The sequence below is a fragment of the Talpa europaea genome (genome assembly GCF_964194135.1).
Source record: "Talpa europaea genome assembly, chromosome: 5".
In the NCBI taxonomy this organism is placed as follows: domain Eukaryota; kingdom Metazoa; phylum Chordata; class Mammalia; order Eulipotyphla; family Talpidae; genus Talpa; species Talpa europaea.
The window spans coordinates 143,520,314-143,587,449 of record NC_140071.1 but is presented as its reverse complement, the minus strand read 5'-3'; the positions used below and the strand labels follow the sequence as shown (position 1 = coordinate 143,587,449).

The 67,136-nt window shown below is 69.7% G+C and overlaps 3 protein-coding genes across 6 annotated transcripts; 1 reads left to right on the top strand and 2 right to left on the bottom strand.

The window, feature by feature from the left end:
- Positions 1 to 30,349: 30,349 nt before the first annotated feature.
- Positions 30,350 to 39,371, bottom strand: SLBP (stem-loop histone mRNA binding protein; the record flags this gene model as incomplete). Of its 2 annotated transcripts, XM_084233656.1 has the most annotated exons (8): positions 30,350 to 30,466; positions 31,451 to 31,532; positions 32,752 to 32,901; positions 33,377 to 33,514; positions 34,318 to 34,377; positions 38,670 to 38,774; positions 39,150 to 39,248; positions 39,328 to 39,371. In XM_084233656.1, the coding sequence occupies 8 exons, from the start codon at positions 39,369 to 39,371 to the stop codon at positions 30,350 to 30,352; spliced, it is 795 nt and encodes a 264-aa protein (XP_084089782.1). The 2 variants fall into 2 exon arrangements, with proteins under 2 accessions (XP_084089782.1, XP_084089783.1); XM_084233657.1 differs by lacking the exon at positions 39,150 to 39,248.
- Positions 39,372 to 41,115: 1,744 nt separating this feature from the next.
- On the bottom strand, positions 41,116 to 43,548 carry TMEM129 (transmembrane protein 129, E3 ubiquitin ligase; the record flags this gene model as incomplete). Of its 3 annotated transcripts, none has more annotated exons than XM_084233446.1 (4): positions 41,116 to 41,364; positions 41,447 to 41,681; positions 42,091 to 42,565; positions 43,344 to 43,548. In XM_084233446.1, 4 exons carry the CDS (start codon positions 43,546 to 43,548, stop codon positions 41,116 to 41,118), a joined length of 1,164 nt encoding a protein of 387 aa, XP_084089572.1. The 3 variants fall into 3 exon arrangements, with proteins under 3 accessions (XP_084089572.1, XP_084089573.1, XP_084089574.1); XM_084233447.1 differs by having other exon boundaries at positions 41,447 to 41,654; XM_084233448.1 differs by having other exon boundaries at positions 41,447 to 41,606.
- Positions 43,549 to 44,817: 1,269 nt separating this feature from the next.
- Positions 44,818 to 51,912, top strand: TACC3 (transforming acidic coiled-coil containing protein 3; the record flags this gene model as incomplete). Its single annotated transcript, XM_084233050.1, has 14 exons — positions 44,818 to 45,206; positions 46,641 to 47,483; positions 47,722 to 47,797; positions 47,930 to 48,038; positions 48,839 to 48,891; positions 49,041 to 49,138; positions 49,366 to 49,447; positions 49,537 to 49,617; positions 49,695 to 49,771; positions 49,862 to 49,905; positions 50,283 to 50,443; positions 51,336 to 51,442; positions 51,521 to 51,641; positions 51,719 to 51,912. The coding sequence occupies 14 exons, from the start codon at positions 44,818 to 44,820 to the stop codon at positions 51,782 to 51,784; spliced, it is 2,307 nt and encodes a 768-aa protein (XP_084089176.1). The 3' UTR covers positions 51,785 to 51,912.
- Between the last annotated feature and the right edge of the window lie 15,224 nt (positions 51,913 to 67,136).

Genomic DNA, 67,136 nt, shown 5'->3' with positions numbered 1-67,136 from the left:
CTGCACCCCGCCCACCGCCTCCAAAGTGGGGCGCCGGCGGCTTCGCGGCGGGAGGGGCCCCCGAGGCGCTGCACCCCCGCAGCAGTGTCCGCCCGGCCGGCGCCCCGCGGCGCCCTAGCGCGCTCCAGGGAGGGGGGGTCCGACCCCGGGGCGCCCGGGCCCCCGAGGGGGCGCACGGAGGGCGGCCGCTCCCCGGCTCGGGCGGGAGGCGGGGTCAGTGCGACGGGCCGTGACCTTGGCCACTGTCGGAGGACGCCGCGGACGTCCCGCTCCCCGAGGGCTCCCCACGGGCTCCCCGAGGGCTCCCCACGGGCTCCCCGAGGGCTCCCCACAGGGCTCCCCGAGGGCTCCCCACAGGGCTCCCCAGGGCTCCCCAGAGGGCTCCCCAGAGGGCTCCCCAGGGGCTCCCCAGGGCTCCCCAGGGCTCCCGGGGCGGCGCGGGCCGGGCTCGGGAGCGCGGGGCGGGCGGGGCGCGGGCGCCCGGGCGGCCTTTATGTAAATCAAGCCTAATTGGGCCGCCGGCGCTCGTGTAGAATATCATTTTTTTAATTACCGCCCGGCAGGTCGCGCCGCCTGTTGTGAGCCAATTAACATAAATCCCCCGGCAGCAATTAGGGCCGCGCGCGGTGTTATAATTATGCTCGGGCGCGTGTTAATTGGCCTATCTGCCTCTTCGCTTTTTATGCTGCTCGTCCGCTCATTACCGCGGCGTTTAATTCAATTAGCGCCTTAATTAGAGGCGCAGTCGTGTCCGCCGTCGGCCTTGTCAGGGCGCCTGACGCGCGGGCCCCCCGGGGCGCGGCCGGGCCGGGGGCCGGGGCGAGCCAGACCGCGCCCCCCGCCCCGCCGCGCCCCGGGCCCCCGCCCGCCCGCCCCGCCCGCCCCGCCGGGAGCCCCGGCCGCGGCCCAGCCCCGCGGAGCGCCGGCGGCCTTGCTGGGCGCCGCCCGCGGAGCCCGCTCTCCCGCCTGTCAGTTCTCCTGATGAGACCCAGCGGCGCGGCGCGGCGCCCCGGGGACCAACGCCCGCCGCCCCGCGCCCCGAGGGGCCGCGCCTCGCCGGCCGGGCAGGACCGGCGCCCCCACCCGCGGCCCGCCCGGCCCCGGCGGCAGGACGCCCCGGGCGGGCGGCGCGCTCGGGGCCGTTTCGGGGGGCGGCGCCCGCAGCTCGCCGGGGAGCGGGGCGGGCCGCGGGGCGTCCGCGCGCGCACGAGCGGCCCCAGCAAGTCGGCGCGGGGGGTCGGCGGGGCGCGCGGGGCGCCGAGGCCGGGTGGGGCGCGCGGGCCTGTGCCCCGGGCCGGGAACGCGCGGCCCCAGGGCCCGCCAGGCGGGGCCGCGCTCCGGGAGGCCGCGGGGGCATCCTGGGCGGCCCCGGGGCCCGGCGGGGCCGGCGCGGTGGGTGCCGCGGGCCGGGGTGCGCTCCCGGGCGCCCGCGAGGTCCCCCTGGGGCCCGGCCGACCCCGCCGCCCGCGCGGGAGGGAGGCCCGAAGCCCGCGGGCGGCCGAGGGGGAGGGAGGGAAGGCGGGGCCGGCCCGCGCCGCCCCGCGCCCCGCAGGGCAGGAGGAACGGGCCTCCAGAACCGCCCGCACCGCCCCCCGGCGGCCGGGCCCCGCCCCAGGCCCCGCCCCCAGGCCCCGCCCCAGACACCCGCCCGTGCCCCGCCCCAGACCCCTGCCCGGGCCCCGCCCCGGGCCCCGCCCCCAGGCCCCGCCCCAGACACCCGCCCGTGCCCCGCCCCAGACCCCTGCCCGGGCCCCGCCCCGGGCCCCGCCCCCAGGCCCCGCCCCAGACACCCGCCCGTGCCCCGCCCCAGAACCCCGCCCGGGCCCCGCCCCAGACCCCTGCCCGGGCCCCGCCCCCAGGGCCCCGCCCCTGGGCCCGCCCCCTGGGCCCCGCCCCAGAACCCCGCCCGGGCCCCGCCCCCAGGCCCCCGCCCGGGCCCCGCCCCAGACCCCCGCCCCCAGACCCCCGCCCGGGCCCCGCCCCAGACCCCCGCCCGGGCCCCTCCCCTGGGCCCCGCCCCCTGGGCCCCGCCCCTGGGCCCCGCCCCAGAACCCCGCCCGGGCCCCGCCCGGGCCCCGCCCCCAGGCCCCCGCCCGGGCCCCGCCCCCAGGCCCCCGCCCGGGCCCCGCCCCAGACCCCCGCCCGGGCCCCGCCCCAGACCCCTGCCCGGGCCCCGCCCCCTGGGCCCCGCCCCCTGGGCCCCGCCCCCTGGGCCCCGCCCCAGAACCCCGCCCGGGCCCCGCCCCAGAACCCCGCCCGGGCCCCGCCCCAGACCCCCGCCCCCAGACCCCCGCCTGGGCCCCGCCCCAGACCCCCGCCCGGGCCCCGCCCCGGGCCCCGCCCCCAGGGCCCCGCCCGGGCCCCGCCCCAGGGCCCCGCCCGGGCCCCGCCCCCAGGGCCCCGCCCCCGGGCCAGGGGGACCAGCAGGGCCGAACACCACGGGGCAGCAGGCCCCGCCCAGCACGGGGGTGCCCGAGGCCCCCCCCCGCCCGGCGCCGCCCCGGCCTGGGGACGCGCCCGCAGCCCCGGGCCTCGCTTCGGCTGCCCGGCCCGAGGAGGCCGCGGTCCCAGGGACGCCGAGGGCGCTGGGGAGACCCGGGCCCCGCGCCGCGCCCCGCCCCGCGGGAGGCAGCCCAGGCGGACCGCGCCCCGCGCCCCGCGCCCCGCGCCCCGCGCCCCGCCGCCCCCCACAAGCGCCCGGGGCGCCCCGCGGCTCGGCCGTAAACTTCCCGTAACAGCCGCTCCTGCAGCCCCGAGATATTGACTCGGGGAGAAACAATGGCACGAATAAAATAAAAATAAAAAAGTTAATTATCCTTTGTGTTTGTAATTTAATTAAAGATGCAGTAAAGTTTTACTGTTTTTCCAGGTGATGATGTTTAGAGCCCCGAAAAGCTATTTGTGCCGGCGAGATTAAAGTGCATTTTAAAATGTTCCTCCAGTACTTTCACATTTGTTGATAGATTTTTAAATTAAACTTTAAATTGTAATCTAAATTACCTCCAACAATTCATGGTCCCTGTAATGAACTCCCACCGTTCCCGCTGTCACCCGTCGATGATGGAGTGCGGTCGCCCCGCCGCCCAGCCGCGGCGCCCGGAGGAGCCGGCGGCCCCCAGGGCGTCCACCCCGAGGAGCAGGCCCAGGCCCGGAGCGCGGCGAGGCCGGGGGCCAGCCGCAGGGTGGAGAGGACGCGTCCCTGGGCCGCGGGTGCCCCTTCCTCCAGGCAGGCCTCCGCCTCCGCCCCTCCCTCAGGGCCGGAGCTGGTCACCTCCGGGGGCCCTCCAGCGCCGGGCGGCCTGGGCGCCGGCTTCCACACCTCAGCGCCCGGTGGGGTCCTGGGGCTGGGCTGGACCAAGCCAGAACCGGGCTGGAGCCACCCCCTGGCCACTGCTGGCTTTTACTGTCACGTTTTGGCGAACATGGTGTCCCCGGGGTGGGGAGGCGCTTCCAGAAGGTGACGAGGAGGCGTCACAGGACACTGGGCCTGATGTTGAAAGAATGGGGGGGAAGTGTCATAGTCAGGGCCCCCAGAGAGACAGCCAATGAGGGGGGAGGCGGGGGGGGGCAAAAGGGAGGGCGAGGTGGGGCTGGCAGGGCTGAAGCCTGCGAGGGTTGCAGAGACCCGGAGATCCGGGGCTCCCTCTGACCTGGGCCCTCAGAGTCTCGCGTGAAAGCCCCCCCGGGAGGCAGCGAGCTGGTGTGGGTCCCTCGTCTCCCCCCCAGGGGTGGCCATGGGTGGCCGCTGCTGCGCCTCCTGCCTGCTCCGCTTTCCACGTCAGGGCACCATCCTGCAGAGGGCCCGCCTGGCCTCACCTGCCCACCCAGGCCACCCCCACACCATGCGGGGGCAGGGTCTCAGCACAGTGCCGGGGGCAGCGCCAGGGACCCCATCAGTTCTCAGCGGCTGGGAGCCTGAAGGCCAGGGCAGTGGCCAATGGTGGGGTCAGACGTGGGCCATGAACGGCCCCCCAGGGCTCCACACAATAAGCCCCCTCCAGAGCACCAGCACGGCCCCAGGCAGGGCAGTGCCCCCAGGGCGGGGGAGGGCGGGGGGCAGGGTGGCCTTCGCCAGGTCAGCTGTGGGGCTGCACGGCTGCTAGAGACTTGGGTGGGCAGCCAGGCTGGCTTCAGCGGGAATGTCCGCCTTCCAGGGCCCAGCACAGGCTCCGCAGCTGGTCTGCCCCCTCCCCTGCCGCCCAACACCAGGCACGGGGGTGTGCCAGGCCCAGCACCCTGGGGGGACAGACGCCCACCCTCTGCAGAGCGCCCAGGTGTTCACAGCCTGTGGTAACAGCCTCCTCCCGACCGACGGAAGCATCGCCGCCGCCGCACATCCAAAGGCACGGCCTTGTTGGCAGGACAGCGTCCTGGGGGCCTGCTCCTCTGCCCCCGTACCCCACGCTGCTCTCTGCGCCCCGCGTGGGCGCCCCCCACCCCCCACTGGCTCCCACACCCCGCGCCACCTCCCAGTGTCCAGGGAAACCCCAGTGTGGAATGGGGCGGCCTGAGGGGACTGACCACGAGTCCCAACCGCAGGCGCACGCACAAGGGCCATGGAAGGTTTATTCACAAAGGGGGAGTGAAGAGAGGAGCAAGCCGGGGACAAGAGAGAGACGCGCCGGCGGGGCTGCCCTGCCGGCTCGCTGGGCCGAGACCCCGCGCAGCTGAGCCCCGGCCGGCCGTCTGGCCACGCGCCGGGCCCAGCGCCCTCCTGGGGCCCGCTCCGCAGCACTGGCGGCCCTGAGGGCCTGGGGCCTCCGGGCCTGGGTGGGCGGGTGCCCGCAGAGGGGCCGCCTGCTTCCTCGGGCTCCCGTGGCGGCGCACTCAGGCGGCCGGCGGGCACGGGCACCAGGCCTTGACCCTGGGGCCGCTTTCGCGTTTTGCCTCTGTTCCAATCCTCCGGGGGCTCCTCGCCCGCGCCCAGCAGACGGCGCCCAGCAGACGGCGCCCAGCAGACAGCGCCCAGCAGACCCGCGCCCAGCAGACGGCGCCCAGCAGACGGCGCCCAGCAGACGGCGCCCAGCAGACCCGCGCCCAGCAGACCCGCACCCAGCAGACGGTGCCCAGCAGACCGCGCCCAGCAGATGGCGCCCAGCAGACCCGCGCCCAGCAGACCGCGCCCAGCAGACCCGCACCCAGCAGACCCGCGCCCAGCAGACGGTGCCCAGCAGACGGCGCCCAGCAGACGGCGCCCAGCAGACCCGCGCCCAGCAGACCCGCGCCCAGCAGACCCGCGCCCAGCAGACCGTGCCCAGCAGACCGCGCCCAGCAGACCCACGCCCAGCAGACCGTGCCCAGCAGACCCGCGCCCAGCAGACCCGCGCCCAGCAGACCGTGCCCAGCAGACCCGCGCCCAGCAGACCCGCGCCCAGCAGACCCGCGCCCAGCAGATGGCGCCCAGCAGACGGCGCCCAGCAGACCGTGCCCAGCAGACCCGCGCCCAGCAGACCCGCGCCCAGCAGACCCGCGCCCAGCAGACCGTGCCCAGCAGACCCGCGCCCAGCAGACCGCGCCCAGCAGACCCGCGCCCAGCAGACCCGCGCCCAGCAGACGGCGCCCAGCAGACGGCGCCCAGCAGACGGCGCCCAGCAGACCCGCGCCCAGCAGACCCGCGCCCAGCAGACCGTGCCCAGCAGACCCGCGCCCAGCAGACCGCGCCCAGCAGACCGTGCCCAGCAGACCCGCGCCCAGCAGACCCGCGCCCAGCAGACCGTGCCCAGCAGACCCGCGCCCAGCAGACCCGCGCCCAGCAGACGGCGCCCAGCAGACGGCGCCCAGCAGACCGTGCCCAGCAGACGGCGCCCAGCAGACCGCGCTGGCGTCCTGGCGGGAGGCGCCCTCGATGAGGACGTTTCCGCGCCCACGGGGCTGCGACTCGGGTGACTTATGGGGGCGCCGCCCGCTCCGCGCCCGCTCGGGTGTCGCCGTAAAGGTGCAGCGGCCTAAAAAATGAGCCGCGCGCCCCCCGTTTGCCGCCCCCCGCGAGCCCGCGCAGGAGATCGTTTCTCTTCCTGACGGCTGTTGGCGGAGAATTGTTTCCCATTTCAATTTCCCTCCCGGATTTCTATCTGCTGACGCTCCGTACTTACTCGGGTGTCAATTCTGGCTTCTATTTCCCCGGTTTATTCGCTTTATTTAGATGTCCCGGCGCCGGCCCCCGGCTCCCCTGCGCGCATTTGTCAGGGCTCCTCCCCGCGCTCTCGCGTGCCGGCTTCCCCTCCCTCTCCCCATCGCTCTTGCCACAGGTTCCATCATTTCTCAGCATCACACGGGCCGCCGCCAAGCGCTGCGAGCCTTTCCTGGCTCCGCCGCGTTGAAGACGTTCTCTGCTCGCCGGCTCCCTCGCCGCCGGTTCCTGCTGGCTTCACGGCCTCTTTTCAAAAAATGTTTGTTTATTTCCACACACAAGAGCGGGGTGCGGGCCAGAGGGGCGGGGGTGAGGACTCCCAGAGACAGAGCGGGGAGCAGAGCAGGCGGATCCCCTGCGGTCCGAGGCAGCGGACCGCAGGGGGAGACAGGAGGGGTCTGCGCGCTCGTGGGTCCGTGCCCTGCCTGGGGACCGCCCTCGGGCCGCGGAGGGGACAGCCTGAGACTGACTGCGGGGCCCGGGGGGGTCTGGGGGCGGCTTCAGGGGGCCTCCCAGCGCCTGCCTTGTCTGTCTGAAGTACTTCATCGTCACCTTGTGGCTGCCGCCAGCCCGGGCGTCGGTGCTCAGGCGCTCTTCTGCCAGGACACGGGGCTCTTTCGCGCGTGTTTTTCCCCACGCGCGTCCCTGTGGGGGGCGCCGTGGCGTCCCTGGGGGGGGTGCCCTGCGTCACTGTCGGGGGCAGCGCCCCTGCTGGCTCTCAGTGGGCCCCAGGCCTGGTGTATGGTGCCGGGTCAGACCTCACCTTTCGGTGTTGGGGCGCCGGGGGCTCGGGCGGGGTGCCCTCTCCGCTGCGCCTCGTGTCTTGGCAAACGGGGACGGGCCGGGTCCTCCCTCTGTGACGCTGGCGGGAGAGCGGCCCCGGGCAGCAGGCTGCCCACCGCGGCCCGGGCGGCCCTGCTCCCTCAGCCACGCCTAGCCCGGGCAGCCCTGCCCTGTCCCGCGCAGGAGCCCAGCGTCTCCCCCCGGGGCGGCCTGAGCGGCTCCGTGCCGGGACCCCGTTTCGGGCGGGACATGCTGCCTCTGCGGGCGGCGCGGGGCCCACGGGGCCGCTGCGCTGGGTGAAGAGCAAGTCGTGCGCGAAGCTGAGCCGTGTCCAGCGCTGGGGCGGACGCGGCTCACCGGCCTCACCTGGCGCTTGGACGCTTCCGGCGCCCCCCCTCAGCCGCGCCAGGGCCAGGCCGAGCAGTCTTCGGACAAGACACGGGCCGGCCCGACTCCCCGGCCCTCGGAACCGCCACGCGGCGCTCCCCGTCCGCCCTGGTGACTTTCCGGCCGTGGCTCCGATTCCCGCAGCCAGCTCCTGGGCTCCTGCCTGCTGCTGCCCCTTTGCCTCCGGACATTCGGCTTCCCTGCGCCTGCCCTTGGAGCCCTGTCTTCCCGGGCGCAGCCACCCCGCTTCCCGGCCCGGCCGCTCCCAGCCAGGGCGGCCCGCGCCTCCCGTGTGTCCTGCCAGCACTTAGTTTGCTTTTCTCTTCTCCCTTTCGGTAACTGCGGAGACCCTGCCGCCCCCTCCAGGCTGCGCAGCCGCAGGCCGGCCCTCTCTGGGCAGGGGCCCCGGGCCCCCCGCCGGCGCCGAGAGCACCCCAGCGACCGTGGGCGGGCAGGCTGCCCCCAGCCCGCACCCCCCCAGCAGCTGCTCCGCAGAGGCCCGACGTGTCACCGCCGGGGAGCAAATGGGCCTGGGCGGACACCCCCGCGGCGGACGCTGGCTGGCCTGTGCCTGTGGGGGCGGAGTGCAGGGGCAGGCCAGCGCGGGACGCTCCCCTCCAGCGGGGCCAGGGTGGCCCTGTGCGGGCTGAGGGCTTCCGCAGAGGCCCAGGCTGCGGCCCCCAGCTGCCCTCGACGAGTGGGAGCCGGGCCGAGAACCCCGGCCCGCCGCACCCCGCCTGGCGGTCGGCCCAGGTGTCGGGGTCCCCTTTGGGGCGCAGAAGGAAGGGCCGGCCTGGCAGAGCACTAAGTGGGGGCGCAGATATTTAAGCAAAGCGACCCTCGCCAGACCACAGGCGGCCAGCGCCACCGCCGGATGATAAATGGACGCTGTTTTTAAAGGGAGACGCTGCAGAGATCATTTCTATTTGTTTCCGTGGGGCTCCGTCTGGGCTGCAGCGCCCACGTTTGAATGCGGCTGAGGAAGATAAACGGGGGGCGCTGAGTGCTGAACCCTCCGATACCATCGGCGCGACAGGGAAAGACGCGGTGCAATAACCCGCGGCGGCTTTTCTAAATTAAGACCCAGCAGACGACGACGCGGCGCCGCCCGCCCGGCCCGACCGCGCCCCCTCGCCTGGGCCGCCCGCGGGGCCTCGGCTCCTGCCCAGCGCCCCCGGGAACGGGGCCCACGCAGACCCCTCGAGCGGGGCGGGCAGACTGTGGGGGTGGAACCCCGCGGAGCCCTCCTGGCCACCCTCACTCCGGAGCAGGTCCCGCGAGGCTCGGAGGCCGCCTGGAAGCCAGCGGCCCCGAGACCGCCCCATCCCCACCCCCACCCTGGCACCCCAGGCCCCAGACCAAGCGGGTGCAGGACCCAGTCTGGAAGCCGCGGGGCAGCCACCGCGCCCCAGGTGTGCCAGACGGGAGACGCCGCCTGCGCTGCCCAGGCTGAGGGCAGGCACCTGTGGACGGTCAGCCCGGGGCTGGCCTGGAGGAGCAGGGACAAGGCTCGGGCCTGCGAGGCTGGCCCCAGGGGGAGCCCTTGTTACTGGGGTGCTGGGGTCCCCAGCACCCCCGGCAGCCGGCTCCCAGCTGTCAGGCCCCGAGGCTGTCTCCCAGAGGTCGCACACGAGGCGAGGCCCACGACCTGGGCCCGCCAGGACCCGCCCCACAGCCCCTGGCAGCACCGGGCGGGGCAGGGCAGGCGGGCGCGCTGGAGGGATGCCGGGCCTCACTGCTCCCACTGGGGCAGGCACCGGCAGGACCTCAGGGGCCAGTGTCAGACACGCCCAACTGGGCATAGGCCCCATGGGGCAGAGGGTGGACCCAACTGGGATCTGAGCGGTCCGGACACCCTGCCCACAGGCCAGGGCTGGTCACCTCTGCCTCACCTGGGGCCACCCCATGGGCAAGAGAATGACCTTGACCCTTCAGACGGGTCCACGCGCCAGACCAGCCCTCGAAGCCCTCCCCTGCCCACACCCCCCAAACCCTGCTCACCAGTGCTCACCGCGCCCAGCCCCCAGCAGGCCCAGCACAGCCGAGGACCCTGCAGCGCCCCGAGAATGGGAGCAGCTTGCCGCGGAGACAGCCCCGCGCCCGGCCGGCCCTCCATTTCCCCGCCCCCTCACGCCGCCCACTGGTGCCAGGCCCAGTCACAGCCGGGCATCCACGCCCGGGCGCCGGGCTGGCCTCGGCTGGGCCGCCTCACCCACCAACGGGACAGAGGCGGCCTCCCGGGCAGGAGCGGCGGCCGCGAACAGAGGGACCACCCGGGGCAGGGGCAGCGGGGCCTCCGGCGTCCGGGGCAGCTGGCACCGCACCCTCCCTCGGGCGGGCCGTCCGCAGTGCCCTCGGCGCCGCCCGGCGCCCCGCAGCTCCGCCTCGGCAGATCAATAGCTCTGGAAATCTGAAAAGAGCCCAAACAAAGAAGTGGGCTTGTAAGTGCCCGGCTGTATCAGCTGATAAATGGGGCCCTCTTTAAGGGACTTATCTCTTTGGGCTCGCGGGATGAGGGATGGCGCCATTTGTCCTGGGAGCTCGTCTGGACCAGCCGAGGCGGATCTATTTAAAAGATAGCGCGATACCGTCGACAGCAATAGACAGGGTAATTGCGGAGCGGCTGCCGGGGTATAAATTACAGGGCTCTAAGTGGCGGCGTGGCCGCGGAGAGCGGAGACACCCCTGCGATTTACTCGTCCCTCGGCCCGGACGCCTGCTTATCACGGGCCCGCAGGAGAAGCGCGCGCCGGCGAAAAAATTAAGTATTGATCAAATTAACAGTTTTTACTGAGCTTTTTAAGGGAGAAAGGAGAGCAGCAATTAAATTGAGAACACAAAAGACGGCGCGGGAGGACTCCTGACCCCGCGTGCCAAAGACTGTGACACCCACAGGCGGAGGCGAGGCCGCGGCGGCCTCGGATTTACGGCCCGCGCCGGCTGGGCCATCGGCCCGGCTCCCCGGCTGGGCGGGCCGAGGGCCACCTGGGGGCTCCCGCGCGGCCCAGGGAGCGGGGTAAGCAGCACCGCTGGCCCCTGCGCCCCTCCAGGCGGCAGACTCTGCTGGCGCCGTGGGTCCGAGCTCGGGGCAGGACAGGGCTCCAGAGAGGGCAAGAGGGCAGCCAAACTCAGGGATCCGGGTGCTGCACAGCCTGGAGGGCTTCCTGGAGGCAGAGGCAGGTTGGTCTGAAGGCGGGGTGGCTGGGTTAGCCGAGCACAGACCCTTCCTGACTCCTGGCATGGAGCCCGCAGCCCAGGCGGTACAGGCAACTCCCAGTCCCACCCAGTGGCCTGATGGGGGAGCCCTGGGTGTGGACAGGCTGAGACACCTCCACAGGGCCATCTGGGGTCCCCTGGGGTCACTGTGGTCTGCTCCCCTTACCTGTCAGAGAAGAGGCCCAGGGTGAGTGGTGACAGAGGCTGTGCCTGTGCCTCAGGGACACCCCGCAGACACCCCACAGAGGCACCCTGGGCATTCCCCAGGGACCACTCCCTGGGGGGCTGGGCCAAGGGCTGGGGGCAGCCCAGGGGGCCAGCCCCACCATGCGGAAGGGCCAGGCCAGTGTGCTGAGTCCCCGGCTCCAGGACAGGGACTAGGACCCCAACACAGGGGGTCACGAGGGCCTGGAGGGGCCTGATCCCCGTGGAACCAGCCCCCCACCACAGAAGCCAGAAGCACAGGGCTCAGGGCCTCCAAGCAGCCCAGCCGCAGGGCTCAGCGCCCTCTGTGTCCCACACCCCAGAGACAGTGGGGTCACAGCTTGTCCTTTGTGTGTTTTTTTTTTTTTTTTAAGATTTATTTATTCATACAAGCACTGGGCACAGTCAGAAGCGCGGGAGGGTGAGAGGATCCACCAGAGCCAGAGCGGGGAGCAGAGCAGGCAGAGGGACCGAAGGACACTGCTGAGGGGAGCAGCGGGCGGCAGGAGAGGTCTGCGTGCCATGCGGGACCCTCCTCCGGTGGCCGGGGAGCAGCCGGGGATCGAACCGGCGCTGCAGAGGCTGCGGGCAGCTTCGCAGCCCTGCGCTCAACCGCTGCGCCACCAGGGGAGGCCCCTTTGTGTTTTCACATCTTGTTTTCAATTAAACAATTTTGAGAAAATGGTGGATTCAGCTGAAGTTGTGAGGAACTTGATCTGGGGAACGGCAGGCCAGTGCAGCCCCCAGGTCCTCCTGCCCAGAGGCTCCCAAGTGAGAATGTCACCCCACAGCCTGCCAACAGCTGGTCAGCACACGGCCACCGGTGCACTGTCCCCAATGTCCAGCATGTCACCCTGAAGGGCAGGGCAGAGGAGCAGGGGGCAGGGCCACTAGATCCCACCACATCTGGAGTCCCGCCCCCGCCACGCCCCAGGCCTCTCCCCACCGCTTGGGGGCTTCCTAACCCTGCCTCCAGCTGGGACCCCCTTCTGCTGCAGGCCACAGGGCAAGGTCCGCACAGGGCCTGCCGTGTCCTCCAGCCTCCCACCCACCCGGCCACCCCAGGACAGGTGGTCCTCACAGTCAGGCCAGAGCTGCAGGCCCTGCGCGGTGGGGACTAGCCAGCACTGACCACGGCCCCGCCCCACAGCCCTGTCCGGTAGCCAGCCCAGCCCAGCCCAGCCCTGGCCAGCCAGCTGCGAGGCCTTGGGCTGCGGGGTGGGCACCCACGGGACAGCGCGGCCGGGGCCTCCCAGCGCTGGGTCTGCCCCTGTGGCCAGCCCCTCCTGGCCCGCCGAGACCGGGCAGAGGCAGCCCCGCGCCCCCACCGGAGCCGGGGCACATGTCAGTCCTGAGGCTGCGGGTGGCAGGACACGACAGGGGGGCACCGAGGAAACCAGGACGCGCGGAGGGCAGGCCGGCCCCAGGGAGCCATATTTAAGTGTGAGGAATCGCCGGCGGATCCTTCTGGAAGCCCCCGCCGCGACGCCTGTTCTCTGCATAGTAATGTGTCTCTGAAAAAAGAGCCTGATGTATGTTACAGAGGGTATCTCTCTCCCCGAGACAGAACATTTTAATTCCCGGACACCTTTTAGTGATTGCTTCAATTTCCGAAGATTTTGATAAAATCGCGCGGTTTAAGCGCGGCGGGCGGCGCGGGCAGCGTAATGAAACGCTGCTGCTGCGCGGCCTGCATCTGACACAGCCCGGCTCGGGGCTAATAAACGCCAAGTGATGGATGTCGGAGCCGCGATTGTAAAAATATACTTGTAATTGGGTTAATATGCCTTAAAACGCCGCCCATCAGTTATCTCCCTGCGGCGCGGGGCGCGCCACGCTCCACCCCTGCTGCCCGGCCGCGGGCACCCCTCCCGGCCACGGCCCCACCCGCGGGGACCTGGGCCCGGCTCCCTGGGCCCGGCGCGGGGGGCAGGGGCCTGGGGGGCAGGGGCCTGGGGGGGCGGGGGGCTGGCCAGGAGCCACAGGCGTGGAGATGAGGGGCCGGCCACCCCCGGGACAGCCCTGGAGCGAGCAGCTGCACCTGGCCAGGCCGCGCCTGCCGCGCCAGCTCCCCACGGTCCAGCGCGGCGGCCAGCAGCAGGGGCCGGCCCCCGCCCCAGGACCCGGAGGCCTGCAGCGGCCGGCCCTGGCAGGCGACCCCTCGGCTTGTGAGAGGACCCCCTGACCCCTGGAGCAGCCCCCACTCCACCAGCCCAGGGCCTGGGGAGCAGGGGGAGGGGGAAGGGACAGGGAGGGGGAGGGACCCCCACCCGCTGCCCCCCTTTCCCCCCCCCTCTTGCAGGTCCTGGCCCCACCCAGCCCGGCTCTGCCCCCACCACAGCCCCTGCCCTGGGGGTGGAGCCCCTGCCCTCCTGGGGGAGCCCCTGCCCTCCTTGGGGAGCCCCTGCCCTGGGGGGAGCCCCTGCCCTGGGGGGGGAGCCCCTGCCCTGGGGGGAGCCCCTGCCCTGGGGGGGGAGCCCCTGCCCTGGGGGGAGCCCCTGCCCTGGGGGGGGAGCCCCTGCCCTCCGACCTTTCCCGCAGGAGAAGCTGCGGACAGACCGGACGGGGGCGACGAGGCCCCGGGGGCGCCCCCGCGGGCTCGGGGCGGCCGGGGGCGGGTCAGCGTCGTCCAGGCCGAGCGGAGATGGAGCCGCAAATGAAGCGCTGACCCCGCGGGCGGGCGCGCGACCCCGGCGGGCCTCGAAAATTGCTGCCGCGCCGCAAATAGACAATAAGCGCGGCCGGGCCGAGAAAATGGACTCGCCGCGCCGGAGAGTGAATTACTCGCCCCGGCACACGCGCCCCCCAAACCCCCCCGCGGGCCGCGCCCCCCCAGCCCCCGCCAGCCCCAGCCCGGCTCCCCCCGCCGCGCTCCCCACCTCACAGCCGGGCTCCCCCACAGTCCCCGTCCCACCCCACGCCCCACCCCACGCCCCACCCCAGCACCCCCGCCCCCATCTCCCACCCCCCAAGCCCCCAACCCCCGCCCACCTCCCCACCCCCTCCGACCCTCCCCCTCCCCACCCCTCCCCCCACCCCTCCCCCCCAGCCCGGCTCCGCACTCCCGCGTCCCAGGCCGGCTCCCCCACGGCAGCGAGGCCTGAGGGACCCCCTCGTGCCTCAGTTTCCCTGCGTGGGACACGGCTGCGGCCGTGAGCACTGACTGCTCCGGCCGCTCCCCACAGCGGCGCACCCCGCCCCCCCCAGCGGGACCCAGGGGTGCGCAAAGCGCCTCGCGGGGGGGGGGGGGGCTCGGGGGGTGGCGCCTCCGGCTCCAGGGCCCGCGGGGTGCCCCGGCCCCGGCCCCGCAGCGCCCCTCACTCGGGGACTCTTGGGGACCCCCGCCCCGCTGGCGGCCGCCCCGGCTCAGCCCGGCCCAAGGGCCTGGAGGCCGGGCCCGGAGCTGCACCCGCCGAGCCCGCGGGGTCCCGTCCACCCGGCGTCGGGGCCGGGGCAGGACGGGGCGCCCCTCGGAGGCCAGCATCCCGCGCCCCGGGGCACCGCCGCCGTCTGGCTGCCCGCAGGGCGGACCCTGGGCCGGGCTGGGGTGCCCCCCGCCCCCCCCCCCCCGTGCTGATGGACTGGAGCCCCTGGGCCCCGGAGCCTGCGGGCTGGGAGGGAGCCTGAGGGCGGGTCTCCCCCGCCTGGGCGCCCCCCTACTCTCCAGACACTGGGGAGCGGTGGGCGCCCCCAGGGGGGCCAGGAGACCCTGGGCAGCTGGAAGTAAGGGGGCCAGGGTTTAACCAACATCTGGCCCCGGCCGAGGGAGGGAGGGAGGGAGCGTCTGTGCCCGGAGCCCCACACCCAGAGGCTTGCGCCCCGCAACCGAGCCCAGGTGGGCCAGGCCCAGCCTCTGCAGTGCGGGTGTGGGGGGCGGGCGAGGTGGGGGGAGGGGTGGCCGTGGGGGGCCGTGGGGCGCCGTGGGGGGGCCAGGGCAGTGTGGGGCAAGGTGGGGCGGGGCGGGCGGTGCCCCCTGGGCGTGTCCTCACTCCTCACGCCTGTTTCCGGTTTCCCTGACAGTAGCGGGGTGCTGGGCGGGCTGGGGGGTGCACATTTGTCTGCGCTGCTGGGAAATACGAGCGCCCTGAAGCACCAGCGCGCGTCCGCCTGCCTGGCCGCCAGCCGCGTGGATTCTCCTCAGGCCCGTTCCCTCCAGGGGCTCAGGGCGGTGAGTCCACCCGGGGAGGGGCCCCGACAGCGCGGCCCCCACAGCCCTGGCCGCAGGCGCTCGGCAGAGGCTGCAGAGGTGCCCGGAGCCGGAGGCCCCACGCGCCCGTCTGCCAGGGGGCCCGCGAGCCAGGGCAGCCGGGCCGGCCCGGAGAGAGGGACAGGCAGCGGGGGCGAGTGGCCTCAGCGCCCGGCCTCGCGCGCCTGAGGAGGCCCTGTCCCCGCGCCCTGCCCTCTGTCCGGGAGGCCGCCCGGCCCCGGGTCCACGCGCCAGCTCCTGAATCCCAGTCTCCGCCCGGCGCCCGCCGGCCCGGGTGGGCAGGCCCGGGCCGGCCTGACCCGCTCCCCGCCGGAGCCCGCGCTGTCCATCACCCCGCCCGAGGGGGAGCCCTTCGGACCCGCCCGAGCTGAACAACACAATATTTCTGTTGAGCTGTGAAGTTGATTGATAATTTGGAAATGAAATCAATGCGGGCTCTGCTGCTCCTTCCCGAGCATCCTGAGCGGGCCGGGAGCGGGCGGGCAGCCGGGCCTCCCGCCATCTGCCGGGCTGGGCCGGGGCTCCCCGCGGGCGGCCTGTGCCCGGCCCCCCGCTGCTGAGCGCCGGCCTGGGGAGGGCCACGGTCCAGCCTTCACGGCCGGGTGACGGGAGCCCTTGCCCTCTCTTGGGCCTGGGCCCACCGTCGGCGGGCAGGGCCCGCGTCCGAGCCCGCGCCACCAGCTGCCCCTCCCTCCCCGCCCCACAGGCCCCACTCGGGAGGCCCAGGGAGGCCCAGGTCTGCAGCACCCACATCCCCCTCGAAGCCTGGGCTTTCTTGGCGCCACTGAGACGGGGCTCCGACATGTCCACTGTGAGTCCCTGGGCCTGTGGTCACTCGTGGCCCCCAGATCATCGGCACTGAGTTCCCGAGCAGCCTCCTCCCACGGCCCCTCCTGACCCGCCCGGCCTGCGGCCCCCCGCCAGGCCCCGCACACCGCGCTGCTCCCTCGGCCTGCGGGGAGGCCCGCCTGCAGACCCGGCGCCCCAAGGGAAGACTGGCCAGGTCCTCTCCAGCGCAGGGGACAAGGCACGGGTGGCGAGTGGACCATCCGAGGCTGCTGGGCACAGCAGGCAGGGGCTGCTCTCTGGGGCCGGGAGACAGCGAGGAGGAGCTGGAGCGTCCCTGGCGCCAGAACCTGAGAGGCGGGCCGGGCCTGGGGGGCTGGGCGGAGGGGCCCGCATGGGGAGGTGGGCAGGGCACGGGGAGTGAGCAGGCTGTGGGGCCCTCCCCCACCCTGCCTGGCGGCACTTGGCCCAGAGATGGAGTCCTTCATCCCAGAGCCCCCCGCTGGACTCGCCCTCCCGGCCTCAGCCCACAGGCCACGCCCAGCAGCAGGCCACCACACCCAGGGCACCTACCACCTGTCCCGCTGGCCCACTGTCCGCTCCTCATGAACCGACTTTCCTGCCCCTCTGAGGCTGCCCACTGGTCAGCGCCTCCGGCTCGGCCAAGGACATCAGTCCGGCTGTTGACCTCAGAACTGCCCCAGCCACCCCACCCCCAGGGCAGCCCCCTCACCTCAGGGCTGGACCATGAGGGCTGTGGGCCCTGCCTGGTGACCGTGGGCAGACCCCCGGGGCAGGGCGCCTGGGCGCCGCGCTGTAGGCCTGTGGCAGGTCGGAAGTGGAGTGCAGACAGCGGCCTCTTTCCTGGCTGGGCAGCTGTACTGCTGGAGAGCGTGCGGGCTGTGGGGTCCAGATCCCTGCAGCCCCAAGACCCTCTTGCTGGCAGACGCCACCTGGGCCGCCAGCCTGAGGCCTTGAGGTCAGTGGACAGTCTGCCCCAGAGACCAGCCCTCGGGCCAGGCACCAGCAATCAAGTTGGCTGCGGCCTGGCCCCAGCACCCCTTTCCATCTGCCAGGACAATGACCCCCGGCCCCAGCTGGCACAGGGTGCCCTGCCCTGAGAGGACAGCAGCAGCCTCCATGGCCAGACACCGCTCCGTGCCCCTCCCCCCGGGCCCCGAGCCTCAGGCGGGCACCGAGGCCCGGCGCAGGAGCTACTTTGAGTGGCCCTGAGTGGCCACCGGGGAGGACAGTCCCGGCCCCCCGCCCAGTAGACAGCAGCCCTGGGCGCTGCCCGGATTCCGTGGGCAGGAGGGGCAGGGCCGGCCCAGAGCAGCGGCGGCCGGCGAGGCCCGAGGCCCAGCCCCCGGCTGGCCGCTGCGGGCGGGAGGGCCGAGGAGCCATTGACCGCCGCATTGATCCCCAGGGCGCAGCGCACAAATCATTTTGCACTAAACTGCGGAATCGATGGAGAAATCTCCCGGAAAATTTATATTAAAAGTCTCTGTTTGCCTAAATGAGTTCCCTGTGCCCCATATTGAATATTTGGCTGATGAATTGAATGGGTTTAAATTTGAACATTGCAGACCCATTAAAGAATGAATTCTTAAATCAAACCCTGCCATTTATGATTGAGACGAGATTTCCTCTGCGGTGGGCCAGCCGCTGTATAAATCAGCTGTGCGTTTTATACTGAACCATAAACAAGATATAATTCTTTTAAATACACAACAGGTGCCTTAAATCTTTTGATGCATCTTGTATTTATCCCGAGTGCGATTCTGTATTTACACCAGGTCGCGGGGCCTGCTGGCGCCGCCGTGAAGGTTAAAGCCGCCGCCCCGGCTGGCCGGCCTGCAGAGGAGGCCAGAAACCCGCCGGCCCCCACGCACCTGTGGCTGGCACGCACACTCACAGCTGCACATGTGCTCGGTGTGCTCACGGGCACACACAGGGGCACCTGGGCACGCAGTCGATCCCTGAATGCCCACGCATGCCTGCTGCCCGCCTGCGCCTGTGCGAGGGGACGAGCAGGCAGACTGGACCCGGCAGGGGCAGGGTGGTTGGGCCCAGCACACGGCGGGCGGGAAGCGGCCTTCCCGGCCTGGATGGTGAGGGACGCCCTGACATGAGCCGGGGGAGGCCTCAAGGGCTGTTACGGGGGAGGGGCCTGAGCGGGGCTCGCGAGCCGGGGAGGGGTCAGGCTGGCAGGACGCCCACTGCACATGTGCACACTCACACACGCATGCGCTCCCCTCCCCGTGCTGGGGACTCCCAGCCTGACACCCACACACCGGGCCTTCCCCATGCTGGAAATCAGGAACCTCCAAGTACTAGAGACACCAGCAGGGCATCTGGGAAGGCTTCCTGGGGATGGCTCTGCCAGCGCGGAGCCCAGGGGATGAGCACAGCCTCCCCGGGTTGGGAACCACCTCCCCGTCCCTCTGGAGCCTGCTCCCCTCAGCCCCTTGCCCAGCGGAGCACTGCGGCCCCTCCCCCTTCCAGGGCACCGAGCCTGTCCTGTTCTTCCTGGACCTCCCAGGTCATCTCTGCAGACTCAGGCCTCAGAGACCCCCCAAGCCCCGCCCCCAAGTCCTGGCTCCAGTCCTGCCCGAGACCCCCCATGGCTCCCCAGCCCAGCGTGCCCAGCCCCAGGCTCTGCCAAGTGTGCTCAGCAACGACCGGCCCCAGAGCCCACACCCAGCCCCACTCACACTTCTCACCATGTCCACGGCCACTTGCCCAGCTCCACACCCAGGCCCACTCCAACAGACACCCGCCAGCCGCCCGGCACCCCCGCGCTCAGGCCCCTGGAAAGCAGAGGGAGAGAGTCCAGCTCAGTTCACAGGGGTGCCCTGATGCCCGCTCACAGCACACGCGGTGTACAGAGAGTCCCATGCGTGGGTGAGGCAGGCGCAGAGCCATGGATGCACAGGTGCAGGGGTGCAGGTGGGGGTGCAGGTGGGGGCGTGCAGGTGGGGGCGTGCTGGTGCGGGAGGTACAGACACAGGGTGTGTGCTCATGTGGAGATGTGTGTGTGAGCACACGGAAGTATATTGTGCGGTCACACGTGCACACTCGCACATTTTAGGGGAGATGCTTTCCCTCAGGACACGCGCGAGTGCCGGCCAGGGGTGCTGGGCAGTCTCCACACCAGACAGTGCAGGGCGTCGCCCGCGAGGAGGTCAGGTGGTGGCCGGGCGGCAGCGCCCCCGTGGGCCCGACGTCTGTTTTCGTAATCGCCGGAGCAGGTGCGGCGGGAGGCCACATGCCCAGGCCAGGACTGGGGCGGGTCGCACAAGCTTTGGAAATGGTCAGGAATTTGGAGAGGGACTTTCTTTTTTCAAGTTAGTCCAACAGAAGGGAGCAAGGGAGGAGGCCGCTCAGCGCCCCCAGGCCCAGCCCCGGCCAGTGTGCGGGGAGCCCGGCGGTTCCAGCCACAGTCCCCACCTCTGTCCCCACAGCCGGGGGCCCATCCCCACCCCAGGTGTGAGCTGGCCGCGACCCGGCTGCGAGGCGGGGCTTCTGCTGAGAAAGGGCGGGCGGGGAGGGTGCGTGAGGGGCCAGGACGAAACACATGCCAGTTAAACTGATAAGTGTCAAGAAAAACATAAATCACAGTATTTTGAGCAAAATAAACAGAAGATTTTTTTATATATTTATTTTTAAAGATTTATTATTTATGCACACAAGAGCTGGGGCGCAGGCCAGAGATGCGGGGGTGAGAGGACTCCCCAGAGACAGAGCGGGGAGCAGAACAGGCAGACGGACTGAAATACTCTGCTGAGGGGAGCCGCGGGGAGACAGGAGAGGGCTGCTGCGCCGTGCGGGTAGCTCCCTGGCCAGCTGGGGATCGAACTCTTGCTGTAGAGGCTGCGGATTGCTTCATAGTGTGGTGCTTAACCCCTTGCGCCACCAGGGAGGCCCTAAATCACAGTATTTTGAACAAAATAAACAGAAGATTTTAAAACGCGAGGTCAGGAGCTGAGCCGGGTGCGGGGGCTGAGGGGCGCGGCCGCGCTGGCCAGTGGCGTCACCCTGCTGGGCACTTCCCACCCAGACGGGGCGCCGCCTCACTCCCAGGGCCCTGCGAGGCGCCGCCCTCCCTGTCCTGCAGAGGCTGAGGGGCTGGGCTGGGCTCCCGCTGGAAGAGAGAAGGCTAGGCGTCAGGATGGCCGCGGGGCGCCGGCCGGGCACTGGCTGAGAGCCGTGTCTCTGGCTGGCACGGCCGCGCCTGGACAAGCCTTCCTGAAATGCTTCGGGCGAGGGGCGGCGGCGGCCGATGGGCAGTGGCCCCGGGTGGCGTCCTCTCCGGGGGGCAGAGGCCGGCTTCCCAGCTGTCCCACCGCCCTCCTCCGCCCCCGACCCCCCGTGCCTGGTCAGGGCTTTCCCCACACCCGGGCCGCCCGCTTCCAGGCCCGGGGCTGCCACGCGGTGGGGAGCCTCAGGGCCTCCGGCTCCCGCCACATCTGTCGGCCCGTCTCCCAGCCCGCGGGTCCACGTGCAGCCCCAGCCCAGCCTCAGGTGACCCCGCTGGGCCCCAGATGCAGGACCGCCCGAGCAAGCGCACCCCAGCCGGCGTCCTCAGAGCCGTGGGCGTCGTCGTATCCCGTCTGAGCTGCTGGCCGGCACCTCCCCCGCCTGCCGGTGACTCACTTCACTTCCCCGGGGCACGGGCCCGCCACACGCTCCTCTGTCTGTGCATAAAGCCAGGGCTCCAGACGCAGCGGGCAGCCTGGTACCTGGGCCAGGCAGCGGGGGCAGGCCAGGGCCAGGGGTCTGGCAGGGAGGGGGCGTCCAGTGCGGGACACAAGCTGCCTTTACATTCTCGGAGGCCGCCCGTGGCGTCCCCCTTGCCGAGCCCCGTGCTGGGGGCAGCCCTGGGCATGCGGGCAGCCCCTTGCTCTGTCCTGGGTGGTTTCCAAAGTGAACTTGCGTCTTGTGTCGCAAATTCGCACAGACGGGGTGGGGGGGGCACCTGCGCAGGCCAGCAGGGACATGAACTCACCTCCTCCCGCAGACGCCGCTCGGGGGCGCCATGACGCTCACAGGCTCATGGGATGCTCCCGGGCCGTCCACCACACCCCCGTGAGCCCGCACAGGCCGCCCGCCAGGCTGTCCGCTCCCCTTCTCTCTCCAGAGAGGGAGCCCCATGCTGTGCTGGCCAGCGAGGCCTGGGCACCAGGCTCCTACCCCCGCCAGCTTCCTGCCGAGACCACCGCCCCCCGCAGCCCTGCTCAGGAGAGCCAGTCAAGGCCGGAGGCCGCAGTTCCAGGGAAGTTGGCCACCTTAAGGCCTCCCCAAAATTCTGCCCAGCCCTGACCCCCACTCACAAGCCCAAACATAGCCACGTGGTCACGCTCAGGCGCAAGGAATGCTGGGAGTGGGTCCCAGCGGTGTCTGGACCCAGCAGTTTGGGCAGCCCAGGGGCCGTCTCCCTGCCCACCCAGCACGGAGCGCATCAGGCCAGGCGAGCCCCAGCTGCCCACCGAGGAGCCCCCAGCATTCCTTGCCAACCAGCTTCGGAGCCAGCGAGCTCTCTGGCCACAGCCAGGCTGGGCCCATGTCAGCCGGGGGAGGGGGCAGGTGCAGCCCACCAGGGCACAGGTGGCCTTGGCCAGTGTCCAGCTCAGTGATGGCCAAGGCAGAGCTAGCACTGGGCAGGTGGCCCCTGAGGACGGGGTCTCCTTGAGCCCACAGGCTTCTGGCTAGGCCTGCCAAATGGCGGTGCCTGGACCACTGCCCTGGTCCCACCCCACAGAGCTCTGTCCAGGCTCGCCCCAGCCAGACTCAGGCCAGCCCTCAGCGCTCCTGGTGGCCCCACATTTCCAAGCTCCCTGAGGGCCCCTGGAGCTGCCAGAAGGCCTGAGGGTAACAGGCCACAGCCAGCCCCTCGAGGGCCCAGGGTGGGCAGGATGGGAGGTCCAGCTCCCCAGTGCCTGGCCCGCGGAAGGCAGGGGCCGGCTGAGCAGGCGGAGGGCGGGCACTGGCTCCTCTGTCCCCCACCCCAAGACAAGAGCAGGCACCATGATGCCCGCGGCACAGGTGGGGATGGCGTGCCAGAGGTCTGGGGCAGCTCCCACAGCGACTGCCAGCCTGCTGTCCTGTGCCACGCTGAGCAGCCAGCACGCTGAGTCCACTGTCAGCACTAGCTGTGGCCCCAGCCCTCCCAGGCAGGGACAAGGATAGGGGGCCGGCCTGCCTCTGCACTGGCCTTCCAGCCAGCCGCCTGGCCCCTGGTGCCAGGCTGCAGAGCCGAGGGCAGGCTTCCTGTCACTCCCAGGGGCAGGCCTGCGGCTCGGCCATGGCCGGGCCACACGGGCCACTCGCCGCAGCTCTGCTGGGCAGGCCTTCTCAGTCTACTGGCCGGGGAGGCCCGCTCTGTCTACTGGCCAGCGCGCGAGGCCACCTGGCCGCCCGCCTTCCGGGCCCAAGCCAGCCGGCCCCTCCTGCGGCGGTGGCGGCTGCACCGGTGACCTTGTGATAACCTGAGTGCCATCCGTCAGCGGCCGGCCGCCAGGCTCCGGAACACTGCGGCAGCTCATCTGAATTCAAATTAGCCTGGGAGACGCGCGGTGCCAGCCATAACTCAGCGCGCGGAGCGCGGCCGCCCGCGGTCGGACATCACATACATTCCTGGGGCGTCGGACAGGGCTGCTAATGAAAATATCAATCAAAAACTCGGCTGACTTAATGGTCAATTTAAATTAATTAATTGGGGAGGAGAAAAAAGTCGAGGGGGCAGCATTGGTGGCTCCGCCTCTGTGGGCGGTGAGAAGCGGCTGGTGCGGCCCCGGCCGGAGACGGGCACCCCCTCCCCAGGGCCCCACGGGCTCGGGCCCAGGAGCCGGCACCCCCACGTGACCTCAGGGCCCTGCTGGGCCAGCCGCCTAGGGGGCAGCAAGCCGCCCCGAGGGCCGGAAACCTCCGCGGCAGGACGGAGCAGCTCACGGTGGGGTCTGTCTCCTCTGATGCCAGGCCAGCCCACGAGGCCGGCCCCTCGTTTGCCCAAGGGGATGCTGCCACGGCCCGGCCCACTGCGGGGAGGGCGGAGGGTCTCCCAGGACTCCTGCTCGTGACCGCGAAGACCAGGCACCCAAGGGGGGTCAGCACGTTGCCGGCAACATGCAAGGAGACAGGGACAGAGGGACAGACCCACCGGCCATGGGAGCTGACTCCCACGGCCTTGCCAGACCTGATGGACAGCAGACCGAGGTGGGCTGTCCCAGGTGGCTGAGGGGCCTGGCCACAGACACTGGCCTGCGCTCCCACGGAGGTTAGCTGAGCCCGGGTGGGCACGCCTCGGTGTGCAGTCCCCAGGGACAGACTGCCTGGGAGCGGGGGCTGCAGGGGTGGGTGCCAGGGAGCAGGCGTGCAGGGCCCCAGGGGCACCCAGGTAACCGCCAGACAGTTCCAGCTCATCCCTGCCCGCCACTGTCCCCACCCCCTGCCGCCCCGCATCAAGCTCCACTGACAGGTCCTGCAGCAGCATCAGGAAGTGGACCCCAGCTGGGCTGGAGAGGCCTCTAGGCTCACAGGAGCTGGGGGGGGGGCGTGCTTATGTGGTCAGGGTTAGAAATGGGGCACAGTGGGGTGGACAGTCCACCCTGCCTTTTAGAATATGGGGGCAGTCAGTGGGGCTGAGTCAGCAGCGGGGGCGCGGATGTCCTGAGAGGCCCTGAGCAGTCTCCCCCGGCCTGGCCTGGAGGGCAGGGCCCACTGCCAATGCCTAAGAGCCCCGGGGCCTCCATGTACACCAGGAAGCCCGCCCAGGCCTGTCCCCCACAACACTCTGTGGCCACCCAGGTCCCTGGGGCCTGGCACTGGGAGTGCAGGGGCTGCCAGCCCTGCAAGGGGAGGGGACGGGCCCTCTGCCCATCACCCACGTGGGCCAGTGCCCACCCCTCAGACAGCTGGGGTCAGCCGGGAACCACCCCTGCGGGCAACTTCTCAGGCCTGTAGGGTGAGTCATTCCCTAAAGCAACATAGTTCCCAGCTTTCCAGCCCCACCCCAGCCTCCTGGGCCCCCCACAGCCTCCTGGACCCTACCCCAGGCTCCTGGGGAGCCAGGGTGCTGGGTACAGAGCCCCAGACCTCTCCAGACCCCCTGCCCGGAGCGCCTGGCTGTGTGCATTCTCCCCGAGCCCCAGGAGCAGGGGCAGGACAGGAAGCCACCACCGGCACTACCTGCAGGCACGACCAGCCCTGGGGCCTGGTCTGGGGTGGGGCGAGGTTGGGGGCTTGGGGGTCTCTCTTCCCATCCAGAGGGAGCCCAGCACTGTCTCCTGGGGACCAAACCTGGACCCTGTCCACCCAGCCAAGAAGTGGAAGGAATCAGCAGGGTCAGGGGCCTGGGGGCACCCAGCTGACTGGGGCAACCCTCAAGTACCAGGCCCCCAGGCGGCGCCCACCTGAGGCAGGAGGCCATGGCCGGGGCGATCTTTGCTGCCACCCAGCGGCCACTTGGGGCAGTGCAGACAGGCCCAGGCCACTGTTGGGGATGACCCGCCTCCAGGACGCCGCGGAGGCCTGGCCAGCAGGCATTCAGGGGCCAAGGGCACCGGGCTGAGTTCCGGGCACAGCCAAGGTGAGGTCCTCTCAGCGGGCAAGCCCAGGCCACAGCCACCTGGTTCCACCAGTTCCCGGAAGAGTTTGCCATCCACCCTGGCTCCAGCGCAAGAATCCTAGTCACCCAAGAGCCCAGGACCAAGGCCCGGAGGCCCTGGGACACTGGCCCCGTGCCCCTGGGACACCCCCAGCATCGCACACTCACCATCAGGCTGTGCCCAGGCCGCTCAGCACTCAGGGCTGGCCGCCCCACCCCCACCTGCCAAGACACCACAGCGCCCCCCACCCTCCGCCCTGCACCCGCTCAGGAACACCTCCAGGGCCAGAGAGGCCACACACAGACTCTTGCGGCCTGAGAGGACGCTGGGCGCCCCGGACAGCAGTCCCGCACGCCAGCCCTCCTGCCAGCTCTGGGCCGCCCCTGGGCTCAGCAGGGCTGCGCAGGCGGCAGGGAGCCCAAGGTGACTGGTGGTCCGCCGCTTGCTCCCCAGGCCCTGGGCGCACGTCCTGGCGTCCAGGCCGCAGCCCCTGTGGCCATAGGGAATGGACTTCAGAGCCCACAGACAGGAGGGAGTGGCGCTCAGGGTCCATGAGGGGAGCAGCTCCACAGGGAGACCCCAAAGCAGTGCATACCAGGGTGGGCGCAGCTCGGCCTGTCCACACATCCCGGGAGACGCCTGTGGCCGGCTGGCCCACAGGGGCAGCTGTCTGGGCAGTGGTGTCGCAGCCCTCGGGCCAGCGGCGGGAACAGTACGGTGGAAGCCACATGCAAACGAGCCTTTCAGGCCGAAGACAGTCACCACCCAGCGCAGGCTTGGGCCTCCTGGAAGGCAGGAAGGGTTTAGAGAGAGAGCAGTGTCCGTGCTGATACACAGAAATGATCACAGGAGCAAACACGCCGCTGGACACCGCATGGGGTAGGCCTAAAAGGCTCTGATCCACAGAAGCGCGGACTCGGGCTGAGCCTGCGTGAACCCACAAAGCTGGAGGAGCAAAGACGGGTCAACGCAGCAACCCACACTCCAGGTGTCTGGGGACAAGAAGTTGCCGGGACACAGACCATCCTCCCGCACACCCCACAGCCTCGACGGGACGCTGCAAACCCTTCAGAACACACGTTCTTCCCAGCCAGTGCAGTGGCCGCATGGAAACCCACACGCCACCTCACACCCGGAAGACGGTTGACGCCAACACCGCAGAAACTGGAACGCGGCAGGGCGGGCAGGAACGTAAACAGGATGGCCGCTGAGGGATAGGACGGAGGGGCCTCGAGGCATCAAACACGGAATGACCTTGGACGCAGCGCTAGCCCTGGGCCCAGAGGGCCGGGCGCCGGGTCTCCAGGCGCAGCAGGCCCCCACGGCCAGGACAGCGCTGCTCCCAGCCAAGGGCAGTGGCGCCCCGGGCCCATGGGAGGGACACACACTGGACTAACTGCACGGGGAACGCTGGTCAGCCTGGGGGGACATGTGGGCCCTGCTGCCCACGGGTGGCCTCGAGGGCGACACTGACAGAGAGCAGGCAGGCCGGAGGGTGAGCGCGCGGGCCAGGCCCCGCGTCAGGACATGGTTGGGACAAAAAGCAGAGGGCGGGCTGGGCGCGGGTGGGGAGAGCAGGTGTGTCAAGGGGCAGGGCTTCATCTTTGCAGATGCAGAGCTCTGGGTGGCCACTCGACCGTTTAATAGCCCTTAGCTGGACACTTAAGATGATTAAGATGGTCAACCTATGTTATACGTATTGTAGTACAATGAAAACTCGGAGTGGGGGTCTCTGAAGAGTCCCTGAAGATGGGCCCTGAGCCAGCTGAGCGTTGTCCTTGGAAGGTCAGGACACAGACACACAGGGGGACGCCCCCGAGGACAGGGGACACGGGACGGCGCGGCCACATGCCCAGGGGAGACCCGGAGGCGCGGCATGGCCTTGCCGGGTCCTGGACTTCCGCCTCCGACACGGCCCCGGCCAGCAGCTTGGACATAAAATTCAGCTCCCGCTGGGAATCTTTATATTTACAAACTAGGACGATCGCTGGACTCTGCTGCTGGGATCGCTCTGGCCACCGGCCGCGCAGGCCCGGGCCGCCGCGCTGGCCTCACCGAGGCTGGGTCCCAGCAGGGAGGTGGGCCAGACTGCTCGCGGACCAGAGTGCGCGGCACGAGTGCACATGGGGGGCAGGGGTGCAGATGTGCGGCGGGGCTCCAGCCTTGGTGTGGGCCGGGCAGCACCCGCAGGAGCGCAGCGCCCGGGGCTCACCCCAGCGGGGGTTCGTCTCTACATCCAAGTGGAAAAACACTTACAGCCTCATTATTTAAACCAAGGCCATGAATCTCAAAATTAATAAAGGATCCAAAAAAGGAAAGCCGCGCCAGACGCGCCCCTAAATCACTCCGAGGTGGAAAGTGACGGCGCGTTTACAGCCCTGGGCCGGGAGGAGCCGGCAGAGAATTCACAGCCTTAAATGCTTTTATTACTGAGCAAGAGAGACTGAAAATAAATGAAGTAAACATTGGACACAAGGAGGGAAAACAGAACAATAAAGTAAATCCATGGGAGGCAGGAGGGGGGAGATAAAGGCGGATTAATGAATTGGAAACGAGAAAAATGGGCGCCCTCATCAGTAAATCCAGGCGCCGCTTCCTCAAAATAAATAAATAAAATAAACAACGCCCGGCCGGCGGCTCCTCGGGGGGACCCGGCGGGCGGGGGGCGGGCGCAGACAGCCCGGGAGTGACAGTGACAGGCGGACACGGGGCGCTCTTGATGAGGCCGACGCCCTCCCGGCCCTGAACCACCAAAACAACTTGGAGAGGCCGCAGAGCCCCCTCCGCGCGGCGGGGAAACGCCGCAAGGCTCGGCCCGGCCGCGGGGGCCCGCGCGGCGGGGACGGGCCCCGAGGGCGCTGCGTCCAGGGGCTGCGTGGCCAGGCCGGCCGCCTGCTGCCGGGGCTGCGGGGCTGGGCGCGGGGCTGGGCGCGGGGCCCTGCGCGCCCGAGACCCCGATCGCGGTCGGCAGAGCCGGCCGGAGCCGGCACGGGGCCGGGGAGCGGCGGGGCCCCCGCGGAGGCGCCCGGCCCAGGCCCAGCGGCCGGGACAGCCGCAGGCGCCCCGCAGGCCGGGCTCGTCCCGCCCCCGCAGGCGGAGCCGCCCGGGCCGCCGCCGGGGGCGCCGCCGGGACCCCAGTTCCGGGCGCGGTCCGGGGGCCGCCCCCCCCGGACGTCCCGGCGCGCCCGCCTCGGCCTCCGCCCCCCGCCGGCCCCGCGCCCCGCGGCCCAGGGGCGGCGGCCGCAGCGACCCGCCCTCGCGCCCGCACAGGGGCCCGCGCGGGCCTCGGCGCGAAGGAAGCGGCGCCGCGAGGTCGGCTGCGGCCACGCCCCGAGCGCGGGAGGAGGGGCCCGGGGCCGCCGCCCGCCGCGGGGCTCCGGCCCGCCCCGCCCCAGGCCGCGCCCCCGCGCGGGAGCGGCCCGGCCTCGGGGTCCCGACCGGCCGCCGCGGGCCGCAGCCAAGGCCGGCCTCACCCGGCCCCGCCCCGCCCCGCCCCGCCCCGCCCCGCCCCGCCCCGCCCGGGCGCGCCCCGCGAAGGCCCGGCTGCCGCGCCGAGGAGCCCGCGCCCCTCCGGCCGCCCGGGCGGGGCGCGCGGGGGGCGGTCCCGGGCCGGCCCCGACAGGCCCCGCCCCCAGACCAGCCCCGCCTGCCCGCAGGCCCCGCCCCCGACAGGCCCCGCCCCGGGCACCCCATGGCCTTCCCGCAGGCCCCGCCCCCAGACAAGCACCGCCTTCCTGCAGGCCCGCCCCTACAGACCCCGCCCCCTGCCCCGCGAGCCCCGCCCCCGGCACCCCACGGCCTTCCCGCCGGCCCCGCCCCCCACAAGCCCCGCCCCGGGCACCGCCTGTCCTGCAGGCCCCGCCCCCACACGGGCCCCGCCCCGGGCTCCCAGGTTTGCCCGCGGGGAGCAGAGACCCTGGGGCCCGCGCTCCCCAGGAGGCCCCTGCCTGCCGGTGGCTGCCGGCTCCGCTCCCGGGAGGCGCCACCCCGCCCTCCACCGCAGGGACGGCGGCTCCCGGCGGCCGGGGACAAGGCAAGGCCGGCCCGAGGCCGAGTGGAGCCCGCAGGCCGCGCGCGCAGGGCCGGGACCCTCTGAAGGCTCGTGTCCCGCTGCCTCCGGGCCTGCAGGGGCCGGGCGGGCCGAGGTGGGCCGCGGCGCCCGCCGCCCCGCTCGCCGGAGAGGCCCACGGCCCCCAGCCAGCCGGCCGGCCCTGCCGATGCCCAGGATGCCCGGGCCTCGAGTCCCTGCTCAGACGGCTGGAGGCACACGTGGGGCGCAGGTCCCAGCCTAGGGCCCCCGCGCCGCCCAGCGCACAGCCGCGGCAGAGCCACTGCAGCAGAGCCTCCTGCACCCGGGCAAGGCCAGGGAGGGCCGGGCGGCCTGTGAAGCTGCTCCACTCCTCACCCCCGGCCAACAGGGCCTGGAAGCCCAGAGCCTTTCTCCATTTCTTACTGCGTCCCCTCCCGCCCAGCCCCGCGGTGGCCTTGCCAGAAGCCCTTCAGCAGCTCTACAAGCCTGAAAGTCCTACTGGGCTTCACTTCCTTGGGCGGGCGCCGCGTCTGCCTCTGCACAGGGACAGGCCCCTGAGCTCTCTCCCGGCCAAGGCTGTGAGCAGCCAGGGCCTGGTCAGCAGCTGCCGCTGGAGCCCTCGCAACCTCAGATGCAGGGAAGGACAAGGAAGGGCCAGACCACCCAGGGCCACCCCTACCTGCAGCACCTATTTCCCCGTCTTCACACTGGAGCCCCTGGCCCATGCCTCCCCGGCTCCCAGATGCCAGCAGCACCTCCCAGGCTGCTCTCGAGCTCTGCCCCACCCGGGGTCTTACTGCCGGGAACCACTCCAAGCCCCACCTTGGCACCGCCGCCCTCCCCTGAGGCTCTGGCAGCTCCCCTCTGCTCAAATGCCCCACTCACCCCTGCTGACAGCCCATGCCCCAGGATAACTGGCATGACACCACCACAGCAGAGCCCAGCATGTGAACAGGCAAGGGCTTCCACCAAAGCCCCTTCCTTGCTAGACACCAAGTTCACATCCCTTCCGGGGTGGCATCCACAGGCCCCGGGTGTGCCACCAACAGGCGTGAACTCAGGCCCCGGGCCCACCCGTCCAGGAAAACCACCCACTGGCAGCAAAGTCCCTGCTGCTCACCTAAGCACACTTCCCACAGCCTGGGGCCTCCGGCCTGACCAGCGTGGTATGGGGGCCCCCGCAGCAGGCTCACCCGAGAACCCAAGCACGCAGAGTCATTGCCGCGGCTACTCTAGCTGGCAAGGTGACAAATGGGTGGAGGAAGGTTCTTTTATTTTTGCAACATCATTCCATACAAAAGCAATAGAAAGTTAACAGTCTTAAGTTTACAACTGAACATTTCAACAGGAAACCTGTACATACATCATTTACAGCAACTTTACACGGGAGCCAGCTGTGACGTTCTCACTCCCCTGGCTGCCTGGCAGAGACGGCCCGTCCCGATTCCAGACGGTGTAACTGGCATAAAACCCGCGAATTTAACAGCTCCATGCAGTCTCTTACCGACTCGGTGCTCTGCCGGAGGCACACGCTCACCTTGACATGGTGACAGGGGGCCAAAACCCAAACCTCCATAAATACATCACAGGTATTAGACTCTGAACCACTCCAGACACCAGGAGCGAGCAGAGCTGGGCTGGTCCCGTGAGCGCACGGCCCTCGGACGAGCGGCCACTGCCCAACCCGAAAGGCCTGTGCTCGCCAGTGAGCGCACGCGGCTGCCGCAAAGGACAGCAGGGGCTGAGTAAGAAGTTGGCTGCGAGATTGCTTCAAGTTCAATTTTCCTCGGATGAAGGTCCATTTTACAATTTAAAACATGCACATACACTCACTATACATAAAATTAATGTTTAAGAAAATAAGGCAAGAGTAACGATCACCAGAGAGCATGAACTATGAACAGGAGCCGTCCAGTTCCCAGGCAGGATGCTGGCCGGGCCGCTCTCGCCAGCAGGTGGGGGCCACGCCTGCCCTCAGCCGCCTCCAGCAGCTGTACCCGTTAGCTCGTGGCTGAGAAGTCTCTCAAGGGCTCTGTTAAACAGGCTTCCAGGTCAAACTCGTCCCCCACGGGGCAGTCCACGTGTCTGACTTTGGTGGGCGTGCCAGAGTACATATCCTGGAAGACAGAAGGCGGGTCAGGGCAAGTTCTCAGCCACATGGGGCTGGCTGCAGGCGGCACTGTCCCTGTTGCCCTGGCCCAGGACACGGCTCGGGCGCTGGAGCACTCGCCAGCACATGCACAGGGCTGATCAGTGACAGCTCAGACAGCAACAACCTCCGCATCAGCCCCATCACAGCCGGTCCCCTACCCAACGCCCGCACCCCACTGAGACAGACGACCATGACCCCTTTGAGGCCTGCACGCAGCCATGAGACAGACACGCGCTCTGCCCACAACCTTTGGGACCTGCGTGAGCACCGCTCGCGACCAGAGGGACCTGCTTGCTGTACCTCCAAGGGGGCAGCTGCCCTGCCCACAGGGGCATTGGCAGGGGTGTGTGCCCAGGGGCAGCGTGGACAGAGGGCTCTCGGCACGGGCGGCGGTGCCTGGTGGGACAGCTCTGTGTTGCTTTAATAATGGGTTCCAATTCTCCATCAGAAGGTTTTAACTGAAAGGTCACACACTTGAGTGTGAAGTGTTTACAGGTGAGGGAGTTCAAGTCAGCTGAACCCCAACATATTGAGACCAACTAAAAGCAACTTTTGCATGAACATTATGAAAAGTTTCTGTCTGGGGCCTCCCTGGCGGCGCTAGGGTTAAGTCTCAGCACTATGAAGCCATCGGCAACCACTGCAGCCTGAGTACAATCCCCAGCCAGGGAGCTACCCACAGGGCACAGCTGACCTCTTCTGTCTCCCCGCTGCTCCCCTCAGCAGTGGATTTCAGTGGACCCACCCCTTCTGCTCCCTACTCTGGGGCGTCCTCTCACCCCCCACGCCTCTGGCCTGTATCCCAGCTCTTGCATACATAAATAAATCTTTAAAATAATAATAATAAAAGCACCAAACTTTAGCCTCAGCTTCAGTTTGCAAGTGGCTGCACTTCCACACCTACCAGCTGCAGCACCCACCCGAGGCCAGGCCAAGGAAAGGCACTTACAAAGTTATCCTGAGAGCTTGTCTGCGACTCAGAGCTGCTTTCTGCAGATTCCGTCTCCATCTCCCCCAGGTCTACAGGGTGTCTGTGAAAGGAAATCAAGGAGGCCCATCAGTCACCCTCACATAACCGGGGGACACGCCCCACAGGCAAGTTCTCCAAACACCATCAACCCCACACTGCAGGTGAGGACGTCCAGGCAAGCCCTCCAGTTCCTGCGCCCCCACGTGCCCCGTCATGCTGCCGGTCAGTCCACAGGTGAGGCTGGCACAGCCACCATGGTTCAGAGCGCACTGGCTGTGGTGGAATTACTGAGCCACATCCACGGGCACCCTTGTGAGCAAAGGCACCCACGAGAAGCCCAGCTTTGGCTGGTGGGGGGAGGACATGGCGGGAAGCCATATTACACACCACCGATATTTCCCGTTCTCTACTCACGGCGAAAATGGGACAACAGTGGTGCACTGGGGCGGGGGAGAGTGAGGTCACATCCACAGATGTGTCAGAAAACAGCTCACACAATATCCCTAGGACATCTCCCCAGCACAAAGCAGATGTTTGTTGAATGAGCGTCTACGGGAGAGGGCCTGGTCACGAGGCCGCCGAGGCAACAAAGGCTGGGCCAGCACAGCCCTCTCTGACCGTGCAGCAGACTCAGGCCTCATGAAAATTTTCAAGTAGACACAAGTTTGAAAACCAACAGGGAAAAGGTAAAAGTTTTCCTACATTAAAAATGGGCCTTTTGGGCCTCCCCGGTGGCGCAGCGGTTGAGCACTGGGTTGCGATGCTGCCCGAAGCCTCTGCAGTGCCAGTTCGATCCCCGGCCACCTGCGAGGGTCCCACACAGCATGCAGACCTCTCCTGTCTTGCCTGCTGCTCCCCTCAGCAGTGTATTTTATCAGTCTGCCTGTTCTGCTCCCCGCTCTGGCTCTGGAGAATTCTCTCACCCTCCCGCGCTTCTGACTGTACCCAGTGCTTGCATAAATAAATAAATAAATAAATCTTAAAAAAAAAAAAAGAAAACGGACCTTTCATTTCACTCTTCAACATGAATGATTCAAACACTTCCTAGACTGTCTTATAAACAAACACCCACATGGTCTAGCTTTACAAAGCTTGGTTTTTTCCCCAGCTACAGAAAGCAAGCACAACCCCAGAAGGAAAGCCTTTCTTTGGCCTCCAGAGCCACCAGCCCAGCGGCAGCCATGGGCCCGACACCCTCGAGGCGCGCAGGAAACGCTGCCGCCACACGGAGGAGCCAGGGCCGCTCGGCTCGGGGCAGGCAGGACGCACGCAGGACGCACATTTCCGGCAGGTCACATCCTTCTTCGGCGGGAGGGTCCCAGAAATGCAGAGCCACTTTCCAGAGTTTGATCTGCTGGTCCCATGACCGTCGGCTATACTTCTTGAATTTGTTGGGGGTCTTGGGGTGAATGCCGGGCTGTCGAAGGTGCCTGCAGGAGAGAGACGGTGGGCCTTGTACATGCTGCTCCCCTTTGCACATTGGCTTGAAAATTAACCAGGCTCCAAGAGCAGCACTACTGAGTCAGGCTGGCAGGGAGCCTGCAACGGAGCAAGTGCACAAACATGACCTCCTGGCCTCCAAGGGCGGCTGCCTGCAGGCAGCGCGGGGCTCGCCTCCCTCCGGCGAGATCTGCATGACCTGAAACTCTTTTTCCCCGTCGTGTAAAAAGTTCTACATTCGTGAGACTACGCTGAGAAGTATCATCTAAGTATCAACAACAAAATATAGTTTTTTAAACTTAAAATCCCAGTTTCTTGGTCACTAGTCCATTCTTTACTTACAAAGTAAGTGCCCAAAAGGCACTAAGAACAGCTCTTAGCAGGTGGGAACTATTCCCAGAGTCCGATCCCCCTCAAGGCTGCACCACCACGTGAGGTCCAGGCACACGCCGACCAGGCACCCACCTCGGGACTTCCTTGATGTAGCGATCGTAGGCAATGGTGTTCTTTCCATAGTTGATCTGCTTCTGTCTCCTCATCAGGACGCTTTCGTCTGTCTCCAAATCAGCAGGCACCACAGACGCAGACTCCTTCGAATCAGAACTGAAGAAAAATGAAGTTATTAACAGAACAGGCCTTGCGATTAAAAACACGACGTAAGGGGCCTCGCCTCCCTGGTGGTGCAAGGAGTTAAGCCGCTACCTAGGAAGCTGTCTGCAGCCTCTGCAGTTTGATCCCTGGCCAGGGAGCTACCCACAGGGCGCAGCAGACCTCGCCTGTCTCACCTGCTGCTCCCCTCAGCAGTATATTTCAGTCAGTCTGCCTGTCCTGTTCCCTGCTCTGTCTCTGGGGAATCCTCTCACACCCTCTTCCCACCTCTGGCCTGCACCCCAGCTGTGGTATGCATAAATAAATCTTAAGGGGAAAAAAAAAAAAAACACAACAAAAAACCCTGCAGCACCCACCCCCCGCCTTTTTTTCTAATGACTTACGTATTTATGCACACAAGAACCTGGGTACAGGCCAGCAGTGTGAGGGGATGAGAGGACTCCCCAGAGGCAGAGTGGGGAACAGAACAGGCAGATCGACTGAAATGCACTGCTGAGGGGAGCAGCGGGGGAGACAGGAAAGGTCTGCTGCGCTATGTGGGAGGCTCCCTGGCCGGGGATCAAACTCACACAGCAGTGGCTGCAGACAGCGTCCTACGTTGCATCTTAACCCCTTGTGCCACCAAGGGAGGCCTGAGCCTGCAGCCCTTTCACCCGTGGCTATCTACTGCATAATATTTCAAAACAGGGAAGGGGATCAACAGTCAAGCGCTAGGGCGACAACCAGCACCTCCGTCACCACGTTCACTAACAAATCACAAGCGTCTGCTAGGAAAGAAACACTGACATGGCGCCTACCTTCCTGAGGAGGGTTTTCTCTCTCTTCCAGAGTCATTTATGAGGAGTTTCCTTTTGTATCTGAGAGCAAAATAAATGTTTTTCAGAAGAAACAAAAATGACCAGATGCTTACAGACCTACAGACCGCTGCCAGGCCTTCCCTCGGTGCGGGGTCAGGGCAGCAGGCCGGCTGTCTTCAACCCCCCTCCATCCCCTCTCCTCCCGTGAGGAAGGGCACGTGGCCATCAGCGCACCCCTCACCCGCACGGAAAGCAGGGGCTTCCCCCGGTCGAATAAAAACCCCAGTTTCCGTTTAAATAAACAGACATAACAAATAAGTTTACACCCCCAAAGCCCTGAAGTCTTTTGGGAAAAAGGGTGGGGGAGAGGCTTCTCCTGTCTCCAACCCGTCCCTTCTCCCGCACCCCTGCTCTCAGCCCCGGCGCCCCTGGCGCTGTCACTGCCTCCCAGTCCTCCTCATCCGCTGCGGCGCCACCACGGTCTCTCTGCGCAAAGACAAGCTCCCTCCATTTTACGGAAAATGGCTGCTACTTATGGCTCAGTGCCCCACAGCTTCTTAATCCGACTGTCTGACGGACATCGGGCCACTTCCGCTGCCCTGCCCTGCCCTGCCCTGCCCGGAGCCAGCGGCGCTGCGGCGAACACCCTGCGTGTCCCCATGCATCAACCAGCCTTCGGGCGAACCTTCAGTGACGTCGCTGTTCAGATCTGCTGCCCATTTATTCATCGGGTTGTCTGCCCGTGCCACAGGGTTACAGACTGCGCTAGCACCAGCCACGGCAGCACCAAGTTCGGTCCCCAGCCAGCCAGGGAGCAACCCCCAATACGCAGCAGACCTCTCCTGTTGCACACCCTGCTCCCCTCGGCAGTGCGTTGCCATCAGTCCTCCTGTTCTGCTCCCCCCACTGATTCTGGTGGATCCTCTCACGCCCCCCACCCCCAACACACCCAGATCTTATATGCAAAATAAATCTTTAAAAAAAAGATAAAAAGTAACTACATGTTAGTTATATCTTGTGTGGACACTTCTTCCCATTCAGTGATGTGTCCTTTCAATCTTACATTTTCACAGTGTAAATGCTTTTTAACTAATCCCTATTGTTCACTTTTGCTTTTATTTCCTTTACCATGGGAGGCAAGTCTCTAAAAACATCCTTATTCTCGATGTAACCTAACACTGCCATTGCTTCCTTCAACACATTTTAACGTTCAGGCCTTACGCCTGAATCTTTAACCCAGTCGGGGTTACCTTTTGTGTCTGCCGTGATCCAGCCTCATCCTACTGGTGGTTACCCAGCGCTCCCAGCCACACATGCCCGTAGCGGCTTTATCACGGAACAGGTGCAGGTATTTACGTGAATTTACTTCTGGGTTTTTGACTGTTTCACTGACTGATGTATCCATTTTTGTGCCAATTCCAGTTTCTACCACAGCTGCTTTATAGTGATTTGGAATTAAGTAGCTACACCTTTATTTTTTTCCTCAGAAATAGCTTTGTTATTTGAGATCTCCTGTGGTTTCCTCCCACTTTCAACTGCTTTCTGTTCAATCTCGTTGATATATACCGTATGCTGGCATTTTGTCGGGGCTGTGTTAAATTTACATCACTTACGCAGACTAGTCACTGTGGCGTCTACTCTCCTCACCCGTGGGCAAGGACGTCCTCGCGACTCCTCACGTCACCATCGAGACTCTCTAACATCCTACTCTCATATAGGCTCTTTACTTCCTTAAATGAGGCCAAGCGGATTTTTAATACTACAATAATCAGTGAAGTTACTTTCCCAATTTCCGTGCTTCTCACTTGTTTGTCTATACAAAAGCAAAAGCTGGGGCCTCCCCGGTGGCTCAAGGGGCTAAGCACAGCACTATGAAGCAATCTGTAGCCTCTGCAGCACGAGTTCGATCCCCGGCTGGCCAGGGAGAAGCCCACAGGGCCCAGCAGACCTCTCCTAACTCGCCCGCTACTCCCCTCAGCAGTGTACTTAGGTCAATCTGCCTGTTCTGTTGTTCCCCGCTCTGTCTCTGGGGAATCCTCTCACTCCCCACATCTCTGGCCGGTACCCCAATTCTTGTATGCATTAATAAATCAATATTTAAAAAAAAAAAAAAAAACACCAAAAACCAAAAGCTCATGTTGACTTTGGAAGCTGCCACTCTGCTATATTCATCAGCTCTTTCTCACAGCTTTTGGCAGATTCATCAGGGCTTTCCACACACAGGACCAGGCGGTGGCAACCATTTCATTGCTTTCCCAAAGTGGATTCTGTTTTTGTCTGCTAGCTCTGGCCAAAACCTCCAATAGCAAACTTATTTTACTTTTTTAAAAGATTTATGTATTTATGCTTACAAGAGCTAGGATACAGATCAGAGGCGCAGGGGACGAGAGGATTCACCAGAGACAGAGCGGGGAGCAGAACAGGCAGACTGACGAAATCCACTGCTGAGGGGAGCAGCGGGCGAGTCAGGGGAGGTCTGCTGCGCCATGTGGGTCACTCCCTGGCCAGGGATCGCACAGGCTACAGACAGCTTCATAGGTTGCGTCTTAATCCTTGAGCCACCAGGGAGGCCCAAGAGCCAATTTAAACTGAAGCTGTGACCCGGCCTTGTTCCTGATCTTAAGAAAAAAGTTTTTAGTTTTCCACTGTTATTATATTGCCTTTATTTATGACACAGATTTATTATGTTGAATTGGGTTCCCTTTATTCCCATCTGGTTCAGCATTTTTATCACTAACGGGTGCTGAATCTTATCAGTGTTTTCTCTATATCTACCGATAATACCATTTTCACCTTTATTTTCCATGATAAGAAAATTTTCACTCTACCATCACATACTCCTTGGACACATGTCCGTGGGCTCACCATCCCCTCCTGGAAAAAGACTTATCGCCCAGCCCACCCCCGTCTCACGCCTATGGATCTCATAAGACATTTGCACTGCCATCTCGGCAGCTACCCAATTCCCCACTCCGCAGAGGCACCACCAAAAGAATCACAGTGCCAGAAGGCCATGGTGTGTCCAGCCTCAAGCTGGCTGTGGTGCCCCAGTACAGCCTGGATACCAGGCAGTAATGAATGACTCTCCCGCCTATCCAACTCTCACTGATCACAACCCATCCAACGAGGACCAAGAAATGAGTCCTCAACCATCTCCAGTGTGTCATCTCCCCCAGGACCCCAGGTGAAAATGACCGCCTTCAGTAAAATCAAGCCTTCAAACTGCTGGTCTATGGTGTCAGCCACGCCCCCTTCCTGGCGGGAAACAAGGCAGACCACCAGTATGAGGAGGTATCTCAGAAAAAGGACCAGCTTTCCACAGAAGGGGGTCACCAATAAAGGTCCACAGATGCCCTAAACAAAACCGCCTGATCTCAAAGTAGGATCATGGCCAGAGAGACAAGCTATTAGACAACCTAAGACAAAGAAACTCCCCTGCATGGCTGCAAACCTGCAGAGTGGAGACCCCAGTTAGGGGCGCCCACCACACACAGGGAGTTGTGAGAATTGCTAAAACACCCGTAAGGGAGTCCAAAAGAGGCACAAGCTAAATCAAACACTCCAACTCAACAGCCTAACAAACAACCTATGTAAATCTAGGGTGATCAGAACGTTGGGGCCGACATCAAGGCCGCGCTTCCTACCCAGGCACATGACCCACCCACACAGGCGTGGTGAGGCCGACTAGAAGAGGTGCCACCTGCCCCCATCCCTGAGGAAGCAGCTGCAAACACCACCCCTGACAGAGCTACAGCAGCCCCCAGAATTAAGAACCAACAACACTCTTGTCTCAGCGAGTTTACTCATCTGGAGTGCAGCAGCCCACGGCAAGGGCAGGCGAGACCAGAGCTGCCAGAGACACAGGGTGGTGAAGGGGGCCGCACCTGAGCCACGAGGAGGGGAAGCACTTCAGAATTTGGATACACAGGATTCAGGGTGCAGCACCCCAGGTCCATGGGCCTAAAATTAGGGCCCCTCCTTGTACTCAGCATTTCCAATGCGTTACCTGAGCAGATTCACCTGAGAGCTTGAAAAATGGCTAAAAACCCACCCTGACGGCCTAGGAGTCAGTCTCGGCACTATCACCACCAAGGCCTGAGCCTGATCCCCGCCAGGGAGCTGCCCACAGGCCGCAGCAGAGCCCCCTGTCTCCCCGCCGCTCCGCTCCCCGCGGTGAACCCTCTCACCTTCCCCCAGCCCTGAGCCGCACAGAAGAGCTGCGGCTCTTCCTTGAAAAGCAACTAGAGCCCCGGGCAAGAGAAATAAAAACGCTGGGCCCCCCGGCGCCGGCGCCCGCCCCCGCCCAGCCCAGCCCAGCCAGCCCCGCGGCGCCTCGGCGGGCCCGCACGCACCTCGCCATCTCTCCGCTCACTCGGGTCCGCATCTCGTCCTCCTCCACCGCGCTGGCCCAGTCCGCGCGCCGAGACCCGGGCCTGGGGCCCTCGGGGGTGGTGAAGCTGCCGCGGGCGGAGACGCGCGTCTGAGGCGCGAGCCCCGCCTCGGTGTCCCCTCCGCCCGCCCGCCCGCCCGGGCCAGCCTCGCCCCGGGGCGCCCGCGCGGGTCCCGGCCCCGCCCGCCCGCCCGCCCGCCTTCCCGGCCGCGGGGGCGGCCCCGCGGGCTGCGGCCGGGAGCGGCTGCCGGGACGCGAGCGCCGCGCCGCACACGCAGCCGCGGCCCGGGGAGCGCCGGCGCCCGGCGAGCCAGGGGGGCCCGGGGGGCCGGCAGCGCGGGGGGCCCGGCCCGGCCCGGGAGGCGCAGACCTCGGGGGGCCGCAGAGACCCGCCCCCGCCCGCCCCCGCGCCGAGGCCCGCGCGCCCCCGGCCGGCGCCCACCTGTCGGGCCTGGCGGGGCCCGCGGCGTCCCGGGGCGTCCCGCGCCGACCGTCCGCTCTGCGCTTCCGTCCGCGGCTCCATCGCGCGGGGGGCGGCGCGCTGCGCGGGAGACGCGGTCAGGGGGCCCCGCCCGCCCGCCCCGCGCCCCGGCCGCCCGCCCCGCGCCCCCCGCGCTCACCTGGCGTCGCCGTAGCCGGGCGGGCTGCGCGGGCGGGCGGCCATGGCGCGGGCGGGCGGCGGCGGCCGAGGCGTCTCGTCCCGCGCCGGCGCCGACGGGCTCTGCGCGCGCCCCGCCCCCAACCGCCTTTAAGCGGCCGCGGGCCCCGCCCCAGCGGCGGGCGGGCGAGACCATCGGCGCGCTCGGGGGGGGGGGCCCGCGCGCCTGCCCGCGTCCCGCCGGCGAGCCGGGCCCGGGTCTCGGGCCGCCGGGAGACGCGAGACCTCGGTCCCCGACGCGGGGTCACGGAGGTGGGCGGGCGCGCCGGGCTGGCCGGGGAGACGCCCCAGAGCCGGGCGGCCCCCCCCGCGCCGGTGGCCGGGCCCGCGCGGGTGGGGGAGGGGCGTTGGCGGGAGATTCGGGGACGCGCGGCGCCGGCCCCGATTGGCCCCTCCCAGGAGGGGGCGGGGCGGCGGCGCCGATTGGCTCGGCCTGGCGAGGGGCGTCCGCGATTGGCCCAGGCCCAGCGGGGCGGTCCCCGCGCTGGCGGGAACCGCGGACCCGGAAGGCCCGCGCCCGTTTTGGGGTCTCTGCGCGCGCGGGCGGCTCGGTCCTCGGCCTCCGCCGTCCCGACGCCAAGCGCGCCGCACCCCCGCGGCGCCAGGGCCGCCCCCAGCCCGCACCCGGCCCCCGCGTCCTGCGCGGGCCCCACGGCCCCGGGCGCGCCCTGGGCGCGGAGGGAGGCGGGGTCCCACGCGGGGGGCGAGAACCCCGGGGTCCCCGCAAGCCGGAGGTGCTGCTGGGGCGCCCCCCCCGGCCCCCGCCCCCCCTCCCGGCCCCGGGGAGGGGCGCGCCCCGGGCGGGTCTCCCGGGTCCGAGGCTCAGGCCCCCCCTCCCCCCTCCCCCCCCCCGCCGCTCGCGAGAGAAACGGGACAGCGCGGAGGGCGGCGCCAGCGCGGCTTTATTAGACGCCGCGTCTGCTGCTGCGACAGCCGCGCTTTACGGGCAGGCGCGACTCCACCCGCCGCCCGGCTCCGCCCGCGGCCGCCTTCGTGTGCCGAGTGCCAGGGCCACCGCTGGGCCGCCGCTCCCAGACCCCCGGGTGCGCTGCCGCCTGGCACGCGCGCCGACTGGGCCCCTCCTCCGCGTGGCACAGCCAGGTTTCAGGGTCCAGGGGCACAGGAACCGGTGGGGACCCACCTGTGCCCCCGGCACCGGGAAGACGCCCATCAGTGCCTCAGCCACCGGCCTGCAGGGCTGCGCCTGGGCGCCGGACCAGCACTCTCGTGGCCCGAGGAATGTGGCTGAGGCGCCCGGTACTCAGGGCAGTGCCTCCCGGAAAGGGAACACCAAGCCTGACCCCGCCCTGAACTCCCGGGGCAGGGGAAGGCACAGGCAGGAGTGGCATAACATCCTTCCGGCCCCCAGAAGCGGCCCCCAGAAGCGCAGCTGAAATAACAGCTGATCTGATCCCTCCCAAGAGGCCAGGACCTCCCAGGAGCAGCCCCCAGGCAGTCCCTGTGGGGAGGGGGCGCAGGACGTCGGAGCAGGCTGCGGTGCACCTAGGGCGGGTGTGCGCCACAAAATTAAGGCAAGTGGCCCAGGTCAGGACCATGGGCCTCCCGGGGGGCAGTTCAGGGGGCCGGAAATGCTCTGGAGGCAGATGCAGGGTACTCTGGGCCCAGGGCCCACCCACCCCCAAGCAAGGAGTGAGGGAGAGTGCGCAGGCCCCCACTTCCGCAAGAGCCCCCTTTTCCAGCTGGGCCTCCGCTGGAAGAACAGCCAGTGGGAGAACAGCCCCGGCCCCGCTCAGCGCACAGCACACACATCCAGGATGCAGAAGCGGGCCCGGCAGGTGGGGCAGGGCACACGGCTGGCCAGCCAAGTGTCAGGATGCTGCGGGTCCTGGCGGCTGGCGAACCACTTGCCCATGCAGGTGAGGCACCACATGGGGCGGCAGTAGCACTGCTGGCACTCGCCCTCGGCTGCCTCCTGGCACGTCTTCACCAGCTTCACAGCGGCGCGCGTCTGCATGCAGCCGATGCAGGCCTCCAGCTCCTGTGGGCAGACGCAGCCGTCAGGGGACCCAGCGCTGGCCGCCCGCCCACCCCAGCACCCGGGCTGGCCATGGGAACCACACCTGACTGCTGGGGACGGAATAGGGCGGGTTGACCTCTACCAGGGAGGCGAAGGTATCCAGGAACAGGTCGCCTAGGCTCTGGCGGATGACAACGGCGGCCGCGCTGCGAATGGGCGCCCGGAGTTTTTCACACAGCTCACCATACTCCGCGGCGTTCAGCCTGCACAAGGGGGGCTGCTGGGCGCCGGGCCGGGACCCTTGCAGGGCCCTCGACCGAGACAGCCTGACTAGGACCCTGGGGTGGCGGCGGGGGAGGCTGAGGCTGCACCCCAGGGGGTCCACCACTGCACACAAAGAACATTCCCACCCTGTCACCTGGGGAGGCCGACCCGAGGGAGGGGAGGATGCGAGAACTGCAGCCGAGCACAGAGCCCGGCCACAGCAGGGCCAGGCAGCACGACAGCCCGGCACGGCCGGACCTGGGCAGCCACCAAGTTCCTGTGCGAGCCAGTCCCTGCCGTGTTCCCCGAGAGATTGTAGAGGCAGCTCGGGCAGCCAAGAGGAAGAAGGTGGAGGCACAGAAACCTGGGAGGGCCCCCCCAGGGCAGGGCCACCACACGGGGTGCTGGGAGCTCGCGCCCACGCCCACCCAGCGTCCCTCTCGAGAACGGCAGGCAGGCCGGGGGTGTGGCGGGCATGCCTACCGGATGTCGAAGGCCTGCACAGCGGGGCGAGCGCCAGCCACGCGGATGGTGAGCAGCTGCACCGGCAGGTTGGAGTCGGGCGAAAGCTCGTGCTGCCGCGACGCGGTCACGGTCAGGTGCACGTCTTGCTGCTGGGCCACGTGCACGCGGTAGGCGGTCACCTTCATCACCCACGTGTCCGTCACGATCACCCGGGCCCCTGGGGCCCCCGTGGCAAACTTGTCGATGCGCCTGAACTCGGTGTTGATGGAGGCGGCGACGGCCCTCCAGCCCGACTGAGGGAGAGCGTACAGGGCCAGGGTTCGAGCCAGCGGGTGGCGGGCCCAGCGGTCCCGTGACCAGTAGTAGATGAGGGCGCCAACGACAGAAGGCAGGGCCAGCGCCAGGAAGAGGAACAGCTGCCACGCTGCCGGGGCCTGGCCAGGCACGTAGAGGTGCTTGTCCGAGGCTGCGAAGCACATGCCCACGTAGTAGCCTGCGGGGGACCAGAGAGCCTCAGCCCCAGGCCTCACCCCGCCCCAGGCCCGGCCCCTCCGCCATGGTCTGCTCCCAGGGCCGGTGCGGCCGTGGGACCCGGGACAGGTGCAGCGCCCACGGCGAGGCCAGGACGTCGTGAGCGCAGGGAAGCACCGAGGCCCAGAAAGCAAGTACGGGGCGGGAAGCTCTGCAGGGCCCGCTGCCGGTCCCCACCCCAGGGCCAAGTCTTGGCCTCTGGCCCTGCCCCCCCAGCAGGGCCTCTCAGGACAGCGCCCCAGGAGGCCGACTAACCGTGGCGGGGCTGCCAGTCGGGTCTGAGCTCAGACACTGGGAAGTATCTGCGCCGAAGCCGCCGCGCTTGAGGGCACTTGTTACCTTTCAAAGCCCCAGGTGCGCCCTCGGGCCCCTGAGGTCCAGCCCCGCAAGGGTGGGAGTGGCCGGGCCGCCAGGAGGGCCAGGGGCTCCCGGGGACCTCGGCACCGGCCCTCGCTCGGCCCTCCTCTCGCGGCTGGGCGAGGCCCGCCCTGCCCGGCTCCCTCCGCACCCTCCCCAAGGGGCAGCCCCGCTGCTCCTCGCGCCCCCACCCCGCCCTCCCTGCTCCCGTCCGCGGGGTGTCCCCGGCACCCCACGCGCCGGCCGGTCGCCGCGCACAGGCGAGGACCAGCTTCCCGGTGCGGCGAGCGCCTCGCCCCCCCAGGCCGGCCCCAGCCGCAGGGACCCCGCCGCCGGCGCGCCCGCCCGGCGTGGCCCCGGCAGCGGCCCGGGCCGGGGCTCACCGAGCGGCAGCAGCGCGTGGCACAGCAGCGTGGCGGCCGAGCGGCGCAGGTGGTAGGCCACGAAGGCGGCGTCCTCGCTGCCCAGCCAGCCGGACAGCAGGTTCTGCACCGTGAGCCCCGCCGAGTGGAACTCCGTGGGCGTGAACACGAAGCACACGGCGAACACCAGGTAGGCCAGCGTGAAGGTCACCTCGGGGCTGTCCATCGCGCCGCCGCCGGGCACCGCTCGGGGACGCCCGCCCGCAGCGGGCAGCAGGCCTGGGCGGGGGCCCCGCTCCTCCGGCCGCCGGCGCCGCCTCCGCGCGGGGCACCCTGGGAGTTGGAGTCCGCCGAGCGCGGGGCACCCTGGGAGCTGGAGTCCGCCGAGCGCGGGGCACCCCGGGAGCTGGAGTCCGCCGAGCGCGGGGCACCCTGGGAGCTGGAGTCCGCGCCCTGCCCCGCCCGCGCGGGGCGTCGTGGGAGGCTGGGTCACCGCCCGTCGAAGCATCCGGGGGTGGGGCCGCCGCGGGGCGTTCTGGGAGGCGGCGCCCCGCACCGGCCCGAGGTCGGGAGACGAGCGGCCCTCTGCAAGGGGGCGACTGCGCGTTCCCCTTTACAGCTAAGGGGACTGCGGGCGGCCCAGGCCGCGGCCGTGCAGCGCAGCCCGGCGCGTCCGCCTGAGCCCGAGGCCCCGGTCCGTCCCCCGCCCCCAGCCCGGAAGCGGAATCGCCCGCGCGGAGCGTGGCCGCCGGCGCAGACTCCCATTGGCCGCCGTCCCTGGCGTCCCGCCCCCGCCGCGCGCTGATTGGCCGGACGCGCCAACCGTCAGTATTTGAATCGGCGGCGCCGGCTGCTGGCCCGGGAATCGGCGCCTCCGCCCGACTCTGCGCGGCCGGCAGGTGAGGGGCGCGCCCGGCCCGGCGCGTCCGAGGGCCCTTCCGCGGCAGCCCCGCCTCCCCCGGGCCCCCCCCACGCCCCCGGGGCCCCCCCACCCCGCGGCCCCCGGGCCCCCGCACCCCGCGGCCCCCGGGCCCTCCTACTCCCCCATCCCGCCGGGCCCCGCACCCCGCCGGCCCCGCCCCGGGACCGCGCCCCCTCCCCGGGCTGAGACCCCGCAGCGGCCGCCGCCGCCTGGCCCGACCGGCCCCGGCCCTCCCCAGCCTCACGCCGCGGCCCCGAGACCCCCGGCAGGCTCCCGGGGCCCCTGGGCCCGCACTGCGCCTGGGGCCGTGAGGGCCGGGGAGGGGGCGGCGGGCCGCGGGCCAGAGCCCGCGCCTGAGGGGACCCCGCGTGCCCGTGGACGCCAGTCCCGGAGGGAAGCTCTGGGGTCCCGCAGCGCCCCCCGCGCCCGGCCCGCGCCTCCGCGCCCCCGGGGCCCGCGCAGCTCCGAGGCCTGGGGCGACCCTCTCCGGCCAGGGCCGGCCTGCGCTGGGCCCGCGGCCCCGGACCCGGAGGCCGGTCCCGCCCGCGCGCCCACGCCCGCCCTCTGCGCAGGATGAGCCTGCGCGGCCTCGGCGACGGCAACGCCCGCGGGGACAGGGGCGGGGACCGCTGCGACCTCCTGCCCGCGCGCCCCGGAAGGCCGCCCGCCCTGCGCCCCTCGCAGAAGGAGAACCTGCCGCCCGCCGGCTCGGGCCGCGCCGCGAAGGTGAGCGCGCGGCCCCCGCCGGCCCTGCGGCCCTCGGCCTCCCGGACCGGCCGGCGGCGACCCCGCTCAGCCGCCCGCCCGCCCGCCCCCGCCCTGCAGGTGACGTTCCAGACGCCCCTGCGGGACCCGCAGACGCACAGGCTCGCGAGCCCCCAGCCGAGCGGCAGGCTGGAGGCCGCTCCGGACGCCAGCGCTGGAGGCGCAGACTCGGGCCCAGACGCGGCGCCGAAGGAGAAGTAAGGCCCGCGCTTCCCGTTTGCTCGTGGGCTCGGCCGGAAAACGCTGCTTTGTCACGTCACCTCTGGTCGGGCTTCCTGGGGTTGCGGTGAAGGCCGGGGCCAGGTTCCTGCTGCCCCCCCCACGCGCCTTGAGCACGCAGCCCGGGTCTCTGTCTCACTGAGGCGGGAGCTCTCCTGAGGGCGGCTCCAGGGGTGGGCGCCGTGCCTTTGTTTACAGTTTTGGATCCTGCTGGGGTCCCCCGTTGCAGGCCCGCCTGGCAGCAGCCACCCGGGCCCGCGGGACTGGGTAGAGCTGATTCTGGACTGTGGGGGTCCGCTCTGACTGGTCAGCACGCGGGCTGTTCTGCAGCTCAGCTGCAAGGGCTGGGCCTGGGCCCGGTGGTCAGCTGAGCAGGCGCTGCCCCCTCCGGTTCAGCCTGGCGAGGAGGGCCCTGGTGACGGCTCTTGCATCCAGGTGAGGCCGGCTCAGCCTGTTGGGGACTCCGGACCCTCTGCACTCAGAGGCGGAAAGGGCCCCGCCGGCTCCTTCTGGTGTTTGAGGATGCAAACTGCTCACACCTCCTTTTCCTCGCGAGCGGGCTTTAAATGCCTGGGGAGAGGAGCGACAGTGACGCGTCACTAGCGTGTCCTTCATCCAGAGAGAGACGAGGAGGAAGAGGAGGCCGCCTTGGGTCGCCGCCCCGTGTCCCTGCAGAAACTTCTCCGGCAGATTCTGCTTTTCCAGACCTCCTCGTCTCTCTGTCATCTGCCTCTCGTACTCTTTTTGAAACTCAGCAAAACAGAATTAGAGGTTCAAACTCCTGCCCAGAACAGAAGGGCCCAGCCTGCCTCGTGGCCCCAGAGATTCCCTCCCCTGTCCACTCCCCAGGGTGGCCTTGGGGTCCCGCCAGGCCTGCCGTTATCTCCAGCAAAAGCTGGACCACCGGTCTGCCCCTGATGGGGTGTCTGGCGGTGCCCATGACAGGCATAGACTGGCCTGCGGCCTATGCGCATGCCTGCCCGCCCCACCCTGGCAGCCCCAGCCCTGGTCTGTGGGGCTGCCTGTGGGAATCGGCCCTAGGAGTGGCATGGCCTGGCTTTCCTTTTCCTGCCGGTAGCTGTGTCTCTCGCAGCCAGGAGAATCACAGTAGAGGGGGCCTCCCCGGTGGCGCAGCTGGTTGAGCACAGCGCTGTGAAGCTGTCCGCAGCCTCTGCAGTGCGGGTTCGATCCCGGCCGGCCAGGGAGCTACCCACATGGCGCAGCAGACTTCTATCTCCCCGCTGCTCCCCTCAGCAGTGCTTTCTGTCTACCTGCCTGTTGTGCTCCCCGCTCGCTCTGGTCTCTCACCCTCCGGCGACTCTGCCGTGTACCGCAGCTCTTGTATGAATTAAGAGAATCTCAGTGGAGGGCAGGTGGCCTCCCACATGGTCACTGGTTCTGTCTCTAAACAGCCAACAGTTCGCCAAGGAAGTGGATGCCAAAGCAACCAATGGAATCCTTCAGCAACCAGCAGTGGCCGATGGTGATCTGCCTCTTGGGGATGTTAGACCAGACTCTGAAGACCGGCAACTCTGTGGACCCCCTGCTGCCGCCGCTGACCCCTCAGGCTCTCCCCTGGCCCCAGGGGGTCTCGAAAGCCAAGTGACCTACCCAGGACCGACGTCTGGCTGCCCTGGGCAGGCCCTGGCAGGAAGGGCCTGTCTCTCCACAGAGAAAAGCGTTGTCTCCACCTCTGACGCTTGCGACCCGCCCGCGCTGGTACCCCAAGAGGACTCTCCGGGAGCGGAAGGAGAAAGTGCACCGGGGGCGTCTGATTTCTCTGCCGGGGCTGTGATGCTTGCTGGTGCTGGCCCTAAAGCCATCTCTGGAGAAAGGCCCCTGACCCGGCCACCTGGTGGGGTCCCAAGCAGCCTGGACGACACCGTGGCTGACTCTCTGGAGCCTGGACGGGCTGCGTCCCCAAGTCCTCAGGAGGGGGTGGACAGTGGTCAGGCGGTTGCGTGCCTGAGGAGCGGGCCGGTGCAGCTGGAGTTTGACCTTTCTGATGCAGCTGCTGTCCAGAGGCCGCCCTCACCAGGGGCCCTGCAGAAGTGGCCCAGCCTCCGGCCTCCCTCCACGAGGCCAGAGGCCAGGCCCGGGGAGCCCCAGAGTCCTGCACCCCCAGCCCAGGGCCCCAACCGCCGGGACAGCCTGAACTTGGACCCGTTTGGAGGTGGTGGAGACACCCGGCCCCCTGAGCACCCGACAAGCAGCCCAGCCAGGCCCACAGCCCCAGAGGATGTACCTCCCAGCCGGTGAGTACAGGATTTGCCCGCCCTGTGGCGCCTGCCCAGTGAACGCTGTGCCCACGGTGAGTTTGGCAGCCACAGAAAGCGCCATCACGCGAGGTGGTTCCTCAGCTGCGCTGCCCACACTCACGCGCAGGCTGTCCTGGGCTTTACTTTCCCAGGGTTGTCCCCCGGGGCACCGCCGGCTGCCAGCTTCATTGGCTCCCTAGGCAGCCTGCGGGGCCTCACTGCTGACCCTTTTCAGGCAGGTGCCTGCAGCCCCCGAGCAAGGCGCTGTTGACGGGCAGACTCCAGCAGGGACCGCGGGCCTGAAGGGCGAGGTACGGGCGCCTGCGGGGGAGAAGGCCAAGGGGGGTGCAAGGACCGGCAGACGCTCCCGCCCCTTGTCTCTATGAGGGTGGTGCAGCGGCCGCCCAGGCCCTGGCTGCATGAGGTGCTGCTTTCTCCTCCAGGAGGGGACCCCGCCGTCTCCCCGCGCACAGACGCCCCCGCGCGGCCCGGGCCTGCAGTCGCAGCCCCCCTGCGACCTGAGCGAGGAGCACTTCCGGGACCCGGCCGAGGGTGCGTGTCCACGGCCCTCCCCTGCCCCCACCCCGCGGAGGTGACTCCGGTCCTAGAGCGCGTCCGCCTTGTCCAAGAGAGCAGACTCGCAAAGGGCCTCTGGACACGGGGCGCCTGCAGCGTGCAGAGGCCGGGCGGGAGTACCACCTCCGGCGCCAACAAGCTCAGCTCCGGGCGCCCTCGAGCCTGCGGACGGGTCTCCCAGGCGGGGCCTTGCACGCTCCTCGCTGCTTGGGCACTGGGGGGCGCTGGCCGGGGTAGAGCCCACGGGGCCCTGGAGGCCCATCAGGGGTATTCCTCGAGCGCGACCCCAACAGCTGGCTCGGGGCGTCCCCAGCTGTGCGGACAGCATCAGTCTCTGCAGCCCGAGGGCATGAGGCTTTCGGGTGTGGGGAGCTGCCACCGGCTGTGTCCAGATCGGCTGCGCCTGTTCTCACGACCCGCGTGCCGGCACTGCGGCCCCACACGGGCTGCTGCTGGGCCTGGGGCTCCCCGTCCCCGGTGCGCGGACACGTCGGGGTGGCTTCGGGTTCGCTGCCTGTTTCTTTGCTGGGACGTCGGGAAGAGCTACCAGGGCGCTTGCCTCGGGGGAGAATTTTTCTCCCGCCATCGCCCCTGAGGAGCGACCTCGCTGAGGGGCCCCTTGTGGGGCCGTGAGCTGGTTCTCAGGGCGCTGGGGGCCGGTCTCCGCGTCGGGGGCTGCCACTGGCACTCCAGTGTCTTCAGCGCCTCAAAGCAGGTCCTGGGGTGGGGGGTCACGCCTGCGTGCCATAAAGCCCATGGCGGCGTCTCCCTCCCAGCCCTAGGCACGGGGGCCGAGGTGGACTACCTGGAGCAGTTCGGGGCGTCCTCGGTAAGTGGCACCTTCTTGGCTGCTTTGGGGGGGAGGGGGCAGTGCCCAGGTGCGGCTGCCAGGCCTGTCTCCAGGGTCTTCCCTGCAGCTGGTCAGGCCACGTGCCGGGGCCCCCACCTGGGCCGCCCTGCTGACGCCTGTGCCTGCAGTTTAAGGCGTCAGCGCTGAGGAAGCACTCCTTGTACCTCAAGTTTGACCCACTCCTGAAGGAAAGCCCTCAGCGGCCAGCGCCCCCGGGCCCCAGCAGGTAGGTGCTCTCAGTCTGGGGAGGGCGGCAGCACCGGGGCGCCCTTGGGCTGGGGGCGTGGAAGGGTTCCGGGCGGACTATGAGAGCCAACTCGGGAGGCCACAACCCTGGGGCAGGAGGCCATGTTGGCCGCTCCTGCCTCCCTCCAGAGCCTTCTCCCTGGCGGGTCGGAGACCGCCGGGGCTGACCCTGCCCTGAAGCAAACAGCCCATGTGCTCTGCTCTCAGTGCCCCTGGCTCAGACGCACCCACCCCAGGAAGCCCGCTTGCCACACTGGTGGACCTGGACTTCGGATCCCCAGCAGCCCTTGTGAGTGCTTCATGCCAGGATGGCGGGGGCGGGGGGGGGTCAGGCCTCTACAGGGGGGACCTGGAGGCCCGGCTGGTCTTCGCCCTCAGGTGCCGGTTCTGCCGCCCCCGTGTGCCCTCGGGCCCATCGTGGACCTGCTGCAGTACAGCCAGAAGGACCTGGACGCTGCGGTGAGGGTCCCGCACCCACAGGGGCGCCAGGTGCTAGGTGGGGAGGGCGCCACCGGCTCAGTGGTGTGTCTGTGCAGGTGGAAGCTGCGCGCAGGGAGAGCCTCCTGCTAAAGAGCCGGTGCGAGGAGCTACAGGCGAGGAACCTGGAGATGGGGTGAGCGCTGGCCACACCCCCTTCCTACCCCCTTACCCTCCGTCCTGGCGGGCGTGCCCAGGGCTCAGACAGGCACCTGCTCTTCCACAGGAAGATCATGGAAGGCTTCGAGGGTATCGTGTACCAGGCCGTGGGTGAGTGCAGGCACCCTGCCCTCAGCAGGCTCCCCTCCTCCCTTGCTGCCCCTCAGGGCCCAGCTGGAGTCGGGCAGGCGTCTTCTTGTGGCAGCTGCTGCTCTACGCCAGGTAGCCAGATACTGGGCTGCTGCTAGGGCCAAGCTGGGCGCTGCTTGAGCAGCCTGATCCCCAGGGCTGTGTCCAGGTGGGCACAGGCTGTAGAGGCGCGCATGCCGGGGCCAGGCTTCTCCCGCTGACGGCCCTAGGTTCATTCTGGGAGGGCATGGCGGGTACCTGCCGACAGCCTCTGAGGGGGCAGGCTCCCACCTCCTGCTAGGTGGTGGGTGGTGCTGGGCACCCCACCAACCCAGAGCCCTCATTTTCTTGCACTGAAGAGGAGGCTCAGAAACAGAAGGAACATTCCAAAGCCGAGATCCAGAAGGTTCTCAAAGAGAAAGAACAACTGGCCGCAGACCTGAGCTCCATGGAGAAGTCCTTCTCTGAGCTGTTCAAGCGGTTTGAGAAGCAAAAGGAGGCCATCGAAGGCTACCGCACGGTGGGGGCCCGGGGCTGGAAGCTGACATCCAGGCCTGGCCATTGTACCCGACCCAGGCTGAGAGCCCAGCTGGGCCACGATACCCGCGGGTGGGGCAGGGCTCCTGACTGGTGGCGTCCTGGCTGCAGGACAACCCCCACCCACCTGGTGCTGGGGTCAGGGCTGGGGGTAGTTGCGGGGCCTCCTGGGGAAGAGCCGGCTGAACTTGAAGGTGTGGCTTGGTATTGGGGGAGGAGGCCTCAAGCCCTCAGACCCGGGGGGGGGGGCGCCCACCCTGGCCCTGAGCACGAGGCCCTGGAGGCCTTCAGCAGCTCCCGGTGGGAGTGCCTTGTGGGGCAGGAAGCCGGGCACAGGTGAGGGCACCTAGAAACAGGCCCTGGGGCTACGGAGTCGACAGGCAGGCCGGCGGGATGCCCGGCAGCTGGCTCCCTATCTGGGGCCGCCGGGCCTGGCTTCCTCACACAGGCTCCTTTTCCACCTCACCCGTGTCAGGCATGCGCGCTCCTGGCCACAAAAGCGTCACTGCAACAGGCCTGCAGGAGGGACACCAGGGCCGCAGGGTCACGCAGTGGTGGGCTCACCCAGCAGGGGGTGCTGGGCAGCAGGGAGGCGGGGAGCAGTGGGGGACAGAAAGGGAAAGCCCAGGGGCCAGCAGGCTGTAGGGCGGCAGACTGGCTCCAGGGAGGAGGCACCGCCCGGGCCCGAGGGAAGCGGGGGTGGCCGGGCAGAGGCTGGGACATGACACCGGCAGCCAACCAGGGAAGGGGCTGCATGTGAACGCAAGCAGGCGCTGCCCACGGGCAGGGGGCCAGGGCTGCTCTGCGCCTTGGGAAGAGGCCGCCTTGCAGAGCCGGGGGCACCAGGCGAGGTCAGCGTCCCTCGTGTCCCAAAGAATGAAGCCTCGCTGAAGAAGTGCGTGGAGGACTCCATCGCCCGCATCCAGGAGGAGGGCCAGCGGTACCGGGCGCTGAAGGCCCACGCCGAGGAGAAGCTCAGGCTGTGAGTGCACTGGGAGGGGCCCGGGCAGGGCCTGGCAGGGCCTGGCCGCCGGGCTCAGCCCACCTGCCGCTTCCCCAGGGCCAACGAGGAGATCGCCCAGGTGCGCAGCAAGGCCCACGCGGAGGCCTCCGCCTTCCAGGCCGGCCTGCGGAGGGAGCAGATGCGCGTCCACTCGCTGGAGAAGACCCTGGAGCAGAAGGTGGGCGGGGTCCAGGCCTGCCCCGAAGGGGGGGGCAGCACCTCAGGCAGCACAAGCAACGCCCCGACTCTCCCCAGACGAAGGAGAACGAGGAGCTGACCAGGATCTGCGACGATCTCATTTCCAAGATGGAGAGGATCTGAGGGCTCCCTCCCCGGAGCGCGCCCCGCGTCTGTCTTTGCCAGGAGGCCCCGGTCTGGCTTCCCCCAACCTCGCCGGCTTTCACGCCGGCCTCACTGGTCCGCCTTAGAGGACGACTCAATAAAGTCCCTGATCGCAGCACTGAAGCCCTCGCCCCTCTTCCCACGGAGGTGGCCTGGCCGGGGCCTTGGGGTGAGCAGCACCCAGACGGCCACCGAGAGGCCTCGAGAGCAAGACGGGCACCCGGAAGGGGTCCCCGCAACTCCCTGCGGCCCTTCTGAGCTGGGCATGGGCCCCCGGCCCCTCCCGCCCCAGACTTGCTGTTCCCCATTCGCCGCTGGGCAGCAGGCTCTCGAGGCCCTCACTGCAGAGACAGAGGCCCTGGGTGGGGCCTTTCCTGGGCGGTGGATTCCAGGGGCCTCCAAGCCCTGCTCCCCCCTCACTGCCCTGGGCTGTGGCCGGGCGGCTGCCGCCAGGAGTCGCTACCCACAGGGAACAGCCTGACTGGCCAGAGGCTGCTCACCTCTGCGGTCCAGTGGCCATTTGGGGCACTACCCCATGGGTGGAGGTCAGGGCCCTCACCTGCCCCTATTCCATATGGTCTAGGGGACCGGCGACACCCCAGAATCACTAGGGCCACCTCTCGGGACCATCCCTGTCACCCCAACCTAAAGCAGGTGTGGCTGGAGGCCAGGTCGTGGGAGGGAGGCGCCTCCCCAGCAGGAGCCAGTGCTGCCTCGGGGACTCCCTGCTGCCTTGCCTGCCCCGGGGCCACCCAGAGGTGGGACCCACCTTGGTGGGTGAGGGGCTGGCTGAGGCCTGCAGCCTCTGGCTCTCCGGCGTCCCAGGCTCCTGCCCTGCAGTCTCTCCTCTCCCTCCTGGCCAGAGGCAGGGGCCACACTGGGGGGTCTGGGGGCGTCCTCACCCCACTCACCGGCAGCCTGTTCTCAGCCCCTCCCAGGCTGCTGGCCCCCAGGGGCCTCCCTGGGCAGGCCATGCCAGGCGGCTGCTGTGTCAGGGCACCCAGCCTCGCCAGGGCCGCACTGAGGACACAGGCCGCTGGGCAGCATCCCGGGCCGGGAGCCTCTGGGACAAAGGGGCCTTGTGTGCTGAATGGATGTTTATCCTGGAGCCCAGGCTGACCGGGGCCAGGAGGCCAGGCGGGGGCCCTGGCGCTGGCCGTCCACAGTAAACACGGCCCGGCTGGCACACGGTGTCTGCACTTCCACCCCTGTGTCCTGCGCGTGGGCACGGCCCGGGCCCCGCCAGGGGAGGGGCGTGGGGGCAGGAGCTGCCCACAGGAAGGGGGCAGCCTGGGCCAGGGTAGCCGCCTCAGCTGGCCCCGCCTTCCCGGGGCGCAGGGGCGGTAGTCACAGAGCCCCTCCCCACAGGGTGGTGAGCCTGGACCAAGCTCCCCGCTGCTGGGGGCCAAATGTGTCCCCCCAGATCCGTGCGTTGAAGCCCTCCCACGCATGGGGGGGCCGGTGGGTGAGGCTGTGGGCCTTGGCGGGAGCAGGATGCCCGTTCTCCTGGCCCTCGGGGGTGGCCGGCGGCTCCCGTTCTGCCCTTGCAGCACCTCCAGGTCCCCCAGCCGCAAGGCTGGGTTCCGGGGGAAAGGGATGCAGGGAGCTGATGGCCAGAGACCCCTGCTGCGCCCGCCCCGGGCCCTGGCGCCCCCACCATGTTCTGCCCCATCCTGGTCAGGTGCCCCCACCCTCAGCTGCCTCCGTGCAGGCTGAACCCCAAACTCCCAGGGTCCAAATGAAGGACACCTGTGTGGCCCCGGGCCGAGCCAGGCGAGGCTCTGAGCGCCCCCCGGGCCGCCCCGCGGGAAGCCGAGCTGGGGGCCCGCAGGCTCTTGTGGGGGACTTGTGGGGGACGTGGCCCCGGTTCTCCCCGCGGCAGAGCCGGTCGCCCGCTCCGGCTCCCGGACGCTGGCCGGGGGACCTGAGGGAGCCGGGGGGCCGGCAGGGGGCGCCGTCGAGCTGGCCCGGCCTCCACGGGCTCAGCCCTCGCTCCTTGCGGCGCGTCCAGGCGCGTCCAGGCCCCGCGAGGCCCACTGGGGACCGGCGGGGCTCGGGGACGCGCGGGCCCCTCAGCGAGACCCCGGGCCCGACGCCGCCTCACGGGGGGGGGCGGGGGGGCCGGGACGGGGTGCACTCAGCCGGGCGGGCGGGGCGCGCGGGGGAGTGGCGGGGTGGGAGGGGGTGCCCACGGGCACGCCCCTCGGGCACCCCCCGGGCGGGCAGGAGGCGCCCAGGAGGACTCCTTGGCTGGTGCCGGGGGCCGCGCACCCAGGGTCCCTGCTGGTGCCCGCCTGCCCGCGCGGCCCCTCCGGGGCTGGGCCCTGCGATCTCAGCGCGGGTCGCCGTGCCACCCTCGGCCTTCCACCGGGCTCAGCCCAAGCCCACCTCGGGGCGGGGTGCGCCTGGGAGGACTGTCCAGCGGCAGCTGTGGCCAGACGGGCCCGGGGCGTCTCTTGCACAAGCGCCTGCTGGGAAGGCCGCGAGGACTCAGACTCACATGGCTGGCGCCCAGAGCCCTGCCGCGCGGCCCGCAGGCTGCCCACCCAGAGCCGCCGCCGGGGCGGGGCCCAGACCGCAGGGACCCGCTGTCCAGCCTCGGGCCCAGTGTCCAGCACACGGCGCTCCCTGCTCACGCAGCTGGCAGGGCACTCGGGTCCAGGGGGCCCCGCTACACCGCGGCATCAGCCAGACCTGGCCCCGAAGAGCTTGTGGCACCAGCTCCCAGCGGCCCAGGGCTGGGCCCGGCCTCCTGCAGGGCAGCGGGCCTGGGCCTCCAGACACCCTGCTGCCCCGGGGCCACGCAGGCCAGGCCTGGGGCCATCCTCCCGGGAGAGGTCCCCACGCCTGCCCGGCAGGCCCGCCCCCGGGGCGGCTCTGTGCGCCGGGGAGGCCGCCCCAGCCCGTGGCTGCCGTGCCGGGCAGACGCCCAGACCGGCCCGCACCGACGTGCCTGGGACCCGCCCCAGCTCCCTGCCAGGGCGTGATCTCACCGGCACCGGCACCGGCGCACCCACCCACCCGCCCCCCGGCGACCTGGCCTGCCCGAGGCCCTGCGGGTGCCCCCTCCCACCCGCCCTGGCTTCCAGAGCACCCAGAGGCTCCCCAGCTGCGTCCTCTCCAACGGCCCCAGCGGCCCGGAGGGGTGTTGGGGCGCAAGCAGGGGCGCGGCGGGCTGGGGCAACACAGGGTGTGGGCGGAGGTGGTGGCACCGCGGCTCTGCTGCCTCTGGCCAGGACCCCGAGGGAGCAGGGGCCGCCCAGCAAAGCCAGCAGGCCCCCAGCACAACCAGTGGGGGGCGGCCGGGCTCTCCCGCCGGCTTCTGGGAACCCCCCGTGCTCGGAAGCAGGAATGTGCTTTGCCCCAGTCCAGACTTGCCTGGCCCCGGGCGCCCCCAGCCCAGCCCAGCGCCTCCCGGCCTATGTCCCAAGGAGCGGCCGGCCCGGAGCTGGGGGGGGGGAGCGGGGGGCCTCCGGCGGGGGGGGGACCCAGGGCTGCGGCTTTGCACCCCTCCCTCCAGCCAGGCTCTGGGTCCCACCTTCTCCGAAGCGCCCTGACCGCGCCTGCGGGACGTCGGCCCCCGATGGCCGTGGCGGTGGGGGGAGCGGGCCCGCGCCTGCTCAGGAGAGGCCGCAGTGGGTGCGCTGCAGTGGTGGCACTCCCGAGTGGGCACCCGGGCTGGGGGCTCCCGGGCCCAGAGAAGCTGCAGGCCTGGGGAGAGGCCGGGGCAGGAGAGCGGCCGCAGGACGCGGCTCTGGCCTGGGTCGCAGGGACCTTGGGTCTAGGGGTGAGGGGGGAACCAGGGCAGCAGCCCCAGGGAGGCAGGGGGGGCCGCGGCCCAAAGTCCAGGTGGGAGAGCTGCCCCCTGCCCCTGCGGCGTCCTGGCTGACGACCCGGCGCCCCGGACATGTCCCCGCGGGTATGCCCAGCCCTGGGTGGGGGAGGCAGGCGAGGGCGGCAGCCTGCCCTGGGGGTCTGCGCCAGGTCCTCGGCCGAGCAGGGAGGCCGCGCGGGCCCTGGGGCTCCTCGACAGGGCCCCAGGCGAGCCTCAGTGGCAACGCTGGCTGTCTGGGAAGGGGCCACCGAGCCCAGCAGACGCCCTCCGGGCCCTTCCCGCCCCCGCCCGGGCCCCTCCTTGGGGGCCAGGACCACCCCTGGGCTTCACAGGTGGGGGCTCTGCTCTCGCCATGGCCACCCAGAGAGGCCTCCCGGGGGCGGCGAGGGAGGCCGTGAGGGCGGGGGCCAAGCCAGGAGGGGCGGCGGCCCTGGCCCAGGCCAGGAGGCTTGGTGGGGCTGTGGCCAGGACCCCGGCGTGGCCAGGAGCAGCGGGTACGCTTGGGCGGCGCTCGGAGGCGGGTGGGCTGGGGCCTGACACTGGGCTCTCCTCGCCCTGCCCGCTCACTGCTGCCCTGGGAGTGGCGATCATGGTCATGATTTCCATTTTACAGATGGGGAAACTGAGGCTTGGGCCTGCTGGCTTGCACGGCCCGAAGCGCAGGTTGGTGTCCTGACCGGGGAGCCCTCCCGCCGGGAGCCCGGGGGGCTGCAGGGAGGCTCAACTGGCACAGGGCGAGGGCCTGGCTGGCCCCGACAGGATCCCCTGGGGGATCTGTGCGTCCGCGGGGGCAGGGCTGACTCTGCCCCTCCAAGGAAGGGGGGCGGGCACCCGTGGGGAGCAGGGCCAGGGGCGGGCACTGCCTGCACGGGCACACAGGGGCAGTGGGGGAGGTCGCTGGGCGGCCACTGCCAGGCCTCGGAAGTCTGCAGCTAATAAGATTTGCCCGCTTTGCCTTCCTGGCGGCCGACATCTGCCCGACCCCCTCCTGCGCCCCAGGCCAGGCCAGCGGGCGGTGCCCAGTGCACTGTGCTGGCGGGTGGGCGGCCCTGCTGCTGCTGGCCTGGGGGGTGCCCGCAGTGGGAGCCGCGGCTGTGGAGCAGCGCCCCGCTGGAAGGTGGGCACAGCAGAGCGGAGGTGGGCACAGGGGTGTCGGGCTCGCTCTTGGGGCGGCCCCCACGGCCCCCAGCTTTGTCACAGCCGGCACCTCTAGAGTGACCCAGCCTGACTGGGTGACCTCGAGGGGCCTGGAGGGTGGACAGGCCTGGCTGGGCTGGCAGCCGCAGCCCAGGGGTGAGGGCAGACCATGGAGTTTCCTTCTGCCTGGCACCTGCCTGCTCCCCAGCCGGGGGGCCCTGACCAGCGGCTGAGGGGGTCGAGGCGCACTCCCCCCTCCCCCCAGCGCAGCCATGCCTCCCCCCACGGCGTCACACTCAGCCGCAGCACATGCCTGTCGGCACACCTGTCGCCTGGACCTGCGTCTGCTCCACCGACCACTGCTGGACGGGTCACCGCCTGTCCTCCCACTGGGCCCATATGCTGCCTTGCGGGCCATCGGCCTGTGGGCACCATCCAGGGCTGGAGCTGGAGGAAGGTGGGGGCAGGGCCAGGCCTCTTGGGCATGGGGCCCTCTCTGCAGGGCCTGCACAGACCTTACCCAGGGCCCCCGAGATCCCCTGGGAAGCCTGGCTGGAGCCTGTCAGAGCTGCTCTCGGTGCCAGGGCCTCTCAAGGCCGCCCAGCCCTGCAGCGGGAGATGAGGTGGTGCGGGCAGGCGTGCGGGCGTTGGGGCCTCGCTGGAGGGACAACGTGCCCTGGGGCAGGGGCTGGGGTCTGGGCCGGAGCCCCCCGCCTGCCCGGTGCTGGGCACACCGGCGGCTGCTCAGTGGACATGGGAGGCAGAGGTGCGTGGGGAGGGGGGGTGGAGGGAGGGTGCGGGCGTCTTCCTGTCCCCCTGGTCCTGGGCCGGCTGAGACAGTGCTGGAAGGAGAGGGCAGGGGTGTCCAGCCCACGTGGGCCTGGGAGGCCCCAGGCCAGCAGGGCTCAGCAGTGTGGGCACCTCCCTTCCCGGGAGCTCCCTGCGGGGCTGGGGCAGAGATAAGCCCCCCCACCCGATTAAGGGCAAATCCCAGGAAGTCCCCGCCCCATCCTGAAACCCCATCTGAGCCTGGCGCGGGCAGGACCCCACCCATCCGGGCAGGCGCCCTCCCTGAGGCCAAAGCCTCCGGCCCCGGGGGCAAGGGCTGACCGGCTGGCACCGTCCTTCCAAAGCCAAAGGGGCGTCCCCGGTGCTGCTGGGACTGGGCCAGGGTCCCATAAATGCCCAGTGCCAGCAGTGGGGCCACGGTGTGGGCCATGGGGAGAGGAAGCGTGTCCTCCTTGTGCCCCCTGACAAGCCCTCCTGGCACCTCAGAGGGCTGCTGCCGCAGGCCGGACTCCATCCTGGCGATGGGCGGGGTGCAGGCCCATGGCGGCCAGTGAAGACCAGGGCACCCCAGCTCCCAGGGAGGGCGAGGGCTGCATGGCAGCCTGGTGGCTGGTGGCCTTGTGGGCAGGAGCCCAGGCCGGGCAGCGCTGCCGTGGGGTCGATGGCTCCATCCCCGTGGCCTCAGCCCCCGCCCCTGCCATCCCGCAGCTGCCGCCCACCCGCATCCTAGCGACCTGCACCAGAGCGTGGCAAACCGAGGGGCGGGGCCGCGCGGGCTGGGCACGGCGCAGGGGTGGCCGCGGGCGGCGGGGGCTGGGCAGGCCCGTGCCAGCCCAAGGGGGAGTCCTGGGAGCGGCCTGGGGCTGGCACCCGGCGGAGGGCGGGGGCTCTGTCCGCCGGCCACTCTTCCTGGGCCCCACTCGCAGTCCCGGCAGAGCCTTAGAAAGCGAGACAAAGGCCGGGAGGCCCGAGCCCGGGACGCAGCGGTGGCGCTTCATGGCCCCACTGTAGCAGGGACGGCCGCTGCGTTAACCCTGTCGGTCCTGCCGGCCTCCCAGCGGCGCCCAGCCCGGCGGCTCCCGCCCCACCTGCCCCGCGGGGCCGGGGCCGGGCTCCTCTCTCCAGGCACAGTGCCGGGCGCCTGCCCAGGCCGCCTCCGTGACACGGGCCCCCACCCTCGCCCGTCCGCAGGAGCAGCTCCCCGCACCCTGACCTCCCTGAGGACCTGGACTCCGGCCCCGCGCCCGTGCCCTGGAGGCCCTTCCTCCCCTGGTGGGCTGCAGCCGCAGGGGCCCTTCTGGTCAGCCCGGCGAAGCGCTCGGGGCGTCTTGCCTCCCTGCCTCCTGCCCTAGGTCCCCCTGGGGCAGCACGTGGGAGCAGGGTGGCTCGCTGGGGGCCGGGGCTCATGGCGCAGGACGCGGGCCTCAGAGGACACAGGGCCGCGGGCCCCGCATCTGCACTCCATGTTCCCTGAGGCTCTCAGAGGCACCCCCAGGATTGGGCCGGGCCAGCCCAGCACTGGAAGTTTCCAGCCAGAGCCACACTGGACAGTTCACGGAGTGCAGGGGCGGGCGAGAGAACAACCTACCGGGGGGCAGGAGGGGCTCTGGAGGGGCCGGCCCCCAGCACTGAACCCCAAGCCTGAGCCCGCACCGGGAGGGGAGCTGAGGCCCTGGAGCCTGTGCAGGGAGACGCTGCAGCAGCCCGAGGCCCCCAGAGTGCCCCACGTGCCCCTGCGCCCAAGCCTGCCCCGCCGAGGTGGGGACACGGGCAAGCCAGACTCTATTCAGGCCCCACTCCTGCTGGCAGGACAACCGGGGATTCAGGGCGGCTCTCCGCAGGCTGGGCACCTGGCAGGGGACGGGGCCCCCCGCACCTTGGCTCCCCCAGGCGCAGCAGGCCTGGGGCTGGGTGGACACAGGCCGTGGGGGGCACATCCATGTGCCTCCCAAGACTGGCCGAGGTGGGGGTGGCGAGGTCTGTGGCCCTGGGAGGGAGGACAGAGTCCACAGGGCTGGCCTGTCCACGCTGAAGGCCAGGGTGCCCGTTAGCATCTGAGGCCAGCACGTCCTGGCCCACGCTGGCTGGCAGCCCAGGGCTGGCCTCGGGCCCTGCTGCCCGGAGGGTCCCCTGGCGGGCACTGGAGGTGGACCAGTGTCGGGACCTCCAGCCCCTCTGGCGGTCACAGCGAGGTCCTCCGGGGAGCCCCCTGATTGCCTGGGGGTCCTGAGCTGCAGCCCAGCCCCCAGAGGAGGCCCTGCCCAGTACAAGTCCCCCTTCCTCCTTGGGGCAGGGGTCCCCGGGTGGGTGGGGTGCCTGCCTGGCCAGGCCTGGCGGGCCTCCGAGCTGGCGCTTTGCTGGGCGGGACGGAGCCTCCGGGCAGGGGTCCCAGGAGGAGTCGGGGCTGGGGCTGCCCACCCCAGAGGGGCGCAGGGGTGTCCGGGGCGGGGGCCGCACATGCCGCCCTTGCTGCCCGTGGGGTGCCGCGGGGCCTCCAGACTTTAACAAGGGCTGCTGCGGCGCCGTGAAAGGGCCCAGTGAGGAGGCTGCCCGCGGCCTGAGGGCCCCAGTGGTGCCGCCCGCGGGGGGCGGCGGGCGCGGGCTCCAGCTATAAATTACCGGCCTCGGCCAGCGCCGCCGCAGCAGGAGGGGCCCGCAGGCCCCTTCGTAAATCGGCCCTTTCACCACTGGAGAGCGCGCACGAAAGAAAAACTTTGTTTTATTAAAGCAACATTAGGGTTGTGGCCGCCCGGCCGGGAGGCGCCGGCAGCAGGGCTGGGCACCGGGCAGGCGGGGCTCCGAGCCCCGGGGGGCAGGGGAGGCCCCTCCGGAGGCGGCTCCAGCAGGGCGGCTGGCCAGGCCCCACCTGGGAGTCGGCCTTGACCCCACACACCGCCAGGCCCGGGGAGGGGCCAGGCCGTGCCTGGCCAGAGGCCGCATCCAGAGTCACTGTGAGCCGCCCCAGGCCTCCCAGGGGCTCTCCTGGGGCTTGCTGGGGAGGGACGTGTGGGGCCACAGGAGGTGGGACCCAGGCCCAGTCGGTGCAGCCAATTCAGTTGAGGGGTCCCAAGCCCAGGCCCCCCACCCCCAGACTGCAGGCTCTGGGGCGGCCCAGGGGATACTTGGACAGGGCTGGGTGGCAGATTCTCCCGGCCCAGAGCCCCTGGTGGGCGGAGGAGACAGGCTAAGCTCTCTGATTCTCCTGACAGTCCCCCCCCAGGCCCCGGCCCAGAGCCCTGCACCCCCCAGGCAACTGACCTTGGGGGCTCCCCCAGTGGAGCGTCTGCCCCCACCCTCTGTGCCCTAGGCTCCCCCAGAGCCGCCCCAGTCCCCCCCCGCCCACAAGCCTTGGCGGGGGCCACATGGCAGCCACAGCTCCTCCGGGAAGCCATGCCCCCCGCGGGCGGTGCCCAAGGCAGCAGGGGTCTGGGGGTGTGCTGCCCCCTCCCTGGGCCTGGCCCCTGGGCCTTCCAAACCTCTCAGCTGAAAGGGGGGGCTGCTGACCCAGGGTCACAGGGGTCCAGAGCCTCTGCCTGTGCCACCCAGAGCACGGTTGACGCAGTGTCTGCCCAGGCCCAGCCTTGGCGTCCCGGTCCCATCCGGCTCAGGTGAGGGGAGGCCCCGGGCCAGGGCTCCAGAGCTGGGGACAGAGGTCACCAAGACTAGTGTCGCATGGCGGCCCTTTGATGGGGCCTGGGCCAGGCCAGGTTCCGAGACACCTGCAGTCCCAGAGCCCGTCCTGCCTGCACCCCCTTCCCAACAGGCCCACCTAGGCTGCCGGCTGCCCGGGCCCCGGCTGGCCCACACTGAGCACAGGCTGGGCTGTCCCCTGCCCAGCGCCAGCCTGCCCGCCCCCAGCCAGGGCCCACTGCCGCTCCAGCCTGGCTCGCTGGGCCTGAGGGCACCTCTGTGAGGGAGGGCTCCTGGGGTCCCCACAGCCATTGCAGACTGCACCTGCCCACCAACTTGAGTGGGGGTCCCCAAAAGAGGCCAAGGGGGATGGGGTGGGCTGACACCCCAATGGGGACAGATCACAGCCTGTGGGAAAGATGCCACACACTGCTCAGGGGAGATGTGGCCAGGGAGAAGCTGGGCAGGGTGGGCCAGGGAGGCGCCCTGAGGTGGATACTGGGGCTGAGGCCTGAATGATAACAAGGAGACAGGTCTGGGGGCCCAGTGGCCCCCAGCAGAGGGAGCCGGGGAGGGAGCCGGAGCTGGGGCACAGGGCACCCTAGCCAAGTGGGCACCCAGGACTGCCCACTGCAGAGGCGCATGGCCCCGGCACGGAGGGGCAGCCGGGAGGCCCCGGCCGCGCTGCTGGTGCTCCTCCCGCCCCTACCCGGCCCCCGCCCTGCACTGACGAGGTGGGCAGAATCTAGGCTGGGCCAGGGTGCCAGGTCCTGCCCGTGCAGGGAGAAGGGGCTGGGAGGTGGCTGTACCGGGGTCATCCAGCGCCTGGCCCGCCAGCCCACCCTGTGCACCCCGTGTGCCCTTTGAAGGCTGTGGGAGTGCCCGCGGGGCAGAGGTGCCAGCCTGGGCTGGGGCCTGCTCAGCCTCCTGGCTGCGCCTGGCACCTGGAGGCCACGGTGCCCAGCTCCCTCCCGAGATGCCGCAGGCCTGGGGCGGGCAGAGCCCCTCCTGACCTGGCCACCGGAGCAGGCCCGGTCTCCCCACCTGACCCAGGCTCTGGGGGTGTGCGGGTGGGAGTGCCCACCGCTCTCTGACCCCTAGCGGCAGGCCCTGTGCGCAGGCCAGCCGGGCCCCAGGAGCCCGCCAGAACCCAGCGGAAGTGGGTAGGGCCGGGCAGCTCTGTGCCAGGGGAGGGTGCCTGTCCCTGGCGGGAGTCCCTCAGAGGGCCCAGGGCAGCCCGCGGAGGGGAGGCCTGGGGGGCCTGTGGTAGGGCCAGTCGCTGCCCGCCAGGCCAGCAGGAATGTTTGCCCTCGCTGTTTGCCAGAGGGGGTGCCCAAGCCCTCCTGGGGCCCCTCCCCCAGCGGGTCCAGCTGAGTCCACAGCGGGTCAGCGGGCAGGAGGCGGGGCCTCTGGGTCGGGGAATTCCAGGGCCCTTCCTGCCCCTCCGGCCCCTCCAGCCCCTGGACCGGGACCCCAGCCCCGACAGCCTCAGCCCCTCCTCCCGCCCCCCACGCCGGGGCTTCCCAGGCGCGGAGATTATGCAAATCCCCGGCGGCTCCTTAATTAAATCCCTAACGAGGCGCTGGGGCCGGGCCAGGGGCGGCGCTGAAAGCCGGGGTCACGCTCCGGAGGGGCCCGGCCCGTCTGCGCCGTGAGGGCCCCCCGCCCCCGCCCCGGGCCTGGGAACCGCGGCGCAGCCGAGGGGGGACGCGCCCCGCCCCCCGCCCCGCGCCTCCCGCCCGCGCCGGCCGCGGGGCCCGCGGAGCCGCCGCCCCGTCCGGGTCCGCCGGGGGGACCGGCCTGGCCTCGGGCGCGGGCCGGGGCGCGGGCCGGGCCGGGTCCCGCGGGCGGGCGCCGTGGCCGCCGGGGGCGGGGGCGGGGCGGCCGGGGGCAGCGGCCCCCCGCGCCCCGCGCTCCCCTTTCAGGCGCCTGCTGTTGGGCCAACACCCGGCCGGCCCTGAAAGGCCGGGATTAGCGAACATTAGCGGCCCTTTGAGCGGCGCCCGGGGCGCCCCTTCCGCCCGCCGCGCCCGCGGCCGGACTGGGGGCGCCGGGGGGCGGCGGGCCGGCCCGGGCCGCTCCCTTGGCCGGGATTCCCCGCGCTGGCGCTGCCCGCCGGGGCTTGGCAGCCGCTGGGGGACCTGGACACACCCCGCGGCGCCTCGGCACAGAGTGGGGGCTGCCTGGCAACGGGGATCCCACGGGCCCCTCCGGGGAGAGCCGCACTAGACCCCCGGCTGGCCCCAGAATGGGCGGCGGGGGCGCTGACACTGAGCTGGCGGCCCGGGCAGGACCCCTGGGTGCCCACCTGACCCCGCAGAGCTACAGCAGGCCCATGTCCACCCACAGGCCCCCCGGCTCTGCCGGCCAAGGCCAGCCCTGCCTCCTCCCCCAGCCTGAGCGCCAGACCCCCGGCTCTCCCTGGGCACCGAAGCCAGGCCCGCCCCAGCGCCAGGCCTGGGCTTCCCCTCTCCTCTTAAATAATTTGTGGGTGCTGCGGCCAGCGGCTCCCAGGAAAACCCAAGCAGAACCAAAGGACACTGCCCAGCTGGTGCCCAAGGCCAGCGCATTCGCAGAGGCATCTACATGGGGTGCTGCCCCAGATGGGGCCAGCGGCAGGTTAAATCACCCCAAAAAGGTGCTGGTCCTGCCTTCATTGTACAGACAGGGAAACAGGTGGGGGAGGAACCCCGGGCGGGACTGCTGGTGGGTGTGGCCGGCCCAGCCGCCCCCAGCTCGCTCTCACTCTCACTGCAGCCCAAGGCGCCCCGGCAAGACTGGATCCGTGCTGGGCCACACGCGTGCGCTCGCACATGCAGGGTGCGCCCGCCCGGCGAGTAAACACCTTCACCCGGGGAAGCAACAGGCCGTCTCTTGGGAGAAAAATGTGGCCAAACCAGACCTGGGCGGCCTGTGGGCCCCGCTCTGCCACCCTGAGCATGGCCGCTCCGCTGGCCGAGATCTCAGACCTGGCGGGGGTGGGCAGCGGGCCCCTGGGAGGCCCCGCACCCCACCTGGGGGGCCCTCGGGGCCCTGCTCTGGCCACAGAGAAAGCCAGGCTGCCTGCCCTGGCCCGTGTCCTGCTGTGCCCCTCCCTGCCTCCCTCCCGCACCCACCCTGCACCCCACCCTGCGTCCCAAATGTCCCGGGGCTGGCAGTGGGCAGGCCTGGGGCCCTGAGGGAGCACCCCAGCTGCGGAAGGCCAGGCAGGGGCGCCCGGGGCCCCAGGGTGGCAGCAAGGAGTCTCACCCTCGCTAGGGCAGAGGCTAGCCCTACACCTTGGGGAGGCAGGAGCGAGGCAGGCCCAAGCCCCCTGAGGGCCCCCACCCGGGCCAGGCTGAGGCCAGGCCGGGCCAGATCCTATGACTCTGGAGAAACCGCATGGAGCCTGGGGTTTGCGGCCAGAAACCCGATCAAATAATGACAGGGTTGTCATGGGGTGACCCGCTGAGGGAGCCGTCCTGGCCTGGCTGCCAGCAGCGACCCCAGACCCCTGTCCCACTGACACCGGCTGCCAGACGCTGGCCCAGGCCCTCTGCCTCTGTCCACCCCCTGCCCTCCTTGCGCCCCACATGGCCGCCTCTCCCCACCAGCCTGGCAGGGCCCTGCAGGGAACCCTCTGGGGCTGCTCTGGAGGCCCACAGGGGGTCAGCCGGTCAGCTGCGGGCTGTCCCGCCCCTCTGAGCTGCCCGCCAGGGAGGTCCTCAAGGGCACGGCCAGGGCAGGCCAAAGACGCTGTTTGGCCCCCAAGCCAGGCTCTCGGGGTTCTGGAAGGCCCTGCACCCACAGAAGCTCCACCTGACCCACCACCCCAAGCCCATCCCCAAACCTCTGAGGGATGTGCCAGCACAACTTGCTGACGGGGAAACTGAGGCAGCCCCCGTGGTCAGCGAATACCCTGGCCACCCTGGCCACCCCGGCAGGGCGCGGGGCGGGAGGGCCGTGGCACCCCCGCTGCACCCCCAGGCTGCGCGGGGCGGGCCGCTTTCATTACCGCTCGCTGGGCCCATTGAGCCGCGCTAATCCCAGGCTGCCGCCGCGGGCGGCTCAGGCGGGGGCCCCCCCCCTGGCCTGGGCACGGGGTCCCCGGGTTCTCACGTCCCGCGGCCCCAATTAAAGCGAGCTGCCGCGCGCTAATGAGCTCCGGGGCCCAGGGCTCCGCGCCAGGGGGGCGCGGGCGGCGGGCGGGGCGGAGCTGGCTCGGATGGGGCGACTGGAGACCAGGCCCCAGGAGAGGCCCACAGGACTCCCTTATCTGCGCCCACCTGTGGGGCTCCGTGACGCCCCACAAAGGAGAAACACCTGCCTTAGGAGGCCGCCCCGTCTCCGTGCCAAGCCCCCCAAGCCTGCAGGGGACCCCGGGGCAGGCAGGGCGCATGCGCAGGCTTGGGGGGGGACCTGGGGGGGCCGAGCCCTGTCCCCCTGGCCTTCCCTCTGCATCCCGGTCATCAGCCCTAGGGGCAGGCGTGAGGAGGGAGCAGGACCAGACACCTGGCTGGGGTCCAGCCCCTGCAGGGCTTAGGCGCGGGGCTCCTCTGCGCCCCCACCCCGTGCCCTTCATTCACAGAAGCTGCCTGGGCCCGGGCGAGGGTCCCGGGGTCCAGACTCTGCTACCCTGGGCAGTTTTCAGGGGCCGGCAGAGCCTAGGGAATTTGCCAGAAACTTCTAAGGCAGCCCTGGGAGGCCCCTGGGGGACTCTGGGTTCTGTAACCTCCCCCAACACTGGGCCCTGTGGCGGGAGCTGCGGCTGGGGGCTGGGGGCCGGGGCCCCTTGGCGCTGGGCAGGCGCCCCATGGGTGGTAGGGCTGCCGGGGCTGGGGGCTGGGGCCTGGGGTGCGCTCCGCCCTGTCCGCCAGCCTGCATGCTGGGCAGCCAGGGAGTGCTGCCCCTCCCTGGGGACTGCATGGGTTTGGGGGGCCCTAGGAGGCTGGGACTAGGCCCAAGCCCCACTCCCACACACCAGTGCAGACAGGGCCTTGCAGTTTCCCTGGGGCCTCCAGGTCTGGGTGGCGGTGCAGCCCCCACTCCTGCCCCTTCAGTTACAGACTGCGGGCAGGGTGCCCAATATTTTGAGGGGGTGAGCAGCAGGCAGAGGTCCCCCTGAGCCCACAGAGGCCAGAGCAGAGCCTGATGTGAGGGGTCCCGGCAGGGGGCTGGCGGGGGCTCCCCCGGGTTTCCCAAGCAGCAGTGCGGCTGGCCCTGACTCTGCTGACCCCATCACCCGGCCCAGGCCCGGCCCGCAGGTCCTCCCAACTCTGGCGGCCCCTTCCCGCGTGCAGACACACCATGGACACGTGCGCGGGGCAGGCCCGGGCCAGCCAGGGCGGGCAGGGCCTGGGGACTGGCCCGTCATCCAGAGCCAGGGGAGGGCACGGGCCGGCCCCTCCCGCAGGGTGGAAACCGAGGCTCAGAGGGTGTCACAGCCACTGCCAGGTGTCCGGGGCACCCGGCTTACAGGGCCTGGCCGGATGCTCTGAGAGCTGGACCCGGGAGCTGGCCAGGCTGGGGGGCAGGGGCCAAGCCTGAGCCCTGGCCTCCCTCTGCCCCCTCCCCACCACTTTATCTCACCCAGTGGGGACATCGGGCAGGTGGGAGCAGGGAGGGCGGTGCTCGGACAGCGGGTGGGTCCTCAGCCTGCCCCGCAGGGTGTGCTCCCCCATCCCCAGAGGGCCCTGGGCTTTGGGCAGGAAGGGGCATGGGACCTACTCGGGAGCCAGGGGCAGCCCGGACCCCCGAGGGAGGGGAGCTGCTGGGAGGGGGCTGGCCTCTCGCTTCCCGCTGTGTCCCCTGGGCCCTGGCCTCCCGCGCCGAGCCTGGTGCCAGCCCTTGTTCCCGGACAGCCGGTGCACGGAGGCCCTATCTGCACACCGGCCAGGTGTCGGCGCCTGGGAAGGGGCCAGCTGGAAACCCAGCCCTGCCCAGCCGTCCCCCGGGACAGAG